Source organism: Myzus persicae, unplaced genomic scaffold (genome assembly GCF_001856785.1).
Source record: "Myzus persicae strain clone G006 unplaced genomic scaffold, MPER_G0061.0, whole genome shotgun sequence".
Classification (NCBI taxonomy): domain Eukaryota; kingdom Metazoa; phylum Arthropoda; class Insecta; order Hemiptera; family Aphididae; genus Myzus; species Myzus persicae.
The window spans coordinates 42,613-114,701 of NW_019103993.1; the positions used below are offsets into that span (position 1 = coordinate 42,613).

Below are 72,089 nucleotides of genomic sequence, written 5' to 3' on the forward strand. Positions count from 1 at the left end.
TCCACCCCGCTCATCTAAACGTTGAATACTTATTATATAACTCGTAAACTGCTCGTCCAGAATTTGATTTTGATGTATAATTACTCCAAAAAATATTATGCTTTGGAATCTGGAATTAAAAATTCAAGTTAATGAAATAGTAAAAAAACGATACCGACAAAAAATAGTAAAAATGTTGTTTTGTAACGACTTCAAAACAATACGTAGAAGAAATATTGAAACGATGAGTGTCCAGCGTTAAATGGGTCACCCTGTATAATATATAGACCAATTTAGATGCACATAACAAGGATTCGACTTACCGCTCTTCGATTTTATTTGTATGTAATAAAGAGAATAATTGTATATGGGAACAATAATTAGGATAATCGAATCACCGTGTAAACATTTTTTTGGAATTTTAATATACCTCTGCACAGGTAGTGGTATATGTATAGTGGTATATGTATTTATGCTCCGATAATCCGTTTGGTCCTGCAGGAGTTGTGACTAATGAATTAATGTAGGTTCAGTATAACTATCTCGGGTCAACCGCCGATATGCGATTTATATTTTTTTTTTTATGTTTAACGACTCCCGCTGAAGTTTATGTGAACATTTGAAATTACTTGTACGAAAACGTCGCTGTACGATACGGTAATAAATTATTTCATTTCGGGAAGCGATTAAAGCGAACACGGGTAGGTACCTAATAATATTATAATATACATGGTACCTATTGCAATAAGTGCCCACACACAATACGTCAATATAATATAATATATAAAATCGGTTACAGCTATTTGCCGAGTATAATAATGTAATACGCGTGTGGCCATATGTATGGTGGGATGACGTGCCTCCCCCCCTTCACTACGGGGGTTTCGCACATTTTTTTCGCTTTACTACGGATTTTCCACAAATTTGACCACGAGCCAGAGGCATACCCCACGACTTGCGCGAGTCGATAGGGATAGGCAGTGGTCTGGAAACGTCGTGCCAGAGATGATAATGCGCGCTCTGTCTGCAGATGCAATAAGTACACAATATTATCCAAAAATAATGATAACGAAATCGTATACTTTTTTCGTGCCCGTCGATGCAAAATCGCGATAGGACGTAACAACAATATGACGTGCTCGAAACTAACTCAGTGTGTACCGAACGCATCAGCTCGGCGGATGACGGTAGGCAGTGGTTTTATTCAAATAATAATAATAATAATAATAATAATAATAATAATCTTTGCTCGCACACAAAAGCGGTATCGGATGTTTGTGGACTCGAGATTTACCGCGTATGTGTACTATTACGCGAGGCTTAAGTATATTCTCAAACAAAATTTATAATATTATATCATACCTATACTGCATGTATATGAAGACGAAGACGGTGATATCGGAAAAGTCTATTATGCACACGCGATCGCGTTCAAAACCCGTAGGTATAGGCCATATACCCATACCGATAATGTGCCCGTTGTACAGTGTTTGCAGAGTGAAAAATTACTTTCCGGGATGAGTGGTTCGGAATATTGCTCACGATATATTGTATATGTTATATGTGGAAGTCTAGTGAGCGCACGCCGGAGTTCAATAACGCAATATAATACGTACACGTATACAACAACAATTGACGACGACCGCGACGACGATATATATAAACTTGTTTGCAGTTCTCCGCGGCTCGGCCATTGTGTTCTTCGCAGCGGTGTATTCGGTCATAATATGGTGTGTGCCCACGATGCCTACCCGTGCACACTGGTTTGTCAGTCATTTATCATCTCGATAACGACGACGACGCGACTGAATAATATACAATAATAATAATAATAATAATAATAATAATAATATTATGTGTGTATACGACCGACCGCGACCGCTGGTGAAATCCTTATACCGTAGGTACGTACCTACACTATATATATATATATATACAGTACTTGTGCGCCGTCCGCATCTCGGCAGACACCCCCCGACTAGAGCCCGATTTTAATAACCGCGTACGAAAAATGAAGGAAAAAAAAACAGAGACACGACAGTATAACAGTGTGATAGGTACCCGTACAGTCGATATTATTATTATGACGATACGCGTTTGTGAAAATATATATATTTATTTATTCTCTCCGTTTTTTTTCCCCCATTCTTTCCGTTTGTTTGTTATATATAAATAACGAGTTTATTGTTGCGTCAAACCGCTGAGACTCGCACACACACGCACACATACACACACACAGAGACGGTATACACGTACATGCACACGCAGTTTTATACCTATATTGTACACACACACACACACACACATATATATATATTATTGTATTAGTATATATATATATATATGCGATGTGGGTAAGCGAAGGACCCCATACAGTAAGTATTATATTCAGTGCTGCTGTGTCGACGGGGCGCCCAGGATTCGTATATTATTGTATATCGGCGGCCGCTAATTAATTAAGGATTATATCCGTTTGGAGGGGGTCCCCAGGTGACAACAAAAGGATCGACGACGATGATAATATAAACGCGTACACGTATATATCATACATATATTATTATATTATGTCTGTATGCAAGACACAAAACAGCCAGTTATCCGCCGCACGGCAGTCATCGTTTCGTCATAATCTGGTTATCGAACCCCGCGTCGTCGTCGACTTGATATAATAATATTGTACATGTGGCGGAGACCCAATATTATATTATATTATTGTCATCAAACAAGCGTACTGTTATTGTACGCACACGCACGGGTGTACGGTGTTGATACCTGTAATGGTTACCGCGGTAGAATTATCACCACGGGTGTATGGGGGAGTATACTCGCAAGTTACCGCGGTAGAATCTAAACGATATACCATGCGACGATGGACCCAAATAATATAGGTGTCATGACCTGATAGCGTGAACGGTGATTTGAATGCCGGCAAAAAATCGACTCGAGTTCAATTCGCATGCTGCAGCTCATAACAAAGCTGCAAACAAAATAAATCAATAAAATGAATTATTAAAAATGGAAAAATTAAAATACAAAACATAATAGAGGAAACTCAACCATCGCAGGTATGTTTCACCGACAATATATTAATAAGTTGTAAATATTTATTGTAATTTTTGCAGTTTAATATCGATTTTGGCCTATTATATTTAGTAAGTCAAGTCCTGCTGTAACAAATTGTCCGCTTGCTTTTAAAGTTTTATATGTTTGAACGATTATACTTGTTGCTTGACATGTATCGTCGGTTTTCGGGTTAATGTTATTAATAAGATTTAATTCAAAAACGTAGTTTATTGAATTTCGTTGGAATAGTTGTTGAACATTGAAAACTTTGAAATCATTGAATGGGTTTTCGGATGGGGAGGTTGTAGGTTTGTTAAGGATTATTTGTATTATACTTTTCTGAGCCGTCATTAGTTTGTTACTTGATTCTATTCCTAAACTACTCCAAGCTGTTATGCCATATTTCAGTGAAAACTGTGTCTTGGCAAAATTAACTATTCGTAGTGTTTGTCTGTCGAGTTTTTTCCGGCATTTATTTACATGAATATCCCATTTCATTATTTCATGTGTTGGTTAAGTTATTTTAAGTAAGTAAATAAATAAATATTTTTTTAGTAATCTGACAATAATATGGAAGAACACAATTTTTTGAAAATGACAATATGAAATATTTAATATAATACTAAAGTAAATTCAATTGTATTCAATATTAATTGTTTTTAACATTAAATATAATGTACATAATATAGCTCAAGTTTTTAACTTTCATTAAATAATGATTCTTTCGTATTTAATTTAAAATTCTTAATAACTGTTGAACTTATAGGTACATGTCTCATACTAATCATACATTATTTAAATATGCTGTATCCATTAAATTGTAATTACCTACATCTATGTTATAATATTTGTGATAAAATATTAATGATTTTGTACTTGTTCAACGTTATCATATAAGAGTCTGAAGAGTCATATAGATAATATTGTATTTCGGGAATTTTTTTTTTTTTTTTGGGGGGGGGTCTTAAGGGGACACCGATTTTCACAGGGTGGGTAAGTTTAATATGTAAAAATGTGATGTACTACGGCTCACAAGTTTTGAAACAATAAAAGACGTATACCTACTTGTGGAGCTCTATAAAATATTATTATAAATTGTATAATAATATGAAGAAAAAAAATTGTGTTTATACAATGTATATAGATCGTATATACGGCTCTTGCTTACTATATATATATCATACTCGTGCGATACCCATTGCGATAGTATATTTAAAATAATAATAATAATAATGATACGAACAATGCGAAGTAAAAGCTCACAGAGGTCGTTCTTCGAGTACCTGCCTACATAGTTATAGTTGTACATAACGGCGCGAAACTGTAAAACGGCAAAAAAAGAAAATCGTGCCCGCCGCGGTGTTCGGCCTGAGCCCGCTGAGCGTTGCATATGAATCGTATGATAATTAAAATCGATGCAGAATACCGATAACGAGAATAATTATTGACGCTTTTAACGACTAAAAAGGGCTGTAGCAAGGATTTACGTGTACAGTTCGCGCAAATTATGTACACGTTATTATTATACATATACGTGTTCGTGTAGGTTCAAGGCTTGAAACATAACGCGCGTACGTTTCAAGGTATCGAAATAAATTTTGAAGTAAACCAACCGACAGCGTTTTTATTTATTTCAATACGGACGATTATTATTTATACACGACCCGTGTCGTACGCGTAAATATTGTGAAACGAGATTGACTCGAACAGTTGTTGTACAATAATGTCGATGTCAGGTCTCAATAATCGCGCAATTAAAATATTATGTTTTATTATTTTAGTAGAATTAATACCTATATAGGTGCCCAAGTAAAGGGGTATAAACACGTAGTTCGTGCAGATAATAATAAGGTGAAGGCTCGGGATTAACGGATTTACAATAAATAATTAAGACAATACTATACGTTATATTATGCAGTCGTGTGTGTACACTTTTGCAGGTCTACTACAGCTGTAGCTTGTGATTGTTGTTTAAAATAATATGAAGTATTCGTTGTGCTCGGCAAAATGCGTTGTTCGGTACATTTTGCATTATTTCGTCGTCAGAAAGTATACCTCCTCGCCGATTGATTGTCAAACTTTGTGTTCACACGACTTGTGTACGGTTTTCGGTAAAAATCAGTAGGTACTTTTAACTGAAGTATTGTTTAAGTTTAAAGTCGTATACACACGCGCAGGATAAACTGATTATTTATTTAGTATTTACTATTCGTCGACTTGTTGTTTGGTTATTGCAGTAATCAGAACAATTGCAGTCTTTCGCTGTCGTTTCGAGCCTGACTTACAGTCGGCCATTCCGTTGGTGGGGGGGGGGGGGTGAAGTATTGTGCGAGTCGTATTCTATACATGATATACGTCATACTACGCACTATAATACTACGTGTTTCGTGTGTTCACACAAAAAATTGGATCAACCCATCAGACCACAATAAAGCAAGTCTATACGTACTGAAATATATCATGTCCACAACATAATATGGGCTACGACTTCTCAACCTCTTCTATTTTTTTTTCATGTAGCTATCGTCGTGTGTAACCGAAATCTGTAGGCCGAGTTGACCTGGCAGGGAGCGTCATTACTGCTGTGTTAATACGGCACAGGGTCGTAAAACTAAAACCGAGCAGAGGATACAGCAATATGTTTATACCTTTTTAGCGTCTCTTCGCTGCTCCGCAGCGTAGATAATATAACACTCTAATTTTAGAACGTTTGTGTATACCCTCCGATTAATTCGATACTGTATTCATGCAAGTATATTGACAAATATTCATATGCCTACCTACTCGTAATTAGTTTATAAGCAATTCGTAAACAATTTTCAGTGAGCGAGATCTATGTGCCATCGCCACGGAGCACAACGCAATGCGGTCTACGGGGAAAACCGTGTGCGATGGTCTTACGCAATACTTTTTTTTTTTTTAAACGTCGATTTCGTTTCGTTCTTTGTGTATATGCCTACCTACCTGAAGGGTTTTGGGATAGCGCTCAGTGCCCCGAACGCAGCTGAAAGCGAGGTCAACGGTTTGCACGTGGCTCGGGTTTTTTTTCCACGTTCGCCTCATTCTTGTAATCGGTTCACTATATTTATCCTGCAGCCGAGTGCGCGTGTATGATGTTCGTGCTCTATTGACATCATTAATGGTCACCTGAACAACAATAAACCCACGTTCGGGGCAGACAGGCTCCAGGGAAAGACGTCGAACACACACAAAAAAAAAATAATAAACATATAGGTATATACGAAATTACGAAATAAGGTAACAGTGGCGTCAACCCGAAAGCGATCACGGTATCTTGAGCGTACTACGCGTATACCAATGGGTACGTCACAACCGCAACAGTAGACGAGAGGAGGAGCGCGGGACTTGGCGTCTCGTCTGCGCCTTTCCGATTTTTTTTTTTTTTGTTGACTTTTTGTATTATATATCGTTATTATTATTACTGTTATTGTGTTATTGTCGTTTCATTTTTTTTTTTTTTTTTGGTTTAGTGTTGTAAAAAATAATCGCTCATCCTTCATTCTTTTGTCTTAATTGCCACAGATCGATGGGGCGCGGCTCAAACATTATAATTTATAATATTGTTGTACATACGCGAGTACGCGGTGTATTCAAATATTCAAACATGCCGATTTTACGTATGCCCATATAGACATAGGCAGCATTAACTGCGACAGCTGCTGCTGTGACGATTTTAAAAAACCTGAAAAAAAAAAACAATCGACTGACAACCGCGCTGCACACGCAGTGATAATACTCGCGTAGTGGGTACCAGCTATATCGGTGAAATTGTCTAGAAAATTATGTTCGGTGCGTATATACATGTGAGATTATAATATTTAACGCGGACGCGCGCACCCCGCTGGCGGGACCTATACGGTCGCTGCAACGTATACCTACCTCTGTCTATATATTATAATAATATTATATTGATGGTGGCGACGACTTCGACGACGACGATTTAGCCGAATGGTCGCGGAAAAAAAACAGACGCACACGTCGGAATCGTGAGAAAAAAAATAATCGTCCTGCAGGCTCTACCGCCGCCGCTTAATGAGACGAACTCGCGTTAACGACCGGCTATTGATTTAATGCGTGCGTGTGTGTGTGTGTGTGTGTGTGTCGGTTATGTAAATATTATACGCTCGCGCCGGCGAGACTACGACACCTTTTTGGCGCGCTTTTTGAAATACGATTGTTCGCGCTGGGGACATTAGCATAACGAAACAATAAGGCTGTTTTCGCGGCGAGGGGGTGAAGACATCGTGGCCGGTATATAGATACCTGTGTACAATAATCACAATAGTCATAACGATAATAATAATAATAATAATAATAATAATAATTATCATTATTATAAATTATTGTAACGGCGGTAGGTGCGCATTATAATAATATATTATATTACGTGCATACTGCAGGTATTACAGCCACGCCGCTGCAGCATGTATATGATCATATAATAATGTATAATGCTCACCCCGCGTACGCACACGCAACATTACACGATAATGTGATGCAGTCGCGATGCACCGTGCGAACTTTTGACTTGTAACCGCGGTCGTCGTTTCGGCATATATTATAATAATATAATTTAGGACGATCCGCGCGACGATTGATGATGTGGCACTGCGACGGGCCAGGGGGCTCACACTCTGCAAAGGGGTATATGTGCAACTATGTGTGCGTGTGCACGTGTGTGTGTGTGTGTGTGTGTGTGTGTGTCTATAAAGGTAAGTATACGATATTACATGTCGGTCGTCGTCTTTTTACGAGAATCCATTAGCGACCGAGTGGGTTTTGATGAACCGCAATAATCGCCGTGGACGGTTTATTTATCATCATCATTATTATTATTATTATTATTATTATTATTATTGTACGGCCGATAAAAAGGCTATTATTCTTTTGTGACTTTGTTTTTTTTATGTTTGTTTGAATTTTTTTCCGACACGGTATAATATCGTACAGACGCTTCGCCGTAAACGTTATTGTCTGTTCGACGACGCTGATGCCGCCGCGCGCACTCAAGTCTCTCGGTAAACATACTCGCGGCCTCAACACGATAACCGCACGACACGTACGGTCGAAGTCGTATTTATAATGTTATGTCCTTACCTACCTATATTTAAAATATTATAATTATTATCATTATTATTATAATTGTTATTATGTTTCGTCGTACGTACAATGTCCGATGAGGTATAATAGGTAGTATATAATATGAACCTACTATATTATACGCTGCAAGCGGTGCGCACGGGACTCCGCTGAAATTGGTGGAAAAATATCGACCAAACGTTTTTCGACTGAATTTTAAACAGTTCGCGATTGGAATACGAAATTACACTGAACCGCGAGTAAATAATATATTATAATAATAACATACTGTTGCGCGCGAATAAACTGGTTTCGTCGTCGCCGCGCAAACTCAATTTGCAAGATAATAGTAAACGTTACGGTAAAAAATTTCGCTCACGACGATGGCCGCGTATTAAAACTGCAAACAAGCGCACGCGAACTCTCGTATTTTTTAGCGACCGTTGAAAAAAATAAAAAAAAACTATGCGATATTTTCTATTATTTTTAACATTCAAGTTTATGAGTTTATAATCATACGGTTGCAGCAGCGACCGCCCTACGGGGACACGCGTATTGGTTTTACATCACTTGTGCTACATCAGCGTATATAACCTACACCAATCGTTGTTATTATTAGTATTGTGAAATGCAGCGTAATCATCGGCGACGGACGAAAATCCGATAAATATTATTATTTTTAATCGGACATGCCTTTTTAAAAATACTATATAATTTATACGTTTCTGGTTCGACTCGTAATATCATACTCATCGTAATAAAATATTTGCTTTTTTGTCATTAAAAATAAGTCTCGGCAACTAATATGGCACCAATTACGGCTCGAAATATGGCTGACAATAATTTTTAGTGATAATAAAACTCAAATAATAGTATCACGGTTAATGTTAAGGATTTGTTTACAGGTCATATTAATTGTTGTTACAATAAACTATCTATATCACACTTTCTTTTATGAATAGTATTATAGCTTGTCTGTTGGCTGTCTCGTCTTGTCTTCGAGATTGCAGGTACCTATATGGAGAAACTCAGGAGTAACACAGTATAACATAGTGTTATTATTCGGGTTTAAAACGAAATCCGATAAAATCCGACATCAGAGATACGCATACCGATAATATATTATTATCATATGAGTTGCAGTATATGCTCGCGTAAAAATACGAATATTAATTTATACGTTTTAAAACTAAACACACGCCATATACAGCATTATGCAAATCGGCGCTAACCGTGGTTATAGATTTATCGTATATATTGACAACACGCATATAATATATTATAACATGGTTACCAACGTTATACCGGGTTATTGCATACACGTGTGGCGTATCGATAACGTACCAACCAGTACGTATGCATACCAAACCTATATATCATTATAAATTATAATAATATTATAACTCTCGCGCGACATCGCCGTCATTATACATGTCCCATTACGCCAAATAACGATAAATGCGAGAAAAAAATCACTGCTGTCACTTGTAATCTCTTGTACATTATCATTACTAACGAAATTGGCAACAATTTGGACAAAACGATTGGAAAAACGCGTCCATCATTTATGGACTTATCGTAAATCTCGGTGCATATACGTTCACGCGATAATCGCACGACTGGCCACCAGTATAATGGTTGGGTGCCAATACCTATATAATGTCTATAGTATCATGTTATATGTTATGTTAATATATATTATATCATATTACCTGCATGTGCTTATTCTTACGAATTGTTTTTTTGTTTGGACGAATACGCGCGGTTTGCTCGAGACGAATAAATAATAAATGTAAAAAAAAAAAACCTTAAACGATTTGCATAACATTAAAAACGTAATAAATTAAAATAATGTGTGTTTGTTTTAATTTTTAAACACATATTATTGCGAAAAACGACTAACAATAATTAGGCATAGGTAGCTTCGTTTACCCACCGCCACCGTACTTACATAGGTATAATAATATACGGTGTATATGTAACTATAATAATACAACTGTATATTATATTTTATATGTTTATACATGGTAAATAATTATAATGCAATTGGTACTACACAAGCCCCATAAAGCTTGCTGTTCATTACGTATAATTTCACACGAACAATTATTATATTATTATAAAATACAACTCTGCCGATCGTATATATACTATACTATAATATATAATAGTCAAGCATAGAGCCCATTCTTTGTATACCTGCGAACGCGTTATATTATCATATATTCGTACACATACATGAGACGTATCGCGTGTTTGAAGTAAAAAAAATCTACGTGTTATTACCATTATTATCAACACTCGGACATTTTTCTTATAATTTACGAATTTAATAACGATTCCAACGTAATTTGCGCTGAAAGAAATAAAATATGACTCGGTGTGCGGCGACGATTACACGCGCGGCGGTTTATTATTTTTTTAAAAAAACATTTTAAAAAAGAAACTAATAACGATCGTGATGCCACACTGAGAGTTATATTGATAACGTTAATGCGTGCAGCAGATAGTTTGTGTGCAGGTATACGTGTGTATATATATATATATACATATTTTATTATAATATTCCGACCGAGTGAAAACAGGTACGCGCGTATCAACGTGTATACGCATTATTATAATGTATTGCGGTGATATAATTAAACAACTCTATTTTTCCCGCTTGTAATAATATTTCAAAGCGATAAATACATCGAACCGTCTCGTAGGAGCTGCAGCGCAGTGCAGGTACCCTATACATACCTATAGTGTGTACGGTTGGTCGTGATTTTTTATGCGGTGCCGCGGTCGAGAACACCCGAAGATAATATTATTATGTTTTCCGTCGTCATTATTTCTCGGTGAAATCAGCTGTACGGCGCCCGGCGGTGTACATAGGTACCCAAAACGCGTCCGCTCTCAGTGCGAGAGCTGCTGCGACGAGGACAGAGTCGTCCCTGCGCGCAAACTGTGGTTTCTCATACGCAGGTATTGTCAGTCACAGTGGGGCACGTGAGCATCATAAATACCTATGCATCAGTGTCTGTACTCTGATGAGACACCGTCATATATACGGTGACGCTTCTAATACACACTTTGCCGGTTTGCCGAAGCGATGTCGCAAAAATTATAATGTTTATGTCCGCCGCATTGGGACTTCCATATACAAATGTTCGGAACACTTAGGTATTTTCACGGCACGCAGAGAATGTCCAGGGGGGAAAAAAACCGATAAAAAGTGGATTTCCGCGTGGACTTGTAAGTTTTCTTCGATTTCAATAAAAAAAAAAAAAACGTTACATCCGAAAGGCGAACGATTCGGCTATTTGTAATGCACTGTATTTTAGTTCGGAGACCGTGAGCGTACAATATGTGCGGCCGTCGAGTGCAGTTACACAAATATTGCGTATATTATTATCATACTCTCACAGCACACCGCCAACACACACTCGGAAGTATATACTGTGTGTGTGTGTGTGTGTGTATGTGTGTGTGTGTAGGGTGGAAATGAATTCGGAAAACGATGTGTGCCACACGCGCGTCATCTATATAAGGGGAGGTTAGTGCGGAGGGGTGGCGAGGAATTTCCTGCACGAGTGTCCGGGCTGTTGCTCGTAAAAACCAACGACTCCCGGACGCGCCAGACCCGCTCTTGCATTTATATATATATGTGATTCCATTTTGACGCCCCGTCTCTGATTGCCCCGACGCCAAATGACGGACATTACACTGCATATATATATATACAGAGTGAGTGTGTGATGTCACGGGGGCGGCAGGGGAGAGGAGGGATGATGACTAAGCTGGACGCTGCGCGACGATGTGTGTGTGTGTGTGTGGAAGCGGTCCAAAAACATTTGCAGGATATGCGTATGTATATTATTGTCATATACAATATCATCGTAATAATATAATATAATATAATATTATATCATATTGTATACGATGGGCGTGAACTCGCTCGTAGTTTATGCGAACTGCTATTATAATGGTGGGCCCTAAAACAATAATATTATAGTGCAGCGGGAGAGATGGCTTGCTGCAGGCCGCGTTGCAGTATTATTGCAATACGCATACAATAATACTATATTGTAATGTGGTCGATAATTTTCGGACTCGCGATAATCGAGTTTCAGAGCTCATTCCGTTTTATGTACACGGATAAGCGAATCCCGTCGTTTCTATCGACGTCATTATAATATGAATTGAGCACGAGTCCGAAACGTAGTTGAGGTCTTTTTTCGTTTTTAGCGACGGAACTGACGCAATATAGAGGTACTCGATCATTGAGAGGATATACAATATGACTAGTAATTAAGTATACTTACGAATACCGCCCTCAGAAGCTAAAATGCTGTACTATTAAATAATAATATAAGTAATACACATCATATCATGTATTTTTCCACGTAAACTTGGAAATATAAGTACAAAATATAAATATGATAAGATTAATTTTTAAATAACACATACCGCTTTTTAATAATTGAACGTTAATATAATAACTATAGTATTGGTATCCGGGCTCATACACAACAATGCCGATACTAATAATTTAATTCAATTAGGTACACACGTAGGTGGGCTATTAAAATCTGTAGGTACACGAAAGTCCTATTTGTCTGTTACCGTATTTTACCATACATTAAAATATTTATTGTAATCATTATAGGTAGCAATAGGTCCCTATATCAACACGATCAAAGCTAAAAGTTTATCTTCTACAGTATTATATTTCATCAACGACCTTGATCACTGATTATATTTTATAACGCTTTCGTTTCCATATTAGGCACTTAATTTAGCGGGATGGTAGGGGCGATCGGCCAGACAAGATGACCGTATTGTAGTAATTAGTAAAAAAAAAATCAAAGAATGAATTATGATTATGAATTTGAGTTAATCGGCCCCTACCCCCACCCAGAACCAAAATAAACACCTATTTACGCCCCTGAACCATGTACTTAATATTAATGTGTTTTACTTATCAATGAGATGTTAATATTTTTAGAACGAAAAATATTTTATTATAATATATATTTTATTGTTCTATAATAATGTGAATGAACACGCCGGTACATAATAACTACATCATAAGCGTATGTTTATTAAAAAACGACTGCAGCAGACGTAAGTACATCCGTTTAAAATCGTTAAACAATTAATGTCATTAATTTTATATTTTTGAACGATACGTTCATATAGGTACCTACATATAATCATATCAGAGTATAATAATAATTTATACCATTTACATTTTTAACCATTGCAAGTAGTCATTAATAAAATTTACGATATAATTAAATCCTATGTATAATGTAGCATTGTAGCCAGTGGGTTACCTACCTCTATTTAAATGAAACAAAATACGTTTTTTTTTCTGTACATATTTTTTTATATGGACCTACGTTTTCGACGTATTTAAATTCGTTCTTAAATAATAAAAAATCATACCGACAGTAGGTTTTTTAAACTTGAGATCGTTTTCAACCAACCGAGTGCGTTGTAAAATCGCTTTTATGATAATCTAATGGGCATCTTGTCATCGTCATTAGACAAACCCCGTGTTTATGTTCATTGCGGTTTTTAAATGTATAATGTCATCTTGTATACTATAAGGTCCGTCGTTTTTATGGTCTTCAAATTTACAACGGTGTAATCGACGAGATATTTGTTTTATGTAAAATATTGTATGCATTTTTTAAGTGTTATTTACAAAACATAAAAATCACTGATAATAAATTATTTTTCCTTATTTTATAGATCACCGAGGTTTTGTAAAATTAATAGACGCACGCATAAAATGATTTTTATTTCCATCTTTACCCTGCAGTATATTTAAATTTAAATCTTAGTTTTAATATTATATTAATTTGTATCTCAGTTGAGATTATTTGAACCGGCGTTTATTTTTATTTTTATTGATTACCGTAGTTTTTAAAGCAGTACTTAAGTCATATAAATAATTAATAGCCTTGAGACAAAGATAGTAGGTACTTTATTTGACGTACAAAAGTAATAAATTACGATAAAAAGTCTATTTTTACTAAACGTAATTACTATTGTGAAATCGTATATTATAATATTATATTATTTTATCGAGCTTACGAAAATATTTTCGTTTACCAGCGCCAAGAGATCTCTCTCTCTCTCTCTCTCTCTCTCTCTCTCATTGTACGTGACTAATTAAATGGATATCATTTTTTTTTTTTTTTTTATCTTTAGCCGTGTAACATTATTTTTCGTAGACCCGATTGAGTGTGTGCTTTGTTGTAGAATTTCGAGATAAACAAAATAAAATCATAATAGGTACATTCAACTACATTGTTTTCGGCTGAGGAGTTGAAAAAAATGTATAAAACATTTTGCACGATGTTACGTTATCGCCTGCAGTGGGCAGTGAGAACGGTTGCGCAACGGTCCGCGAAGACGCGTATTCACAGGTAAAGAAATTTCTCGTACCTATCATTATTAGTGAGGTATATTACAATGTGTAATGCACGACAGCTTACACTTCACATTTCACGATAGTAGTAAAAAATAATAATTGCTGGATGTCGTCTGTGCGTATGTTTTAATATGAGTCATTGTTAATTCCGACGATTAATACCGGAACCGTTTCCAGTTTCCAATATTCGTCCTTGACCCGAAATCGCACTCACTTATTATCGACCATCGTCGTGGTGTGTGACGTACCTATTATAATATTAAACGTTTTGAATGTTATTTTACTATACTTTGTATCGTATACAGTTGTATACGATTTAAAAAAAAACACATAATATATGTACAACGCGGAAAAAATCATATCCTTGTCCTGAGTAAAAAACAAACGGTCCTGCCAGCCCCCGCCATTCGCTATTCAAACAAAGTCGTTTTTGGATTCATCCGATCTGCGATACTGGTGTAATGACTGCATACTTTACTGTACTTGACCAATTAAAGTAGAATTAATATTATTTATTTTTAATTTCATCCTGCAGCTTGAGATAGTTTTATCACAGTTTGGATTATAATTTTTAGTGTTATTTATTAAAATATGATTATTATATTCGATGTGCTGTAGACACTTACTGAATAAAGAATATATTTTAGGCTCAAATTTTAACTTTTGTCTACTAATTATATGCACGAAGGAGGTACCTACTGAGAATAAATTGACACACGCGTTTTTCAAACTTATTTTCTATGACATTACAATTATGATAATTTTTGTGAAATCATATGAGTAATAGGAAATACAAATTACGTTTGGAAAATTAAAGCAATATAATTTTGACTTATTTAAAAATGTGTTCATCAAAAAATATTATTATAAACAAATAAATTATAATTATATCAGTAGGTATGTACCCATAGTAGTAGATATACTCGACTATAGGTCAAGGTTCCCGCATGCTGGGAAGAAAAATATTTCTTATGATGAAACCTTTTTTTATTCGGACTCAACGTCTAGCCAACCGATTACAATATTATTATTTTGGATGCAAGTAGTGGATACCCATGCACTGGGTGCAACTGCACTTATGACCGATCTAAATCGTCGTGTTCCGGTGTTTGCCTAACGGCGGTCGCCCCGGGAGCAGTTTGCAGGACACTATACTACAGCGAGTTTGGTGGCCTACCCTCATCACACGCAAGTACATCATTCTAATAATATTATTCCACTGACCTATATAGTATTATATAATCGCCCGAAATCAGAAACGAATAGAACGTATTTTATTGTATTTCTTCTATAATATTGACGATCAGTTAATAAAAAAATGATAATATAATAATAGTAATATTTATTTTACACCAACATTTTAACAATATTATTATCATTACGCCGGGGGTAGTCTTTCCATCGCGTTCCATACTCACACGATTCGTATGGCATAATAATAACTATAATGCAGGATGTACATAAGGTCAGGAAAGTCTAGGAAACGGTACTCGGAAACGGCCTGACTATTTTTTGTGATCTCGCTAATCCGCGACGGGTGTAAATTATTAATAATGTCCACACTACGTATAATACCCACACAAATTCACTGACCCAGATCTGCAGTTATGCTCCGATATGACGCGCGATAGATGATCAATTTATTGACGAACGTGTAAAAACACCTAGAATAAAATGTGAGTCGTCCTCGTCTCGTCAGCGATAGGTTTGTATAAAATAATATATTATGACGTATAAAATATGTGTGATATCATGTCTGTATCCGTGTGTCTGGTTAAAAAAAGTAAAAATTAAAAAACAAAGTTTACGAGTCCAATAATTATTTTTGTTCGAATTGATTTCCTTTATTGGTTTAGAACATTACTCTCAAATATAATATAATAATAATTTGTTTTACGAGAAAAATGTACTTACGTCAGTATTATTATAGTATCGGTTTTCAAGGTCTAGTGCAATCGACGTTAATTTATAGTTTTTAAACACAATATTTAAGTACACTATTAGGTAAATCGCATTTAAATACAATTTGAATTTTAAATGTCACAGACACGTTACCATATCGTATATAATTATTATTGGGAGAAAAAAACATAAAGCTATTCACAAGTTCAATGATTTCTTTAGATTTATGTTAACGTGTAATTATGGTTCACTTCCCAGTAAATCATCACCCAGGTGAAATAATTAGTATGAATTTCTGCACACGTCTTTTGTGTATATGAATACCAAAATAATTATTTTTCCGTCTGCTTGGAGTTGTATCGTATATCTATATAGGTACAATAACGGTGTGTCGGTATGGATATATACGAGTTTAAAACAAAAAACAGTTCAAGGTCCACGATAATTAATAAATGTTTTAGAATATAATATACTTCCACAATTATTTGCTTAATTTTACACCGATTATAATGGTTGTAATATTCGCTATAATTATGATTTTTTTGTTTGCTATGAATATGGTTTACGAATCGGCATAAAGGAATAAACGTTAGCTTCCTGTACAGAAAATGACAGGGACTTCGTGTTAATTTAATAGAAAAATTCAATACTTAGGAAAGTACTTAATCCAATAATATATCTACATTAATTATGAAGTAGCTGGTAGCATACAAATATTTAGGTTTTAGATATTTTCGGTGTGATAGACATATTGTGGTGCGCGAGGTGACGTAATTATCGATATCTTATGTTTGTACACATTATTTTTTGATTCCAAGCGCTTGAATCCGGATGAATTGCTATTTTTAACCGTTATAGTGTAATGATGTACCAATAAAAGTTGACGATAATTTATTTTTAAATTTGATTTTGTTTTTTATTATTTATCAAATGTATAGCTTAATATCAAAATCAATGCAGTCTGATTTTTTTTTCATAAAATAACATACCGGTGTATAATAATACCACCACCAGCTATAATAGACCGCGGTCGTCTTGAGATTTTCAAAATTTGTTTTATTAAGTTTGTCGCGCATAGTTTCGTGATGAAATCACATGCGTTAATATTACAAAATCAACTAACGTTATCTATAATTTGGAATACAACATATAACACTTATATATATAGATATATATTTCATACATAAGCCTAAGCCTATATGAATAAGGAACTTGTGTAATGTATTAATTCCGGTGTATTAAACTTGCGTCCCAAAAAGGTATTACAGGTAATACATTCGACCATAATTTGTGTACCAATTAGGAAAAATAATTCTAGTTACATATTATATATTATAATATAGATTATGTGTGCAATATTTAATGAAAGTATAATAATCAGCATATTTCTATATTTGTCTATAATATATAATTAATACTGTAGCGTGTGGTTATTAGTTATCACAGTGAAAAAAATGGATTTACATTAAAGTAAATTTTTGGGACGCAATTATAGGTCATAAAAAAGGTGTAGGTACCGCAAGACGATTAGACGAGGTACCTATGCTAGGACCTGTTTTTGAGCTTTATGACATTGACCATAATCTGGGACGCGATGGGTTCGTCAAAATATTAAATTATTAACAATAATATTTTTTTTTACCTTATTAATAAATCTAGTACAACAGTTTAAATATTATACAAAGCACAAACATCTATATTTTATCTTTCGTAAATCTGAATATTTTACAATTATTGGTACTAAATTAGGAGGTCAATCTGTCAATTGCATTGGGGAGGAGGGGAATACGCGAAGTAGCCTCTCCCACCACAATGTTGAATCTAATTTTATTCAAAATTCAACTCGCAATCATTAAAAATTATTTGGTGGCATTGTAAATTTTTGAAGTCGATGGGGCAAAGTGACTGGCGCCAACTACACGTACGCATTTTATAATTGTCTCATCGAAAATGTGTTTTTTGAGATATAAATTGGTTCAAAATGTAATCCTATTAGGTAAGGGTATTGGCTGCCTATACATATCATATTGTTATATTGTACTATATAGGACGCTATGCGACCGAAGAGCAGGTTGAGACCTGTTGCGGCCCGACCCAGGCGTATAATATAATAAATACAATAATTATATTATGACTCATCCTCCTCGGACCCATTCTACAAACGCGAGCGCGCGGGCTGCCATTGTCTGCGGCGTATTATTTTTTTTTCTCTTTCCGTTTCTTTCGACACTCGAAAACGTATAATAATATAGTAGTTTATCGACACATTATATTATGTATAGTGTCTACAGTACGTATATAATACTATTATATATTATAGGTAGTGACCAGCAGTAGTGTAGGGAATTAATAACAAATAAAAAGAGAAACGTTCAACAGACGACGAGGTGGAGGTGCATTGTCAATATGATATATTATATTACCATTGATTTAGTTTATTATTTTATGATTAATGATTGTTTGCGTTGAGAATTCAGTGCACTAGAAAATCATAAAAAAAAACCCCTAAAAACGCAGTTCTAAACGTACTTCAAGTAACAATAAATCTACTTAAATAGTGTTCAATTAATATAAAAATTATTCTCATAGTTTTAAAGAAAATAAAATTCAATTTAAACGAGTCCATCACATCCAATAAAAATGACGAGTTTCAAATAGGGCATAAAAATTACCTTAAACATAAGAATTCAAAATATGTAAAAGAAACACAGAACAAAAGATTCATAATTGAATCGGTCGTTCCACAAATTCAAACTATTTGTGTTCAGAAAACTATCTAGTATGCAATTCAACTATAAAGTCATAGCGTATAATATAAACTTATAACCATATTATAATAAAAAGTTTTCTCGTTTTCGACTTAACGTCGCTGCATATACGACGGTACATTTTGTGTAAATCGATCCAAAGGTCAAGTTCGGTATGCTAATATCATCGTTGTGTAATTGCAGCAGCTGTATAACAGCCTAACCGTCGTACGCGAGCACGGAAAACGATAGTAACAATAATACATAATATATGTTTATTATACGTGTATATATATATGTAGGTACGCGACACGCAACGCCCGGAAAGAAATATTGACCTTTATTTTATTTCTCCGATTTGTTTTTGACTGTATAGCATGTGACCACGGTCGGTCGTGAAACTAAATACATCATATTGGTGATGTTTAATTGTTTAATTACTGTAAACGATTAGATTTGTACACCCAAAAAATGTTCGCGTTTGATTTATTCGTTTTTTTTTTAAATTCTCGTCTCGTCCGTCTTGAATCCGACTATACGACAAGCGTCTGTCATTATATCCCACTTTTGATCACATACAAAACATATATATTTTTATGAAATTTTAATCACAGCAACGACGATAATAGTATAATAATTATTACACTCGCGACGACGATTACAGACGGTAAATTATTTTATTGATGTACGGGAACGTTTACATTATGTTTTGTACTATCGTTTTCACTAACCGTAACCGCCCAGGTCGTGGCGAAGTAGGCCAATATTAGGTATACTTAATGCCATTATTACTGTACACTCGCGTGTCGGACATAGATTATTGTACAGAGCGATTCACCAAGCATATATGCTCACCCCCTGCTTTCTTCTCCAAAACTGAGCGGTTATCAGAGGGGGGAGCGGGGTTATCATTTGAAAAACAGAAGCTTGTACACTATCACCACTCCTCTGACACACCATAAGTACCTAGTGCAAAAAAATCCTCGTGAGTATATTTTAAAAAGTCCGAAGTCGAATATTATATTCATCATTTAAGGAATAAACGGGGGCATGCTTGCTGTTAATCACCCTCCGTACGTATATGTACACATCTATCTCGGGGCTGAGTCGGAATTATCATCATCATCATCATCATCATTATTATTACTATTTTTGTAATGCTTATAATATGACCCTTGGCTTTCTATCTGATCGTTTGATATTATTATGCTCGTATGATACATATTATAATATATGCGCCACAGTATTATTGTGTACCTACTATATAGTGTATACTGTATAGTATATAGCGAATCATTCCGTACAATAGATTTTGAGCGGGAAAATCTTGTTATAGTTTTTTTCTTCAGTTAATACCCGTATACCACCCGAGTGCCCTTTAAAATGCTCGAAATAAATTATAATTCTTTTTAATCCTGTGTCGGGCAGATTAGGTAGTAGGTCTATATTATGCTGCGCTATCACGCGATAACATTGCCGTTGTCCCACATTTTCTCGAAATTCACGACTTTGCGTAGCATTTCTATTATTTTTTTAAAATCTAATCTCAACATTTCAGGTTGTAATAATACCTATATATGTAGGCGCACACACGGTGGATACAATAAGTCACGGTAAGACAAACGAGAACAACAATCTGTATTGTACATAGTCATAATATAATGGTAGACATAAATAATATGAGCCAGCCATAAAATATAAAATCTTCGGTGCCCAGGCAGTTTATGCTTTATAGCCGGTACCTATACACAGTAATATTAATATTATATTGATGATGGTACAAATGTATTATTATTAGTAATTTTCTTACAAGTATTATTATTATCGTTGTCGAACAAACAAACACAATATACTGGCATGTAGGTCTTGACGAGGCTTGGGTACAACGCGTAGGCAGGTACTTACAATGTTCATGTACAAACGTGCAGTTATTATAATATTTAAGTTTATTCGGAAAAACAATATTTTGCGACTATTTCGACGAATAATTTTTTTCTTAATGTGTAATTTATTTCGCTGAAATTGTTAAAACTATTGAAACACATTTTCGAATTAAATATATATCTATATGTTATCTTCAGTACAATCGCGTCTGTCTGTCTGCCTGTCTGTCTGCAATCGAGTTTTCAGATAGACATATAAATATATACATAGTGGTTTGGATTTTACAAGAGATTATTTTATTTTACACGTTCTATTATAATGTACTAAGTATATATTTTGCATTTATTAATTTTAACATACGCAATTTTCTTAATTTAATCATTTTAGAATGATTCATCAAATATATATTTTCAGACTTTCGGTTTGCTATTTTTTAATTATGCTTATGTAATAAATGTATTTCCGCGAATGAATTTTTTTTTTCTAATTAAATGTTACGCCCAATTTAATTTGTGTTTTGTGTTTATAATAATTATTATACTAATAAAAATATAAATCTTGACGGCTATCGAAAAAAATATATCATCGTATATTGTCTTGTTCAGTAAACTCAGGCACAATATGTTGTTAATTTTTACAAGAATCATATCAAATCAAATATAAAACTATATAATTTGATGTCACAAAATTCAATAATCCATTATTAATCCATCATAAATACTATTATATTTATATTTATATATTTTTACACTATACTTTGGCTGTGATCAATATATTATGTTGACGATAATATATTTATATATTAATTTATGTATTGAGTTTATTTTTTATGGTAAAAACTAACAAGTAATAATTGAAAGAGAGAAACTACCTGCAAAAACATACATTGTATGATGTATTCCGTTTTAAATTTATAATTAATGAGAGAATGCTTTTATAAAAATATATTGCAGAAACAAAAAAAAAAATGTTCAATAATATTGTCACGTGGATCTAAATCAGTGAGTGTATAATAATAATTATGTAGGTATACCTCATACTGTTACAGTCGAAGAACTGCAAACAAAAATACTAGATTAATTTCAAGTGTAAAAAGAAATCTATTTATAGCTGAATATATTAAGTCCAAAAATGATATCAGTTTTTTTTAAATGACTAAAAAACAAGAATTTTGATATTATAAAAACACCTGTTACAAATAATCGTTGTATATCATTAAATAATAATTAATTTTTTCATTTTGTAGATTTTGCAGTATATTTGATGTCATTTTTTAAAAATTGTATTTTTATAATTAGACAATTATGTATAAGTGTTAAGTAATCACACAGGATAAAGACAAAGCAATTGTAAATATTAAATTTTAAAAATAAAAATGTTGAGTCATTGCTGTTAGATGATACAGGCAATATTTAGGTCTAACGATTATCGGATTATATTATAGGCGGAAATCAAAAACAATATTAGTAGATAGGTATGTATTATAAAGTATATACTTATCCACCAATAGTCAATGCACAACCGAAATTAATCGATAAAATTCTTATTTCAGAAAGACAAAAAATCAATTGCTGCAATATTGCCTAAATTATTTCTTTGAAACAAATAAACTACCTTGTACATGGCTGTATATGATGTATATTATTATACATGTAAAATTGGTTAGTCAACTATATAATTTAGCGTTATATATTATTAATTTATAACAAATCGTATTGCAGGTTGTAGGAGAACCGCGGTCTAATTTGAATCACTTTTCTTAAAAATCAATATTTTGCGATGCTATGACTTATGATATACTTGCCATATTTTGTCCATCATGCAATATTTTACTGATATTTTTATTTGCGATATTAGATAATGGTTTTGTGTCCATATATTTTGCAGGCTACTACGTATTTTTATCGGATGTACGATACACCTAAGTGTCTAAGTGTATTAAAACATTGTTGTAAGTATAGGTACGGTTATCAGAATTAATAGCTATACCTTTTAAAGTAGAAATTGAATTTAACACAATTTGTTTTCACTCGAAACAGCTTTCGCGTTATTCGGAGAATTTTTCCCTCGCACCTATATAGATACTGAACACGGCGAGAGTATAATATTAGCATAATATAATATTTTCATATCATAATATATTGTATAGGTACCTATACGTATTAGCATTTATATATTATGTGCATATTTTTAAATATCAAACGATCGAGTCGATCGATAGCATCGATTAATAAAAAGTTATGTACAAAATTACTTATGCTCGCGTGCTCGCCGACATGATATATTATAATATATAGTACAGCAACTACCAACAACCGACAATAATGACTTGTACCTATATTATATACGATAACAGCGATGCGATAATAATATATAATATTATTACACATCTCGATATGCAGTTCAGCTCTCTATTGCAGGTTTGAATAATAAATGTGCCACGCAGTATTTATTTGAAAAAAATGTCGGTCATCATCGTAGTCTTCTGACGCAACAACAAACGAAAACCCCGCGGAATATCAACAGCGGCACAGGTGAATTTGACAATATAATAATTTTACAATATCGTTTGTCCATTATTTTAGTATGATTTTGCCGGAGTAATCGTCTTCGTCTTGCGTGTCTTTGTCGGGCTAACCTTACTAAAAAATTGTGTCGAGTAATAAATAAATATATATATATATAGGTGCAGTGGTGTGCAGACGAATCGTCGCCGGGGCCTATAATACGTATGCGAACGTTACGGGCCCGAAGCGGTCCCGCGGACGTTGAGGTACCTATGTATAATATTGTTGTAAAAAAATTTTTAAAAAAAAAACAGTACCGTGTACCGAACACGCGTATGACTAATCGCTGCAGTTGGCCGGCAGCCGTCCGCCCGCGCCGCCGACAGGTCAACGTCGCCCTTTCTCCTATGTATATTTGGTACGTATATATAATAATATAATATAGGTACCTATATACAATATACTTACGCTTATGAATAATATAATGTACGTATATGTATATTTTTTTTTTTTTTTAAACATTTATTATTATATTATACTACACAATCTGTGTTTAAGCTTACAATATATATATATACATAATATATAATGTACGATATTAAAATGTTATACCCGCAGCAGTATATGCACCATATATATATATATATTATATACGTATACAAGTACACACCATATGTATATATAATACACGTATGTATATATAATACACGGCCTTTCGATTTTTCGGTTAGGTACCACGATTTATCGAACGCCAACACACACACTCGGCGGGGGGTATCTGCTAGAGGGAAACGACGTCGTCGTCTTTTGTTGGCACACACTGCACACACACGCTCGCGAGTTGTATTATACGAGAGACGAAAAATACCAATAATGTATATATATATATATGATATACATTTTGTAGGTATATTTCTTTTTTTTATCTCCTCGTTCTTTTATTTATTTTCTTATTTTTGTACAACAGAAAAACGGTATTAAAGCATATCGTCGATAATGGCAGCAGTGTGCCGAAGACGAGACCAGTTCTTACACATTATAACAATACATATATATAAGTGTGTGTGTGTGTGTGTGTGTGTGTGTGTGTTAGTCGTAGGATGACTCACGTGTTCCGTGCCGCCACCGATTGCTGCAGCAGTATATACTATGTAGTATGTACTATATTTATATACATGTATTTATACTTATATATATATATATGATGTCTGCGAAAATGTGTGCTTATACCCGCTACAGTTAATGGCCGATATACCCACCACGTACAAATAATAATGTAACGTATGTATTACAATACATGCGTTGCCGGTTGAAATATAATTATTATTCACTTTTCGTCAGCAATGATGCGATAATAATATTAAAATAATAATAGCTCGCGCTCGGAGAGATGGGAAACGAGAGATTACAATATAATACAGCCCATATAGGTGCGTGTAATATAATATTATAATAGAGCTATATTGTTTATGAACGGTTAGTTGGTTAAGTAGTTACAAGTAATTAGAGTTTAGATGCATTATAAGTGGAGTAGTGTACAACGCACTCGACGCTCGACCGTCTCCACTCACATCTGACCTTTAAATAGGTAGGTAGGTGCACACTTTATTGTGTAGATAACTGTAATGACTAATGAACTTTTAGCAATTCGAAATTCTATATGATGCTGATTTGTAAGAATAATATTCTACTCTGGAATATGAAACCAGTGAGCAGTATCGCCAGATACTGTATTATATACGAGTATATATTTAAATATAATTATATAATATTATAATATTTAAATAATATATTGGTCGTTATATACATTACGATGTTTGCGAACTTGCGTGCGTTTATCCATCTTCTTGTTAACCTCTACACTGCAGTTAATGCCTAGCTGACATATAGGTACGCCTAAGTAATCATAATAATATAATGTATATTTGCCGGAAGAAATTATTCACCTTTCGTCAACAATGATGCGATAATATAATACATTATAATATTATTATGTGTAATATAATATGTATAATATGTGCTAGTTAGGAGAGATGGGAAATTAAAAACTATAATAGAAATGTATATTCATGTTGTTTATATAGGGTTAGCTGGTTAAGTAGTTGCAAGTAATTCGAGTTTAGATATAAGTGAAGTAGCTTAGTAGTACAATTAAAACACATTAAAGGCTCAACTCACATCTAACCTTTAAAAAGGTATAGGTACATACATCACACTCTATTTTAGTGAACTGTTACGACTAATGAACTTTTAGCAATTCAAAATTCAAATGTTACATTATTATATTTTGAATTTATTGGAAATACATTCTACTTTGAAATATGACTACGTGAGTCACCATCGAAAAAGTGAAAAAAACTTCAAAAATTATAATAATATAATAGTACCATAACAAATAGTATAGGTTCCTTCAATTTATTATGTATGTATAATGTATATATTTTAAATGTTGTTTCCTAGTGACTTAAATTATGTTCTTTTTTAATCTAAAGACAAATATTTCTAAAAAAGTTACAACGTTATGATAAATTAGTGTTTATCTTTAAGAGAACCATCCTGTAATTTAATACAATAGGTAAAATATAGTGCACTGTACGTAACATTTTTATTCTTCTTTAAGTAGCCCTGCAGCAATGAAGTGACTTGTTTAAGAAAGGGAGGTGAATTTTTAACCTTGGAAAATGTATGTATAGGAACCTAACTTAACTTATACATGGGACATTTACAAAACCATAATGTTTAATAGGTAAATTATTTTTGTAGCTTAAATATTTATATTTTAATATTTGTTTAAATTTACGTGCACCCAATTAAATTTTTTAATTGCTCGTATAGTTTTAAATTCACCGTAATTATAGTTAACCATCGGACAATTCATCATATTCTAAACCTTATGAAATGTATGTATAGCAACCCATTCATGGAAATGTACAAAACCATACCTAATGTTTAATATAGGTATAATTGTATAAATAATTTTTATATTTCATGTATTTATTGTTTTGAATTCGTTCAATTGCATATATAATATACGACATACCCAATTTGGTTTTTGATTGCTTGTATAATTTAAACTGACCATACAATTATTATACTTAATTAACGTACCTACACAGTAATTAATCATGAAATCATAATTTAATAACGATGTGTACCCAATATTAACCTATATCACTGAAAAATACGGGGAAAAAAAGAAACAATCACTTACCATTAATACCTATATCGCTGTAAGACTATAATATTATTTATACAATAACCAAAATAAAAATTACCAATATACAAAAAGGAGATCTTTGATCGACACGCGCGAGTGTGACGTGTCACTATATATCATTATTAGCTTACCATAATATACATTCATTATAGGTAATCCGGTAGCTATGTGGTTACATACCTATATTATACCAGTCTTATACCTACATAATGTATACGTATATTATGTACTCGTCTCATTTTTACACATATTACGTATGTATTGTAATATCGTGTACATATTTCTTGTCGCGTACACGTGGCGGTCAGCAGCAATATTGCGTTACTTTCATCTCGCTTGTGTTATTAATAATAACACATAAAGGCGACGTCGACGTGTCTAGAACGCGTTACGTATGTTACGTCAGTATTTGTACTCCGCGAAACGTTGAAATGTCAATGTCAATACTCAATAATAGTAATATAATAATTATTGGCCAAAGTAAATAAGTGTGTGTTTTGTTTTTGTAGAGTTTTTAAGCAAATATATATTATACACTATTAGACGCCTATTGCCTATATGCACAACAATCATATTATTTTTTAATTGTACATGATTTTAATATTTATACGCTGCACGCGTCGTAAAAATAAATTGGTCTACATACGCCAATACGCCATTCTTGTAGGTACCCATAGGCTGTATATAAGATAACTCACATTTTAAAATATCATTTTTAATTTTTATAATATTTATTATTATTATTACTTTTTATTAAAGAAATAACCCTCGGCAACTTGGCCATTGGGATAAGATCCATTTTTTTTTACCTATAGGTATTACTTAATAATATAAAAAAAAAGTTTAATAACAACAAATGTTTGTATAATATTATGTAAATACTCAACTGACACGGGATTTTAAATTGTTGAACTGCCGAAAATGTTTCTGCATTTTATCGTAACCGATTATTCATAGCTATGAGATTCAACAATCTATTTTTTAATCAGCCTGCAGCAGTATACCATTGCGTCGACAAAGGCCTAATTGAAATAGGATGCTTTAAAAAAAGTGATTTATTCGTGTCAAGTCGTTTATTTGTTTGTTATAATCTGTGTCCTCGCATTTTATAGTCTCACAGAGATAACGTATAACTACATATTATAATATAATAATGTAATGGAAAATATTAATCGTATTCGAATTTCCACAACAAATAATAATTCCCTGCTGCAGGTTTGAGTTTATATACATCACTTAATGATGGTTGCTTATCAAATGCGATAAACATGATGTATATAAACATAATAGTACACACCACAGAGCGACAATATTTTATATTTACTCTCCGTGGCAAAAGATAACGCGTTATCGACAAATTTATAATATATTATATTTGTGACTGGGATATTTTTGTTGTCTTAAAAATGGGCATTTATAATACGCGCCATATAATAAATTAAGCATTTATATTGTGCATAATATAATATATACGCGTCGACAAAAAACCTGAAAAAGAGTCTGCAGCTCGTTTATAGATAATTCGGAGGTGAACATAAGAAAACGTTATCTTTTCAGTTTTCACTTTACATAACTATAATACATTATATGTAACGTCGTGAGCAAAACAAAATGATAAATGTTTTTAATGTTGTCCATTTTTCATATTACTATTATATAGAGTGTAGGCACCTATGCGATAAGATGGAGTTGGTTTGTATAACAAATACAAAAAAATTACAGATACACGATATACCTATATATATCTACAGTTTAAGTACTTACAAGTAGCTTCCTATAATAGGTATTATTGTATGTATTCTTTTAAAGAAATCGATTACAGAATTTATTTTTGTGTACTGCACCAATAATGTGTAAGTTTATATAGGTATACAATTACCTAAATGTTTTTTTCAGATTAAATGAGACGCATTTAAAATAACTAATTTTAGTGTAGGTATATTATACCTATGTTGTATGTATAGGCATATTATAGCTACCTATACTTGATGATGGATTTAAAAGACATTAAAAAACCATTATAATAAACTATCCGCATGTGCATTCAATTTCAAAAACAATAGAATCGTGTACTTTTAAAATCTTATACATATATGTATAATGTAGATTCACTAAATAAATATATATAAGTAATATAAGAATTTTCGAAAACACAACGGTATATAATTGGGTAAATTTAAAATGCGATTCGTAAAATATGATACGCCATGTCGCATGCGGTATTATATAGGTACCTTCGTGGCATGCCGCCATGGGCTAAGCATTCGCCATATACATACTAAAACGAAACAGATGAAGAAAAACGAAACGTGATGTATATTATTATTAATATTTATTTGGTCATGTACTTATACAGTAGCCAGCCGAAATTCAAATTCAGAAACACGTTCGTAAATATTTTTACATAATAATATATAACACGAGTGCTATAGCTATATATATTATAATTATAGGTAAAGCCGTATATTATTATAATAGACCTATTACTAAATGTTAAAATTTAATTGATTGGATGATTTTTACTTAGCGGTGTTATAAAGGTAGGTTGCTACCTATAAATGGCTATAATGTATTATATGAAATCATCATATTCAGCGTTCGAATTTACATTTTTCTATTTTATATGACTATACCTTATGTATACGTACAGTAATACATTTGATATTAAAATATATGTAAGCACATTTAATGATGGTGTGTACTGTGCAGCATCGCCTGGCTGGCGGATGCGCGTGATGGTGAATAGTTCAATCACGTTTTATCGGTGATATCGAATCATAATATTATATAGGTACCTCTTATTCTTCGTGTGCGTTTATGTTATGTATAGGAATACAGCTTGGCGACAACAGTGGCGTATGATTGTATGAAAGTTAATAATATAGGCCACACAGACACGTTTATAAATTGCAGTAATATAACTCCATGGATTTGGTCCGACCTGTTAAATACCTATGTAAAGTATAAAATATTTACATATCTATCGAAATCTAATATAAAATTTATACGCTCGAAATAACTAAAATCAAAAAAAAAGTACCTATTCAGCTAGTACACCATCAGATGAAAATAAGTAAATAGTATGTTGATATATACCGTATAGTATACGGACGGTATAATATAGTCTATTAACGCCTATTTTAAAAGAGAGCGAAAACGATTGTCGCGGCAATACGATTTTTCTCTTATAACAATTATATGGTACCTACTTATCTGTTATACAAACACGACGAGTTTAGAATGATATAATAATTATTAATACAACACCAAATACATGATGAACGCATAATAATATTATAATATTGTGTTACGTTGATATTATTTCAGAAGGAAAATGACGTCGCCGCCGCCACAGGTACGACGACCGTTCTGTGGATCGGTGGGGTGGTGGGGTGCAGGGTCTCTCGGGGCGGGGGCGGCCCTCGCACCACCGCCGCCGCCCAGCCGGACGGCGATTGGCCCGAAAAAAGCGCGGGATCTCGGGTCCCGCCGAAAAACGCGCGCCGTCGCCGAACGGGTCGACGCACGCACGGCTTGGCGGCGGCGGCCGATCAGTATCGCTACATACATCGCCGCCGCCGCATGTGCAGCGCCACCGAGCACGACAGACAATTATTATTACTATTATCGCCGCCGCCGCCGTCGTAGTCCGGACAGTCGCCGCCGCACGCGCGCGCCTACTTGTCGGCCGGTACCCGTCGTGCCCCGTCGACCGCCGTCGCCTGACGCGCGCACGCGCACTCACAGCCGCCGCAGCAGCGAAACGGACCCGAGCGAAAGGGTCTGTCCGACCGGCGAACGCTCTTCAGTCGTTGGACTACGCGCAACTCTTCCGGGTGTCGAGTGAATCGGAACCGCTCTCCGAGCACTCTTCTTCGCGTGCAACGCCGTCACCGCCGCCGCGGACTTAACTGATTTTTTTCGTTTATACGTTTACATGACTATTTTTCGTATAGTGCGTTTTTGCGTTTTCCGCAATTTGTTTTGTTTATAAATTATTCGTATTTTAATTCTGTGAAAAAATTTTCCGGAACGAAAAAAAAAAATTCAAAGTCCAACAATTGCGATTTGTCGTCAGAAAAAAAAGAAGAAAAAACGAACCGCTTCAATCATGGCCATACCGTTCGTGATGCCGGAGCCCGATCCTGATACACCAATGGCTCATTATTTGCGAATTCAAAATTTGCTCAGAGAACTGTTGACCCTGCTCAGCCGAATGCCCTCTCGCATGATCGGTAAGTGTTTATTTTTATGTTAATTTATACTTAAAATATTTATCGTCTAGTCCCAGCAGTTTACCTACCCCCACGCGTAAAATTTTAAATGTGACAAGTTCATTTAATATGTCTCCAAGTATAAATAATAATAATTGTGCGAATTTTCGGAAAAAAAAAATGCCGCGAAAAATACAAGTACAAAAATTATTGTATTCGAAAATTAATTTTTAGTATATTATTAAATTGCGTTTATGGCGTAAAAAAATTTAGTCGCAACGTTTTGTGACGAAAAACATAATTGCACAAACAAATATCCACGTGTTAAAAAAAATGTATAGGTAGTTGCGCAAATCGTCGCGGCTGTCGCGAGATTTTACGAAATGAGGAAAAATGATGTATTTGCGATTTGACAATAATAATGAAATAATAGTAGCGGTACATTTTTCCGTGATGTTTTGGTACAGTGGTACATAGATTCGAAAACATGATTTAAAATTAAATATTATATCATAAAATAAAAATAAAATAAAATATTTAACGATAACATAATAATTTGTAAATATGTTCTTTATTATATAACACGACGTATAGATTAACGAATTAAAACAATATTTTACAAGTCCTTTGAACAAAAACAAATAATATTAATATACCGAAAATTAAGTATTAATTAATTCGATAATGATCAAAAAAAAAAAAAAAATATCAACTAATATTATTTTATCGGCCGGTCAGTAACACGCGACGTCTGACTTGTCCGGACCTGTCGCGTCGCCGTCGTATGTACCACGGTAACATATAAGGTCACCCACCCGACATCTCTACCTACAGGTAGGCGAACGCGTCCGATACTTCGATACACCACGATACAACTCTACGATATTCACTCGCTTACCGGAATAATATCTCATACGAATATAATAGAGTCTGCGACGATAATATAATATAGATGCAGCGCGTGTGAACGACCCAATAATACCTATATAGGTACCTATAATATAATAAGTCTTATATTATTTTTTTTTTTGTATAAATATTTTTTTCCACGCACGTTCGTACCTAGTATAATATAATAGTAATATTACGTAGGATGCACAACCCAAGATGTCTTTCGCGAGAGAGACGAAAAAAACAACAAAAAACTAAATTGCGCAAAAAAATATTTTTTCATATCTTCCAACTTATTATATTGTTTTAAAAATTTAAATAAGTACTCGCGATACCGCACCAATAAGCTATAGGTCTCTCATTTGTTAAAAAAAAAAATTGATAAACTGTTTAATTATTGACTATAGACTGTAATTTATTTTTACGTCAAATTGTTTGCGCGCTTGTTTCGTGAATATAACATTATAATAATATAATTAATAATAATTACAATATTGTTTATACTTGTGTACGTCATATTAATACTATACACGTATTTTATTTACCATACGATTACGCGACACCTTAAAACCAAACCGTTGTTCTTTTGTCTGAGTGCGCGTGCCCGTATAATACATCGGTGCACGTATTATCTATTTGATTTAACGGGGGAAAAAAAAAAATTAAAAACCTTTCGATATTCGACTCGGTAAAACGTATGTAGGGACACGCGACTTTTATTATGGGTAGGTACATATACCATTCAACCGTCGTGATTTTTTTTCCCAAAGAGGTAAAAAGTGGTAAAATAATTTACAAGACACATGCCGCATGGCGTCTATTATATTCTTTGCGAAATTCGGAGGCCCCTATTGTTTGCTCGCTCGACAAAAGACACGATAATTTGCCAACAAGTGCCTCCAAGGCCGAGACCGCCGTTCGCCCACGCGCGGTCTTTTATTGTTTTTTCCCTAAAGTCTTACGATTTATTATTGTTATAATTATTGCCACCGTTATCGTGGATTTTTAGTCTGTACTTTTACTTGTGGAATAAGTAAAAATAAAATATTGGAGCGCGAACGAAAAAATTCCATTACATTTTGATTGTTCATAAATGTATACAAAATACATAATACTTAATTAATTTAATTATATTATGTAATAGACGAGTATATTTTTTATTATTACATTTATTGATACTCAAACGACGTAAATGTTATATATACATACTATATTATATTATAATTAATATTTATTGTTAAGAATTTAAATATTTACCAAATACTATAATGACTCGAAATGATTGATTTTTAAATATCAAAAATATTGTGCCGGTATTATTATCTGAATAATATTAATGTTTTATTATAATTTTTTTGCGTCTCGCAGGTGATCCGACAAACTATCCGTACACCAACATCAGCATATTTTCTTCGGGTCCTCCACCGTATTCGGAGGAAGTACGCGATCGTCTTTGGGCACAGCAACAGCAAGCTTCGGCCCGCGCGTTCAACCGCCGCTGCGTGCGCGAACGCCTGCAACAACGCCAGCAACAGCGACAGCAACAGCAATCGTTGTTGCCCGACTTGGTCACATCGTGCCAGCAGTCAGCGAATCCACCGCCACCGCCGCCTCCACCGCCACCGCCGTCACCGCCGCAACAGCAATTGCAGGCACAGCAACAGTCCGCGGAGGAGGAGGACATCGAAGACAAGATTGCCAGGGCCGTCAAGCTGCAGGTCGCCGTGTGCCCGACTTGCTATTACAGCGAGGAGCGCAAGCTGAAGGTGATCGCCGTCGCCAAGCTGGACGAAAACGGCAATCCTATCCGCTGGACCAACAACCGCGACGTGAGTACCATCTACCGAAATATACCACAATATACCACCACCACCTAACCTGTTCGTTACCCCGTTTATACATATACACCCGCTGCGAAGTTGGCCGATTCAATTTTTTTTCGTCGATACATTATAACATATAGTACGATGAATTTTTTTTAACTCGCAGCAGTCGAAAATAATATAAAATAACATATCATAATAATATAACCCATCTATCCATATTTTAAACCGTCGTCGGAGGCGTGAGAAAAATAACATCGCTTTTCTGCCGACCCGTTCGTGGGCTATCTATCCGCGCGCACGCTCTTCCGTTGCCTCAAATACCACAACTGTTATAACAAAACATTATATCCGTCTTTATATTTAAATCACACATTAGATACATGTCATAGGTGTATAGATGCGTTTATTTTGTTTTTCAATCACATCTATTTAATTATTTTATTATGATCGGTTAATCTATAACAGTTTGCGATTCTGTGTGTTTGCAGGACGAAGAACCGATGGTTGTCGAGAATAAGATTTCAAAAGTAAAACGGCGAATCATGTCGTTGCTTCAGCCGTCGAAAATCGAATCGTCCGTACTCACAGCCATGTTCGTTATCATCGGCTGGAAAATGTTCATCAAACAATAATGTAATTTTGTTTTAAGAATTAGAGAGAGAGAGAGATAGAGAAAAAAACAATTTTTTCCACGCCTATATAAAAAGACTCTAAAACATGATTCCAGTCACGGTTTTTAGTGACTAAAACAAATTTTAATTTTAATGCTAATCAAATCGACCGTTGATCTCAATTACATGAATGTGAGATGATCGTAACCGTAGCCAAATGTAGTATTAATTTATACTATATTATAATATAACCTATCTTTAATTTAATTATTATTATTATTATTTTTTTAATATTGTCATCGACTTGAATGCGCTTGTAGGTATACTCATTTGCAACCTCCGCTGCATTTGGGTGTATGAGCTTTCTTGTCGATTATTATTAATACATTTTTTTTTTGTATAACATCAACATTATTGTATAAGTATGTACCTATTTTTTTTTTTGTAATTACTCTCTATTTCTATGCTTCATCTGTTGTAATTTGTCGTTTCACATGGGAATTCTGCGGTTTCAGTCCCAGACCTATTCACGTTTTGATCTCGTTTTTATAAAACTATAGCTTCAGAACGGCACTACTGCGACGGCGGGGTTTCCCTGCCGCGGCGGTTTTGAATTAGTACGAAATGCTATATTGTATTAATTTTTTTATTATTTTTGCTCACTGTAAATATGCGTTTTTATTTTTTTATTTATACACACACACTCGCGCCGAGTCATTATTATTCGTTTTTTTGAATTTCGCCGTAAATTTGGTTATCATCTAACAGGTAAAGAAAAAAAATTGAATTCTCTGTGGACGTTTATTCTCTTGTTTCTATTCGTTCTACTAATAATTATGGTATAGGTCATAATATGAGGTGATATGGTATACCAGCTGGTATATTATATTATAATTTGGCGAACGTCGAGATCCGGTTCTAACATAGTTTACATCACTGTAAAAATAACAACTATATATTACAATAATATAATTCATACTTTGACACTTAGTGCGTCGAGGAATCATAAAAAAAATATCGATATTATGATCGCTTTGTAAATAAACTAACCTTAACTTATTATAATACGCTTGTATGCGCATGCAACGGGTTATTATAACTACCTATATATATATAGTATGTATTTATTTTTTTTTGGTTTTCTTATTTTTTACATTTTTTTATTATTTTGAAAAGCATTTCTGTGGTGTTAAATAAAACTTGGACGCTGTCGGAGCCTTTCATATGCTTCGAGCTTAAACCATTCTTTGCGAATTTCCTCCCGGCAGCGATCCTCGTTTCGCCCATCAAAGCGTTTTCTGTGATAATGCCATTATTTTTTTTTTATCTATTGAATTATATATTTATCTAATAAATCTATGGCATTTCTTGTGTTTTATACGGTTCCTCATAACGAATCGTAATATATACAATATATTATGTAATTTGTAAATTATTGAATTGATAAGGTTTTTTTTTAAAATTATTATTATTATTAGGTTGATCTCTTATACACAGTATTTAAGTAGATAGTGTTCTTAGCCATTAGTTTAATTTTAGTATTAATTAGTAGATAATATTATTACACTTTAGATTTAATGATGTTGATGTTAAATATTGTTAAAATGGTCATCTCTCTCTTCGATTCACAAAATAAAAATAAAAAAAACAATTATTATGACATGTACCTACTTAACGCGCAAGAGCGTTTAAGTTGTAATAATTAAAAAAAAAATTGTAAAAATACCCAAATATAATGTAATTTATTGGAAGACTATTGATTATAAGCGTTTTGTGATCCAAAATTTTTATTACTGTAGAAATTAGATTTTTTAAATATTTATTTTATTATATAATAAAATTATTATAACATAATAATATATATTATGTAAATACACAATTAATTTTTATTCAAACACTTTGAGGTATTTATTTTAAATTTAAAAGGAAAAAACAGAAGTTCGTTGAACAATCGTTGCAAAATTATATGTGTGTATGTCAATTCATTATACTTTAAATTATATAATATTTTCTTTTCGTATTAACAATAATACAATAATGATTAAAAAACAAAACAAAACAAGAACACTGCCCAAATACTTATGATGCCATGTCTTCAGTATATTTATTGTAAGTATATTCGCAAACGCGTTTTACCTTTATAATATCAACTCCATTGTTATAATAATAATTTTGTATAGACTCCTCTCCCCGCGGTCCTCGATATTTATCCCCCTCTTGTATTATTGTATATTAACACATTTTATTCCCATAATGATATTGTATAGTTTTAGAGCTGTTTTTTTATATGATATTATATATTATTATCAATCGTACTTTATATATATAACATAATACACTTCGCGGCATATAAATGTGCGCCTCGCCGGTTTCCGGCGCTCGTGCACACTGCGTCTCACTCCCGTTGTCTTTCATTTGTATCCATAGGTAATAATATTATATATATTATAATTGTTGTTTGTAAGCAGAAATTGAATATAATTGTGTGCACATATAACAATATGTAACTATCGTTGTCCGAACGGATCCTATATGTAATTATATGTATGCATGATATTATTATTATTATTATTATTATTATTATTGAAGAAAAATAAACAAAAATCTTATACCATACAATATTATAATATTATTATTATTTAACGCCGGAGACGGGTTATCCTATTTTGTTTTCACCATTTACTCGGCTCCCTCCATCTAGGTGGTTGCGTTTCTAGTCTGCATATTATAGGTAGGTATCTTACAACCTAATACTATATAATATAGATATGTGCAGAACAGTTGAGGTTTATAATAATAAAAGTGTCATAACATCACGACTTGTGATTTCTTCTTAGGTGTTGCTGGAGAAAATAGCGCCGAAGAAGGCACTAACGAAAAAATTTGGCTTTGATCGGACTATGGTGAGCGTAAATGACGAGATAAAGATAACACTTAACTAAGTTGAAAACAAAGATAAAAAATATAGACAGTATTGGACACGAAACGGTGTTCTGCAGTGATTGAGTATATTATTAAACTTGGGCATCTGCAGCACGGGTATCTGTCTACTATATAATTTAAAAATATTTTTTTGTATGCTCGTAGTGCGCTCAATTATACTTCATAATTTATCAATACAAGGAGAAGGGCGTAAATCACAAGCTTGTAGTAATATTTGTTTAAGACCGCAAAAAGTTACAATGTTTTCCAGTGTTTGAGAACCAACCGCAATGATAGTATCAAAAAGCGCGATCTATCGGTTAAAGTCGTCGATTCTCGGCACGAAGTGAAAATTACGTCATCATGTTTTACGATACTGGTACCAGCTTACGGAGGCTGAATATGAAAAATATTATCTGGTGAGAGCCGTCTGGATAAGTATATCATACGGATTGTAATATAATTTTAAGGTTGTCTCAGACGAGTCATCAGTACAGGAATACAATTTAAATTGTCACGGTGTAAGACGCCGATCAGAATAAAAATTAGAAAACTTATAATTCACTTAAATTGATAAGAAATTAAAATTAAATCGTGACGTTCCAATATTTTAGTGCCAAACCAAGCGCTAATAGCCCGGCTCGTATCACTTAGGTCAAACGTAATGGTTAGGTTAGGTTGCTGTTAGAGCTGGTAAATAAATCAAAGCTTCGACGTTCATCAATCAGAGGTAGCTATAATTGGTACTATACCAAACATATGATTTAGATTTATGTTGAAAAAATGTTTCAATAATTTATTTCAGCACGCTTAAAAAAATTAGAATTCATTAATCATATTATAGATTTTTAATGTTTAATAAGATCATAATAAACTTACTCAATCTGTAAAAAAAAATAACAGTTTACAATAATCATAATATTTTAATAGAGAATAAAAAACGCATGGTATAGGCAGATACAAATAAGTCACTCAGCGGTGAATGCTTCTTGGCTAGGGTTGTATTTCAGTTTAGGTTTTATATGAACAATTTGGAAATGCATCTGGATAAGGAAGCATATTTGAAAATAAAGTTTATGTCGAGGTGGGAATTAAGTATAAGATTTGAAACTAATAAGAGGGGATGCTCGCAATGTACAAACGGATTTTGACGGATTGAAAAGTTTAGATTTCATGAATGTTTGATGTCATGGCTGCACCCCAAATGTGCATTCTCCCGGCCCAAATCGGCATGAATTAAGATTTAAACGGAATTAGTTTGAGCTTGGTTGGTACGTATTAACCTTTGAATTTGTATTTTGTAAAAATAATAAATGATGGCCTTTCTTTTGGAGAAGTTGTTTATTTTTGTAATGTTATTGCTATCTACATTGTTTAAAATGTAAATAAATTTAGATAACATATTATTAATTGTCATATACTCTCAACACTGAATATACAATGAGTATATATTTCAGGATCGTATACTTGGGGGCATACTCGAATTGATTTCAGATTTTATAAAATATCATTTTTTTGAATTGCCTTCTATTTTAAGTAAGTAGTTGCCCCTCTTGTACTGGAATCGCTCCTGAAAGCCAAATTCTTCGATTTCTAGTTTGAATATCAATTGGTGGAATCTTGAATATTGGTTTTTTTATAAAAAAAATGAAAACATAAAATGTATGAACGCACACAATATGACTGTTAATCCAAAATGATACAAATTCGCTCTTACATTAAAGGAATAATAATTATCAAATTAAATAATAATTCAATATGAGTGTGTAATTGTATAATAATTTAACTGGCTTGACTGTACTTAATAGTTGTACTTATAAACTATAGTGTAATGTTTATAGGTGTGTACATCAGTCATCAAGATAAAAATATCTCTAAGTAATTTTAATTATCCTTAAAAAGTGGAAAGCACTATTTTTTCACTCATAAAAAAATAGACTTTCGTCCAAAAAGTCAAATCGATCTCGAGGAGGAAGATGACGAATGGTGGAGGAGTAGGTGGAGGAAGGAGGAGACACTCAAAGTGAACCTTGGGGCCTGACCCCGCGATGAACATAACGTTCTAACGTTTCGACGGGACGGCTAAATATTTACTATTTTTTTCTTACTCCTAACCGTTCTTCAATGGTTCAGAACAATAATAAATAATTATAATAACAATAATTACTAATATTTTCGTCGTAATTATAAACCTACACGTATAGGTATATGCCTAAATATATATAAATAATCACCATTATACGTAATAATATATGCGAATCGTGTTCTTCGAACCGATACGCCATGCACAATATTATATGTAAGTGTATAAAATACGAGAACGCTCGGTCCTTAAACGGTTTCCAAATTGTTTTTCGGCTGTTTTGTAACAAAATTATGCAAATTTCATAATAATCGGTCGTCGCATGTATTGTATGCTATTATTATATTATTATGTACTCCGGAAGCGGTGTAATCGTCTCGGGTGCCGACGATGGTCGTCTGACACAACTGCAACTACCCAAAAATATATAGGTACGTACACGTATTATAGGTAACCTATGCCTACCCATACCTTCATACCGACTGCTATAATCGTCCGCTGCACGCTTGACGTAATACGCGTCTGTACACGAATATCATATTACTATAATTATGATGTATTGACACAACAAGATGCCTTTATAGTGCTTACATGATGTGTTTTATTATACATGGGCAGGTATACACCGCAATATTATGCGAAAACGCTTTGGCAATTATTTCGAATTTGGAGGTACTTACTTGCAGTTGTAATAACACGATACACGCGATTCGCCCTTGAACGTTGTAATTACCTATAATACTTTAATAACCGACGGCGCCTAAAATGTACGTTTATATGATAATATATGGTATTATGTACAAACGGGCGTCTCGGAGGTGCCCATAGAAAATGTCAGAAAAGTCGCGGATATAATTATTATTATAGTGTCTCTACCGTGGCAAAAATCAATTTGTTATTGTATTTAAAAGTCATTATTATCAAATGTTACAGGAATCCATACATAATATACACGCGAAAACATTTTGTGGAATTCAGAATTTTCAAAAATTCCAATTCGTCTAGTTGAAGTTTTCGAACTTTCCGAATAGCCACCTATGAGTGTCATTATTTCTACACTTAACATTACATAAACCATTTCAATTTAATTCAAATTCACCGAATATAGGTTAAGTTTGTTCCTAGACATTTGCAATGATTCTAATAATACGAGTATACAATATAATACTGCAGCGAAATGTATATCTTGATACCGAACACTCTAGGTCACTAGAATTTTTGTCCGCTATTCAGAGGGTTCAGTTTGTGGAAAGTTTGCATATTATTATGAAAAAATAAGCGTCGGATTTTTGGAGGTGTCCTTTAGAGGATGTTTCACTATACCTATATATATACGGGGTAGCAATAACGCGCTAGGTAAATAAAGTTATGACACCTATATATGTTAAACTAAACAATACTTTGTGAAAGATTCAGTAAGAATCAATTATTGAATTTGGGATATTTTTAAAAACGAATCGATTTTTAAACCGTATTGAAATCTTCACTAATAAAAAATAACTACGCATCAATTTATATAGGTACATATTATTGTTATAAATTTAATCAGTATGCAGTCGATGTATTGCGGATAGATAGATGTATATAATATGTGATCGGTTATGTTATTTTTTGATCGCACGACCAAACGTACAATTTACGATGTTGCGCACTTGTAAGACGGAGACAACAATTATTGTCCGTGTGTAGCGTTTTCTTAAAGTTTAATAATATTCAGGTCAATTCACTCCAATACTAATATGCTAACCAAAAACAGCACAGAGTTGGTTCTGCCGAACAAAAAATTACCACGTGGGGCAGAGAGAGAAAACAAATATTTACTAAATTGTGGGCTGGCGTCCTTTTAATCAATTTATACTTGATTTTAATATATTCGTACTAAACATTTTTGTAAGAAAATAAAAGATATCTACAGAATGGCCTTTTAAAAAAATTCAAACAGTACTGCATGCTCCTTACCCATGACACATATGCCGGTATTGAGTGCACTTACAATTCAAAATATTCCAAAAATCAATAAAGATCTATCGAACGGAAAAATGAGGTGACCGTGTTCAATGATAATCACACTATATACCTACATATATACATATATATAGGTACACAGGTGCACGACAATGATCGTCACGGAACGTCTTTTTATAAACATGTTAAGTCGTTTGTATGTAAAATATATCATGTCCGACATGACTTGGCAACGATTAAATAATTTCGTTTATTTCCTTCTCACCGGATCTCACGTCTCGGCACGTTTCGCCATTATAATTTTTTTGCCGGTTCCCAAACACCAGTATATAAATACAATGAACGGTATCGCAATTATACGCCCTCAATTATTATCTGCAACATAATATAAGCGCGCGACATATAAATTGCGTTTTAAAAACCTAATGTTTAATTAGTCACTCGGATATCATTATATATATATACTACATACACGAAATCATTTAACAACAGGAGCGGTGTGTGTGAAATAATAAAAACCGGTCGTTAGTGCGCAATTGAGAATTGTTTAAAATTCGCACGAAATGTTCCATGACCCCCTTTTACCAAGCTCGTAAGATATCGATTTTTCACATTCATATTTTATCGAAAATTAGTGCTTAATTAGATAGGTAATGTGATTTGTCGCCACCGAAATGGACATTTGTGAGCTACCATTTAACCCTTTTCGCAATTGCCCCACTACTCATCATTATAAGTGTAAAAAATCGATTGTTTATTAATTAATCACTAGGATATCATTACACACCCAAAGTCATAATATAATAATAACAGGAGCGGTGTAGTATACGTATGCGAAATAATAAAAACTGGCCATTACTGCACAATATTGAGAATTGTTTAAAATTCGCATGAAATGTCTTCTGGCCCCCTTTTATTAAGACGTGTAAAATATCGAATTTTTAGCATATGTATTTTATCAACAATTAGTGTGAAAAGAAAACGTCGTAAAACAGAGTTCAACCAAAACTATACAATCCAAAAATATAATGTAACAATTCACACAATAATAATTATAGTGTCTGGCATAATAAACTTCAGTATAATATAAAGATAAAAATGTGGGTGAGCACCCAGTGTATAATATTCACTCATCACGAAGACATCGAATAGAGGTGGGTAAACCTAACCTCACCACCTCACATATACCAGATAAATGCATGTAGGGATGATTAAAATATCAATGGAATCTGTAATATTAATTGTAAACATTTTTGACTATAGGTGTCGTTAATTAATTGATATCCACAAATGACAAAGTACTACCGCATAAATTATTGTGATCATTTATTTTTATAATCAATATATCGGTATAGCCGTGGTCCGTAAATAAATGAGCCGAATGTCGAGTGTTTGACATGGCAAGGTGACAATAACGTGACGACCAGCGAAGTCGAATTGTTTCGTCCGAAAAAAACGTCGAAAAAGAAAATTCGATAAAAAGAAAAAAATCGTGTACCCTTCGATACAACAACGATTCGAACGATAATATTTGCCGTATCTGCTGATGCTGTGGATGTATTTACATAATACAATAACGTAGTACGCATCATATTGCATGCTTTATATTGTAATAATAATAATAATAATAATAATAATAATAATAATAATAATAATAAACCTACCCCCCGCAGACTTCGTCGACACACCACCGCGACGTGTACAAATGAAGCGGAAAACGTACGATTACACGCAAAGTCTCTTTCGGCGTGCTCGCGGGTGCAACGATAATGTGTAAGTATACGTAAGTCGTAAATCATTGGCGGAGGCGCGTCTCCTGTGCACCGCGACAGTCGAGAGTTCGTTTCGTATAATAATAATGATACATGTCGAATGTTATTAAAGTATAACGAAAACGGCTTTAAAAATAAATTTCGACAAACGGATTTCGCGTCACTCGGTATAGTATACGCCTGCAGTATATTATGCACGCGCGGAGTGATACGCCGAGCACACCGAGTCCTCCCTATTTTCCCCCAAATAATGCAGTGTACTGCAGGTTTGAAACTTTGATTTTTGATATTTTTAAAATGTGCACACTCGAGGTCCATGATGTTTTCGAATTCTTGAGATTGTGTTGAACCGCAGTCGGTGTAGTGCACCCCTGTGGGCATAATATACAAAGTACTCATCTGTTTTTCAAATGACGACCCCCCCCCCCGCCATTTCTATACATGGTAAATTATTTGGCGGATAATTGTTTCGAACGTTCTGACGTATCAGAATCCAAGCACAGACCCGTAGTTTTTGAGTCATTTGACTTTGCGTTCTATATGAGAATAATAGGTCCACGAGAATGTACTACTAAGACAATAATATTATCATGGAAGTTAAAGCGAGAGGAAAGTTCTAGTGATTAATAATAATCTATAAAAGTCGATAATTTGTAAAAATGGTCCAAGAGTAATGTTAGACATAAAAACCATTCAGATACTATAGAATTTTTTATTTGATTAATATTGTTAAAAACGATTTTTAAGAATTAAGGGTTATTATTTTTTTACTGTTAGTATGAACATTTTAATAACTGAAATACTACTCAATTAAGTAAACAGTTAAGTCAATTAAAAAAAAAAAATATCCATTTACAGAAAAAAATAGGCATTCTCGTTTGAAAAACAGAAGTTTTGCATCATCATGCACCGGCCGGTCACTCCTTAGTCCTTATGTATTACAAAAAAATTTCTAGAATTCGATAATATGGTTATCCGCGAGCGTACATATTATAGTTAAAAACTCCAAAATGCAGAATTTCAATCAATTCATTATAAAAATATGGAAAAATGGAGGTGAGCACTGAGCGTGCTTCGTGAATCATTCTGTATAATAATATATGATACAATGTTTCGGGCTCGACGCCGAGAGCATTGTAATATTATTATCTGCGACGGAGTCGATTTGAAAAATGAATTTTTCGGTTTCTCAACTCTTCTTTCTGTCGCGTTCGTCAAAAGCCCATTACATTATTATACTTAGTATTTTATATTTTTTATATATTTTATCGCATCGTCATTGTTGTGAACATCAGCGCAAACGTCCGTGGCGACGTCTGCTCTTCATTATTCTCAAACAAGCTGCAGCCACCCACCAAACCGAGTTTGAGACGCGAGCTCACCCTTGCGATCGAAAAAACTACCCCTAGATCTCGATGATTTAATATATTTTACACCACGATTATCACACATCACATTTGTTGTTGTCATCGGTTCGACGTTCAAAAATATGAACACATTTTCCATTTTCAAAAAATATCTCAATAGCTTAGCGTTAAATATAAATTATGATTTCATCTAACTCAGTGCGGTGGCCAAACTTTTTTTACCAAGGGCCATATGAAAAAACTTTTTTTACCACTGGCCATAAAAAAAAATTTTTCTTCAGTCACCAGAATTTTAGGTATAGGTATATAATTTCATATTTAACGACGTTTTTATTGTACACTCAATAATTTTAATGACTTTCTTTAATACTTAATTTAATAATTACTACAAATGAAAAAAAAATTAAATCGGCTTACATTTCCAAAAATTATGTGTCTACAGACGAATAATTACTATGCTTGTTGCGCAACCAATATTATCCACACTGTAGTTTCTACAGCCTTCGTGATCGTACGAAAATAAGATAAGATATATTATTAAATTACATTGCAACAACAAAAAATGTTACGGTATGGCGATACGGGATTAAATATGAAGAATGTATTCTGTATTTTTTTTTTACGTAAGTTAAAATTTTTTTAGGTAAATATAAAATATTATAATTCTTTCGCGGGCCAGATATTATATGATGGCCGGCTCTAGGTGGCCCGCGGGCCGTAGTTTGGCCACCACTGATCTAACTTATGTATAATATAACGAAAACGTACGTATGTGTGTACTTTCTGTAGTGGACTACCTAAATTGATTTTCCAGTTAACTAGCTAAAAATCTTAATTTTAGATTTGCTTGTACATAAACATAATATATTATTATCTGGGCACATTTCAACATGTTTAATATTTCGTGGAAATAATGTTGAACTCAATCGTTTAATGTGTACATTAACTTTTTTTAGTATTTATAATTGTTTATGTTAAGTTAGTGAATAAATAAACAGTACATTATATTATTATTTATTTATGAACACGATTATCCACGACAAAGAAATGCACTGTGTAGTTATAGATGCAAGGACGATAAAAAAATTCCTACAAATCACAAATAAAGCAAACCTAACTAAAAACAAGTAATATTATATATTTTAGAGGTACGGAGAAGAAAATTTAAAATTTAATTCCATGTGTCGTGCAATTTAACAAGGTTTATTTTTAGATTTTTGACATGATATTAATTGTTTTGTTTGTGTTTTATTTTATCGCTGAACTATGTTTTTCCAATTTACGATATTATAATAATATTTAATTTTGTTTTTCTATGGCGTAAAAATAAAACCCAAATTTCGCAGACATTTTTAAACTTATTTTTAAATATATTCAATTTGTACGGTTGGTAGATTTCATACACACATTTTTATTTTTATTTTTCGTCACTAAAATATAGTCATAACAAATATTTCATACTTGGCATCTTTTTACCTTCCATATAGTTGACTAAATATATAGTGAATTATTTATTTTCAGTACTTCCGGTTCGGCCACCCTCATCAGTCTAATAACGCTCGTTAGTCGATCGTTTTTTGTCGTAAAATATAATTTCAACTTTTTTTTTTATCCCTATTCGACGATTTTTTTTAGCGTGTTTACCTACCATACACATATCACAGTATAATATTATATTGTATAAAAGCTAAACGAGTAAACAAGTGTGAAGTGACGCCAGTCCCCCCGAAGTATTAAAATCAAACTCGGGATCACCGTACACCAATTCGTACAAAAAGCCTTTAGGTACTGACTGATGGAAAAATTAAATTTCAATATTATATATTTATATGTATGAATTTTTTTGCAAAATTGTTACCTACCCACTTACCAGTGCCTTATAGTGTCCAGCTTAGTTTTGAAATTCGCAAAGTAAAATAGTAATATATACAGTAAAATATGTATTGAAATGGCAAACGACAGGTCTCGCCAGCATCTTCATAAGAAAGAAAAAAAATTACTTTTATATATTATTGGAAATACTGCATCGACACACTGTTTGTTTTTACATTGATGTAATTTTATAATAAAACGATCAGTTGGTAAGTATAACAATATAATTACTGTAAAGCAGATAATATCAACAATAATCGTAAGTGCTCTGCAGTACACGGGCCGACTAAAAAATGTTCGTAAAACACGCCTCCAATAATTATGTTGAGTCGAGTTGGTCATGGTATAACAATTAATCCCTCAGTGTCAGCGGGGTCTTGTGCTGCGATTTATTAAAATTTGAATGGATAATAATATAGTATGTAAACGTGGTCTATTTGGCCCTCTGTTTAAAAAGACTCGATATTAAGATTAATCGGGGCGTTTCGTGTGCGATGTAGGTACAGTGGAAAGTATAGCTTAGACGAGTTTTAAATTCGTCACTATATCATATTGGTCTAAAATAGGGTTTGCGGTACGATATAATAATATTGTTCACATCGCAGTGGCGAAGATAACGCACGCCGCTGCCCTCCCGTCCACCTCACATTACTATTATATCATATTGTTATTATAATATTATTATCGTCTAGTAGTACCTTTTCTTAATCGCATAATTATTATTTATGCGTTTATCGGCGATTGCACTTTTGCGGTTTCCGGTTTCCGTCACAGAACACGACGAGACCGGCCGAAATAATCGTCGATAAGCCGCGTATAAAAGGCCGCACGACCGTCGACCAGCCGCCATTCTTTTACCTGATCTGTAGCAAGACCCACCCGGGCAGACTTGCGCATTTCAGGTAGAAGCCTCCACGCCCAAAACCTATCGGACGGTATTTATATCGGACAATAGTGCAATAGTCCGTTTATCCGGCATTGCTCTGGTCGATATCTCTGTCGCAGTTCAAGGGGGCAGTAGTCGGGTATTCTGGCATTGCACCGATGACTGTCATACCGTTCGGTAGGTTTCACCTCCCCGTCGTGCGCAATTTTACTACCGTACCCCCTATCACAGTGAAACACAGTGTCATTTTTTTTTTTTGTGATAAAAATGAATAATTCGCCGGTGAGACGTATGTATGACTCTTTGTTTCTTCTTTTTGCTTAGCTCATTACATTCATTAATACGATAATTCCAATCCGCTACAATTATATTTTTTAGTATTATGTGTGTACACGATATAAATTATAATAATGCATAATATAATGATATTATACACGACCGCCGCCGTACGATATTGTATAGTATTGTTTCGCACAACCATAGTAATATTTCATTTAACAATTACACTGAGCGCAAACAAAATTATAAACGTTTATCGTCTAACTTGCTCCAACATATATGATAATAATACGAATTGGAACTTGCGCACTCGTGCGATGTTCATGCTATGATCGTATCTACAAGTTATTTTATTCCGTGTGTAAACGAGTCAAAAATGATACTATGCGGTCGTTAGTTTAAAAACTCATTTGTTTCAATAATAATATGTACCAGCTCATGTTTATCGCATATGTTTCGATATCATATAGTACGTCAAAGTCTGATGTATATTAAACTGCGACTGCGACTGATTGAGTTGTTCTGGCACGATCGTCTGCGGGTCCTTAGTCCCGAGTGGTCGTTATATTTTTTGTAAGTCCACTGTAATGGGGCCCCGTATACACCCCCTTACCTACTCGAGTCGGCAGTCTCTTTCAACTTAAGTTTATTATATACTACGGTAGAGGCAAGAGATATTTTACTTCGCGAGTCCTGTTCAGATTTTTCTCAACCACCCGCCCGTCACACCGCTTACCCAACAAATTTAAAAGTTGAAGTTTGAAAACCGCCCTACATACTGGGCTTCTCATTTACATTCCACTCGTCCGTCTTACACTCTCATAGTCGATACCATCACGTTCCAACTCCGCGTTTTTTTTCTGCAGCGCCATCATCGTAATCTGCAGTTATTTTGTCAGTCCAAACGGTTGTAAGAGTTTTTTTCGAAGAGACTTCGCGTGCTACTCCTGTACATCGTCCAAACGAAAAAATATGGATGGCTAATACCGTCATATAAGTGGCACGTGTAGTGCAGGCACCTATATATGCATTAATATTCGGAGGGGTGGTAGAGAGGAAAAGAAGGAGAACGTCGTAACGTAGACGCGATTGCGTCAGAAGCCCCCCGGGGGGGTTAGAAACGCGCTAAAGCTAATTGCTATATTCGAAATATCGTCGGAAGATCCATAGGCACTCACATGTACTGTCGCAGCGCGTTCGTCAACCGAAATTAACTGTCAAGAGGTTATATTATTATTACTATTATTATACGTTCGTGTGCGTCCCCACCAGCGAGTGCGCGCGTGTGTGTGTGTGCTCATTGTCAAACGAGCGGGTAAACGCATTAATCATCGGTCGACGGAGGAGAGAAAATTATCCACCGGCGGTGGTTTTGGGGTTGTGCGGTGGTGGAGTTGGTCTCTGGCGGCGGCGGCGGATTGTACGCGGTGTATTTTTTGGACAGACAAAGACTTAATTAATTTCCCCCGCTCTCGCCCACCCGTCCTACTTCGTCCCCGCTGCACGTCTTACGTCGGTGTGCGAGCAAGTTTGTACTTGCTGCACCGCTTCCGGTTTCCCGGTTTACCTATGCACACAACCACAGACACCGCGATTAATCATTCGCGCGAATATAACAGCTTTCCTCTTGCAGCCGTTCCGCATAACGTTTCCTATCTCCGCGCCGCGGTGACAATATTCCTTAATGGGATTTGCCGAGTCCCCCGCTGGCGACGCGAAAAGGTCATGCGAATTATAATATAAATATATATATTATATAATTAGAAGAAACGGGTCCTGCGGCGGCGTTGCGGTTCGCTTTTTGATTTTAAAATAATGTGCAGTGCACCCATAAGGGTACGACAACGATATCGGTTAATGAGGAAATAGCCTCGAGAAATCGTTTTCAGAACTAAAAATCGATTAATAATTATTTGACTAATCGTTGACGCTATACACCAGCGGCGTTGTCCCGGGATAAATGAAACCGAGAAGGGCAATCCACCTGAGGCGAACGAGAAGACGCCGGATTTCAATGCAAAGTGCACTATTTTTTTTTGGTGCCCTCGAACAGTATTATACATTCCAAGTATATGATTCGTCTCGCTGTGCAAAAGACATACTTCAAAGGTGAAACTTTTATTTTGCGTTTTTAGCATTCCAGATCATTTTGTTAATTTCTAGAGCGTATATTAATTCATAATACTTACCAGTTTTTAGTGTAAATTGTAATATGTTGCTTTATTTTTTTTATCTATTAGGTTTTAAGGATTTTTCATCCTTATCTAATGTGAATCGTCGTATACTATAACAAATTTATTTCTTATATGAAAACAATGAAGTCTTCATCTATATTTTTGGCAGTAATAGGATGAGGTGTTTTTATTAAAAAAATTGACAACGAATATTGGTCAGTTTGAGAGAACTCGCGACATCATTCAATTCCAGTGTACTGTTTATTTATCGAGCCCGAAGCCCTAAGTTTGGTATTTAGTTTTTTTCATTATTGTTAGTTTAGTTGAGATAAAGTGCTAAAAATTAAAAAGTTCGTTTTTCTAGTTGCAGCACACTGTTGATTCTTTAAAAAAAAAAAACCGTTAAGGTAATTCAATTGAGTGCTTTATCGCGTTGAAAACGCATTTTTTTGATTGTTCTTAGAGCATTTACCCTAACCTCATCTTTGATAGTATATCCATTAAATAATATCGTCTGAGTGTATTATTTTGAGAAATTATTGTATTTCCAAGCGCTCGCATAATGATCGGAAATGTGTCAATATTAATCTTTCTACTCATCATATCGTACACGAAACAATGTTGTACCGTTTCATTTTTATTATAACAATATAGTGAACAGTTTTACCGGTCGGCAATAATTCATGAATCTTGAGGATCCTGCATCTCGCGGTCGCCGAGTGATGTCTAACATTATACCGGCACCGTTCATAATGCGTCCAGTCGAGAGGTCGGCTCAGAACTGTCTGGTTATAACCGTGTGATATATATAGGTATATATACCTAAATAACTTGATAACCTAAATACAAGCTCGTCATAACGTATGTACGATTATTATTTATAATGCTCGCTCGTACGACGTTTTTTAGGGCTGTTACGGTTATTATTATTTGTTTTCTCGGAGTTCTTTTTTCACCGTTAATCGTTTGTAACTTAAGTACTCGTATTATTTTGATATTCATAATTGATTTATTCCGACAATCGGCGTCTTTGATCTTGTAATGTATACAGTACAAGTAATAATAATAAAACGTCTGATTCGTATTGTTTCTGTGTGTTATAAATCTCGCGGCCGTCGACACTCTGACGCGCGCCAGCGCCGGACATATTGTAAAAAAACAATAATGATATTTCCGATACAGTGTGTACAACACTGGGGACGATGACGATGATCGACGATAATAATATGATATTATATTATGAGGATTTTTTTTTATTTCATTTTTTTTTTCATCGAGTCCGTTTCGGTAAACCGCGGCGTAAATCACGCACTTGTGAGCGGCGCACGTGCGGCGTCGGTATTTTTTATAATTTATAAGACAGATCGCGGCGATCATCGTCGCGTACGACTATTGTGCGGCAAGCGATAAATCGCGGTGCCATCGTCGGCGGTAGTTATACACACACACAGAGGTACGTGCTATATCGTAATATCGTGTAGTCAGTCAGTGCAGCTCGGAATACGAAAAATAAGAGAGAGACGGGTGTGGTGGTGGGGTGGGGGGGGGGAGAGGGGGACGCTTGAAAAAAAATAACCGTCCGTTGAGATTATTGAACTCGGCCCAACTCGTGCGAGGTGCAAAGCCCCAACCGTAAATGACCAAATAAATATTATTTTACAATATATTGTACGAGTATTATATTATTATAGGGGTATGCCAATATCGATTGCCAGGAAAACTGCAGTGACTATTTACAACCTTTGAATACATCGCAGGAGTGCAGGACCTACGTGAAGCTAACACTGCAAAGTTAGCACAACAATCTAAAACCGTTCCAACAAACTCTTCTCATCGGACTCGTCTTGGACGCTGTCGGAAAGTTGTTGGAATTTGTTGGACACTGCATAAAAAGTTATTCAATTTCAGAGTTCGTAGTGCCAACTGCATGCCCAGCACTGTACATATTCGACAAAACACCGTTTAACTCTTCCAACAATCTTTGCATATATAAAATCCAAACACCACTCAGTCACTGATCGCTGTAACTCAAAAACTACGCAACGTACGAACTCGAAATTCGGAATAGAGGTTCTTCTCATATTTTCAAGAAAGTGTTCTCCAAAAATGTTGCGTTTTAGTGGAGTATTTAACAATTATAATCATCCAACGCCAATACTGTTGTGCGGCACGGCGGCCCGCGGTTTTCTAGTTACTTTTAACTTATCCTTTTTGTCCGTCGTTTAGTTAAGAATTGTTCCGAGAAGTTATGGGGATGTATTGTAAATATGAAAAAAACAAAGCCACTCACGGGCGAAGCCGGTTAATTCAACTAGTACTCTTATAACATTGTTGGACAATTGTTGGAATCTGTTAAAATCTATTTTAAAAGTTATTCAATTACAAAACTTGTAGTGCCATCTTCGCAGCCAGCACTACAAATTAAAGCAAAACTCTAAATAGCAGGTCTTACATTTACAATGGTGTGTGCGTGTTTTTATATTTTTGCGTGCGAAGACCCTTTTTCTAATAGAATAATAATACACTGCAAAATCACAAAACCTCAAACCTCGGCTGGTTTCGAGGGCCTTCGATTTGTCAAGGGTAACGCCGGAGGGATCGCTAGTAACTTACATATCCCGTACAATATTTTAAACTTTCCATAGGTAACGGGAACTGTACTTTATGGCGAAACATAAGTTGGCACCTGTAGATTCCGTTATAGGAAGGGAATATTGTGGGTAAATGCAAGTTTACTTGAACTGTAAACGGCCTAGAAAACGTTAGCGTTATCTCAATATAGTCACACATTCAACGACACAACCGATCGGTCGGCTTATATCTTACTTTTATTTTATATAAAACTGTTCATTTGAAGTAGTAAGCATGTATGAAAAAAATTAACAGGTCAATTATTTTTCGAGTTTTTATACCTCTGACGTCGTCGTTGCGTTGAGTTAATATCATTTTATTAATTATAGTTATTAGGTACCTATTTCGAATATGGAAAAGGTTTCGACATTTTTGTCATCCTTTTATTTTGTTTGTAGTTACAATTCTTCTTCTTCGTTAGTTGGATTTCGGACGTCGTGGCCGTATATGTAAGTGTATGGTTACAACGGTTAAGGTTTCTTTTGTTTCGAGCCTTTTGGAGCAAAGCCCGAAAAGTACATACAAGTACAATAATTATCTTATACTTGTAAACGCCAAACATCTTGGTATTATGATGTCAGTACACATTTAATTTATATATATATATATATATGTAAATATTTTATTAATTCTATCTACATAATTCTATAAAACATTTTGATTATTTACACATTAGGACAATGGTGATAATACGATATTATAATATAATAATATTACATTTCAGATTTGGTTGTAAAAAAATTAAGATAACATTTAAAACGAAAGCGACGACGACATTACACGAAAAAAAAATAATAATAACAATGATACGACGACAGCGTGGTGTACTTCGCCTTAGAATATTATAAACTATTATAATTATTGTTATTATTATTTGTAATTACAAATTATTTTGTTCAATAAATATAGTTCTTGAAATATATAACACAATATTATTATATCATGTGTATGTGCAGCGTCAGTGGTATATGTGTTTGACGTCACATCGTTTGATTTTCCTTACGATCCTCGAACAGAATTCTGGTGAACCCAGCACGTCGCCCAGGAAAACGCTCAGCATGTAGTACTTCTTTTTGGCCTGTCCGGTTTCCATATACCCACTGCGACAAAAATAATAAAAGGACGAGACGTATCTTAAAAATATTATCTAGGTACATTCTCGATGAAAATTAGTGACTAGTTAAATTGAAAATTCTACAGGTAAACAACATGCATTACAAGCTCAGTATATAATATTATAATACAATAAATCTAAAAAAAATACTGTTTAAATGCACTTAGAAATCCATTTGATTCGCTAAAATGTGGTTAAGCATAATATTTAAAAGTCAGTTATAAAATCATAATTATATAATTTAGTAGTTTTTCTTCTTTTTCTGGAAAAACCCATATTTTTATAATTATATTTAGCAGGCTCTTTGAACCCCAATATGGAAAGCACACTCTTTGTGAAATATATTAGGCCGTATTGCTGTATATATATGTATATATAGCTTATCCGCCTATATGTAAACAATAGTCTAACGAGAATTAATTTTTTTTACGACCGTAAAATCATTTAATTAATCATTTAATTCATGCGGGTGTTTGATCGGTTTTTTATTATAGAGAGAAGCGAACAATTGAAATTATGACGTGTCTAATAATCAACATCACTCACCTGATGATCTTTTCCCAGTCCATTCGGTCCACTCTGGCCTTACCACTGTGCCGATCCTTTTTGGTGAGCGCGGCCGCCTCAGCGTATGCGGAGCACACCTTCTCGTAAACGCACGCATCCGGACCCATTTCCTTCAGTATCATCTCCTGGGCCTTGAGCACGTCCAAGGACGACAAGGTCGTTGAGGAGGACGTCGCAGCCTGCAAGTCCCTCTTGGCCTTTCTTCTATAGGTGCCTGCGATCATGTTTAACAAAGTACTTATGACAACGGTACAGTTTAAGTGGACAAATTGGCATAATAACGAATATAAATAAATGTACAGAAGTAGGTACCTACTACTCATAGCCAATATAGATCCCGACAATGTAGTCATCGATCCTTAAAGGTAACGGATCCTGGGGTGTTTCATTTGAATTATTGAAATTTTAAACTTCGATTCGAATATTCGTAATGAAATCGTTATAGACTTATAGTACATTTAATTATAATGGCGTATGCTTTTGTGTTTTTTTATTATTGATATTATTATGCTACATATTTTCACTAATAGATTACTCGTCACACGGTGGTAGGTGGGTGAGCCGGAGAGTGAAGAATAAGAAACGTTCCTCTTTCTCACGACAATAACGAGCAGCAACACTGTTTAAACCGTTTCCATCGTATACAAATCAGATAAGGTGAATTTTGTATTTAAAGTAAGATATAATATTAACCACGGTTTTTGAAAAGCCACTGGAAATTTGAATATAGTAATAATTCGGTTATGAACAGTGCAAGCATATTCACCTCATTTTATCCTTTAATAGGTATCAGATATTATAACGCATATTTATTCATATTCTGATTTTTGAACTTTTAAGTAAGGATTCCAAGTTTTTCTACTTAAGGACTTTGATTTATTTTATTATATTAATAAAAAACAATAATTCACTCTAATATTGAAATATACGTCAAGACCAGATTGGTTTTGCTGAACACATAGTTGGTATAGGTATGTTGCACACTTGCGCAAATACACTTAAACATATACAGAAAAAGAGATATTTTCTGAGAACCACATGTTACATTTTGAAATAGAGAAGTTTTAATGGACACCACCACAGGACACTTTACTTAAATGTCATAAATAAATCTTAAGTGATTAAATAAATTATAATATGGTATTTATAGTTAAGAAATTCTACAAATTTAAACCCTAGTAAATTCATTATTAAATTTGCCGGTGAGCATTCTCGCGGCGAATAATCCATTTACGTACAGAATACAGATTGTATTGGTTTTACATTTCAATAGTATTTACAACCATATAGTTCAACTTAATTTTATGAAAATTATAGAACTCGGGTTTATTGGAATGAAAAAAACGAAAACGAAAACTTTATCATATTATAATATTATTAGTTCAGTTTAACATTGACCTGTGCCTATAGATAACTTGACTATGAACGAAACTCACTGCTGTATCATGTACTATATTACAACAATAGGTGCACCTATAATATTGGGCTCACCCAGAGACGCCATGTCGTTTTTTACTTTTAAACGATTTTTTTGCCACTTCTTCGTTTACGATTTTAGTTTTTTACGCAACGTCATTGTCGCTTGTACACTGTGGACACACACGTGCGTCACGTCAAATAACGACCGCGTTGTAGTAATAAATGTAAGCACGATACGAAACCGTTTGCGTAACCTTTCGACGACGCGACGACGACGTACAGCGTATTATTATTATTTATTTTTTATTATTTTAATAGTAGGCGATCTGAGCACTCGGTCCACTAGCGATGTGACTCGTCTTCACACACACACACATGCAAAAAAAGGTTTAAGCTCGTGCGTATCATAATTGAGTTCATATACACAACACACACACTATTATTATACTGATCGATCTATATGATTACACTGCTTGGATTATGAATTCAAGTTTGGGTTCTTTAGCGTATAATATTGTTTTACTTAGATCCCACTAACAAGTTTTAAACAAATTTGGACATCCAATTGTCAAAATTCGATTTTAAAAATGTTATGTATATCTATATTTACAGTTAATTCAACGAGCAATTATATGAGTCATGTATTTGCCTTATAATAAATCAATAGAAAAGTTGTTCGTGGGATCTATAGTTGAGAACTCAAAATCAGTTATCAATTCGAAACATCATGAATTTTTCGATTTCAACATCAAATGTTGGAAAATGTAAAAAAGAATAAAGTCTAACGTGACGCCACTTGCTCATCACATAATACAATATGGATGGACGTTATTGTCCCCATCATACAGGTGGCAATTGTCTAAAATCACTAAAAATCATTGTGCGACAGTTGACTTAGATTTAATCTCATATATAATATACTATTGAATATCGTGTATTTAGAGAAAAAATCCGTTTTTCATTAGAATTGTGTGCGCGGTCGTCACGTCGCGTTTGGTTGAACCGTCGCTGTTTTGTACCGTACCTACACAAGCATAGTATTATGTAGAATTTATTTTCGTTCTCGGGTCTTATGGATTCGTTTGGTATTTAACATGTCATCGAATGCATTCCATACCCAAGATTCGCGAAATGTTTAATTTACTCGCGTATGTGTTAAAATACGCAATACACACCTGTAATAGGTGTACGACCTGCAATGCGCGTCTTATTGTCTATACATTACTATACATATCATATACTATGACCATTGTCGTTTAAACTCTATACATTAACTGTATACGATTAGCGCATACTTGTGTAGTGTGTATTTTGTATACAACTATATTATGTACAACAAAAATTACAACTATCCATACAAAACCATTACCGATTATGTAATTTACTCGCCTATTGGATTAGGTCATCGCCGATAGAGTACGGTTTGCTAGTGATCTGGCCAAAATAAATACTCGGAAACGAAACGAAACTAACCCAACTGTCGTCGGGTTGAGTATTGTAATAATATATTAATATATCGCTGCATTATGACTGCGAGAGTGATAACGTAATGCCATGGCTCAATTTTGGTAGGGCCGAGAGAGCTGTAGCTTTAATTGAAATTGCAGGAAAATCTAAAAATCATTAAAAAATCGTTCTGTAATCATAGTTCGTACTACTTAAACGTGTATTAAAAATATAATTTTTAGACCCAGTTTCGTGTATACGCGTCCAAAATGTAAAATGTAAAACCTATACGCACTGCTCATCGCCCATACCAGTTACTATCATGATGGATCCTAGTTGAGCATTTGCCCCAAGTAAAATCTTGGTGACACTACTGGCTACAATGATGACACGAAATCGTCCGCAAAAGATATTATTAGAAAATTGTTATTTGAAGAACAAAAGTTTCCGGGCGGACATCACCGCGTGCTGCCAAAAAATACGTTGCAATAAAGATTCATCAGATTGGCTAATTATGATGTAATATATAGGTAGCTATGTTACATATTATTATTATTATAATCGTCTTCCTGCACTATCGACTAACGCATATTATTATTATGAACTGCGATGTTACGTGATGCGCGCGAGGTACAAGTGGTCGTCTTTCCGCGTTACGACTTCATCAACAGCCTGCCCATATAGTGTTATACACGTCCTAGTGTAATAATATCGTCACACGTAATACAATATTAATACATTATTATATACATTGTATAACCGCGCGAAATACCAGTTTGCCATGCCGCCTAGGTCACGCGTGAAAGTGCGCTGGCGGCGGATAGAAAATTGGCGGGCGGAAGGCGTCAAAATTTTTCCCGAAATTCGAGAGTCGCACGTGCGCGGCGGGTTTGACCACGATGCCGTCGAAAAAGCGCAAAAAACGTGTGACAAAAAACGTTGCCAAAAATTGTCTACGACCTCCCGGCGGAGGTGTGTGCGGGATGTAGAGTAGTAGTACTCACTCGGGTTCAGGGCGTACGCGAGTTTCTTGACGAAGTTGGACATCTTGACGGCGACGATGATGACGGGGAAACCGATGAGCTGGACGGGCAACTCGAACGGGCTCTCCTGGGCCCGGACCTCGGCCCCGTTCAAGTCCAGGACGCCGAGCACGAGGAGGGTTTGGACGGCCAGCAGACCGGCGACGGCGGCGGACGGCACGAGCTGTTTCATGGCGGAGATTCACGGAGCACTAAAGCCTGTGTAAAAACAACGAATAACCCGTGGGAGACCGCGACGGTGTGTGGCGAGAGTGAAAGTGAACGCGATTGGCGGCTTCGGACGAAAAACGAAAGTGCCCGTTATTACCGCGTTGTATATACAGGTGCCTACCTGTTACATTGCACTGGCGCGTACCAGTCGTATACCGCGGTAGTGGTCGTCGCCGTCGTCGTCGTCGTCGTCGTCGTCGTCTGTGTCTCGCGTGTTGCGCAACGGCGCGAACCTTGAAAAAAAAAAACCGGACAGCGGCCGCGGCGGCGCCGGAAGTGGAATAGTCCGGGCGTGTATAATATATATGTGTGTGTGTGTGTGTGTGTGTGTAATAATTACTGCAGTAATACATTGCGGCGCACGTGACGAACTCCACACAACGTGTTACGAGTCTTCCACGTAAGACCGCTGCGAGTCGTCCGGAAGTCCGTAGATTGTAAGTCGTACGCGGTGCCTGTGGTCTCACGAAATTCGTCCGGCGATTCGGCCTGGCAATTTCTTACACACATCATTATTGTCGTTCGCGAGCAGTGATCGGAACGACAAATTTCTGACCGACTTCAACTTACTGTTGTGCGACGTAGAGCGTGATTCACCGCGCTCGTCCACATTATTTTTTTTGATAACGATTTTACACTAATATTATCGGACCTTTAAACTTAAAACAAACCTAGCCAGGTAAAAGAGCCGTTATTTCGAATATTTTGAATTACCGCGTCACTTCTGGAAGAGTGCAGTGTCTTCTCGTGGCGATACCAACTTATTTTTTCCAAATGAGATGAATTTTCGTCGACAATTATGATATATTGAAATTTAAATGAAAACCTGTGGCTTTTGAGTTTTATTTTTAATTTAGTTAATGGGTCCACGGTAATGGATGTGGCTATGGCGTCTTAAAATGTTGGCGATTAATATTGAACTATTGACGTATTTTAATTTTTAAATGATTTTATATTAGATTTAATATTAAATGTTCAGTTTATATATTTGTAAAACCATTTATTATTCTCAAACCTTAGTAGTTAGTATTTTATATTTTTTAATGAATTTTAACTCAGATACTACATTTGTTCAAGTAAATCATTTACACAATAATTAACAATTTATATTGCTCGTTTTTATAAAATAACTTCGTATCCCCGCGGGACGCTCCTTGAATTGCGCGAAAATCCAAACAAATGGAAAAAATTCCTCCTCGAGTGTACTAAAAAATTCCAAAAATTAAAATTTGAATTAATGAATTGCCACAGGAATTCAATTGCCGGGTGACCACGATTGGCGAATCAATCGGTTGTAAAGTCGAATCGCGGTCGCATTCCAAACAGCAGCCGTTATAATATAAACTCTTTATATAGATCGCGAGCGTTGTGCCTATATACATAATGTTGCGTGCGCCGATTTCGAAACGACACTCGCAATCTCAATGCTGAGTCGATTATATGTGTTTTTTTAGCAGAAAATTCGGTGACGAGAAATTCTTGCCGACCAGCGGGATTCCGCAATACAGTGTATTAAACGTGCCACAGCGTTCTATATAATAATACAGTTAATGAGTCATTAAGTCTTATATGTAGGTATACTAAAGATAATGAGCCTTAATAATGGTTTTACATGAAACCTAAAGTGGATGCAATATTTAGTCAATTATTTTTTATACTCGGACAATATTTAAACTGATTACTATGATTTTTAAATCATCATCGCCCTATTATATTATTCTTTGTAAATGAAGTTTATTACCTGATTCAGAACCTACTCGTTCATTTCGATTTACATAGATGGTACATAGTGTACGCATCATCTGTGTTAAAAAAAATGGTTTATGTTGACACGGAATCCTTGCAACTATTGTATATAATTATCGAAGCTAATAGTATTTGAAAGTATATGGTCATCAAGATATTTTATACTTAAACCACTTCATATATGAGGAATGGTCGGTGGAATTGAGAGGTGGGAAGCTACTAAATGGGTCGACATGTAAACTGAACCATAATTAGGTATTGTTGTTCCGTTCTCTGCGGGACGCCTGTCCATTTTAACAGAGAAAAGGAAAATACTTACATAGATTTTTATAATTTCCTTATTGTTTTTCGAGTAAAACGATGACGGTAAAAATAATATAGGTATAGAAAAAAGCAGTAGGACACAACAAAATTAATCATTCGAAACAAAAGAAATAATAGTAATGTAAGTTTAATTTGTTAATTTATTAAAAATTAGAAAACAAACATAGAACTAATCTCGAGCAGTTGGTAATCCGGGTTTCTACATTTTTCGAAGGAAGAAAGTCCTCTTCAAAATATCAGGTAGTCCATAGCTTGCGGACATCAAACGTAGCTGAACGCACCTCAAGCATATGGAAAATACAAAACATTTTAACACACATTGTATGATATAATTACTACCGAAATATAATCTGTGTACTGCAAAAAATCAAAAAATTCATGACGACACCGAAGAGTGTTTATGCATTACAGGTCGACTGCGGTTTGCTATGCTCTCCTCGTCCGCAATGCAGGCGCATAATCATTTATCGTACATAGGTACATATTATTGTTGTTTTGACGGATCGCGAAATCTGGGTTTATATAATATACTACCACGAGATTTCGTCATGGAATGCCCGCCGACACTTAATAATGAATAATAATTGTCCGTTTATTATTTCGCGTTATATAATCAACAATATATATATCTATAGACAGAGGCTACACGGTTATATTGTTATTATTTATTATGATATCACAATAATTACTATCAGTTATCACAGTGTTACGCAGTGCAAATAATCAGGGTTTTACGTTTTTTTTTTTTTTTTTTTTTTGTTTTGTTTTTTTTTTATTAGGTCGTCTCTAAGACGCCGTTGTGATAAACAAAAGAAAAAGGGTGGGAGGTAAAGTAGGTAACAACTGTGCTGTTGTAGGTATGCAGTAGGAGTCTATAGTGTACCTTGCCCGTTGAGTTGGTATAGGTCACTCGTGTAATTGGAAGTGTTAAATTTTAATTCACCGATAAATCATTTTGACGCTATTTTAACGCGTTGAGTGGAGACCTACATATTACCAAGTGGGGGTATATTACATTAAATATTAGCAAATTTTCATATTGCGTTATTATAATTATTTTGGTAATTTTATTTATTTTACTATTAATACGGTACAACCCCCCCCCCATCCATGACCAACCACATAAGAAAAAAAATATTTGAGTTGAAAATCAAAGCATTTTTACTACTCCAAAATGACATACAAAAAAATGAAAACAAAACAGACACACATCATTGTAAATGTCAAATAAATTTACATCCATCACCCCGCGCAGAATCAGAAATATAGTGTTTGGTTTTATAATAGCTATTAAATACATTAAATTGTATGTTTCATTACGGTACGGATAAGAAATAGTTTGAGATATCATATTTTATATTTAAATAACTCGACCGTTAAGGTCCGCACTGAGAATTACTCTCAGGTGCAAGGCCTCGGCAAGATGGGCTCCTTCTCGCTCTATTTGGAAAATTATGGTATTGGTGACTTTTTTTGTTTTGCCACGATTTTTACGCCACAGGTGTTGCAGATGGAGGGATCCTCCCTCGGTTATATCGGTGATGGGTGAGTGATGTGCGTCGGTCGATGTTTGTCTTCACAGAGAAGTCGTTGTAGGGGGATGATTGGACTTTTGACTCGGTTTAGTATGGTGTTCAACGATTGTATCACACCCAAACGCAATTTGTCGCGATACGCTCCGTACACGCACTAATCGCGAGCGATCGTCATCATGGCATAAAATTGGGTTACCGCGAGCGCGTTTTCGCAACACGTCTCGACATCAGTCCTGCGCAGGACATTCCGCGCAGATTTGATGCCACCGTGGGTAGTACAACACATAATGGATACAACAATAATATACTTACGCCGTTATTGGAGATTTCCACTCGAGCACAACCCACTCGCCGCCTGACGATAACATATATTATATACAGGGTGGCTCACGTGCAAACATGTCCACCCACCTTTTATTTTTTATTCTTTCGTAATGCTGCAGTTGTTCAAAACATGATTTTCGGAACTTTTAAATAGACCTAAAGACCACGTTTACGAATACTTCGAACGAGAATTCCTTTATTTGATTGGAATTATTAAGTAGATTATTTCTTTGAAAATGTCGTTGTACTCATAAGTCATAAATATCTAAATCAAAATTTGAACGAGTAAGTTATTGGTAGTTAAAATTTTAAACATTAGGTATAATGCCAATCCTTATAAATGGTTTTACAAAGATATAAAATAAATTTATACTATCGGATCTAATGATAATAATACTTGGGCTATTTTTACAAATTACAAATGTTGATAGATAAATATTAGTCACTCAAAATTGTTTAATAATCACAGCTTCTTGTACAACTTCCAAACTCATTATCTCTAATCTTTAGTACACAAAGTTAAGCACCTAAGATGGAAACCACCAGCTCAAATTTTGATTTATAGGTACATCAAAAATCAAAATTTTGCCGAATAATTTAAAGTCAAAAAGTGGGTGGGCATGTTTGGTGAATCACCCTGTATGGCTATTTACATATGGGTGTGGGGAATTCCAATTTGTTACGTAAACGCTTCGGTTCCGAGTGACGACGATCGAGTATTTGATTTACGACTTAAATGTCAAACCACTACCCAAGTATAATCCCAAACACTTAATTTAATATTTTAATTGACAAAATGTTTGCAGGCGGTTTTGAAATTATGTATAGGTATTGGTCGGCCGCAGTACTGTCGATATAATTTTTGTACATTGTATAGTACTTGTAATTATATAATAAGTGAGTGCATTGAATATAAATTCAAATTATATTTGATATTTATAATCGATGGCACCTAGGTATTATGCACTTATAAATTTATAATAATATGTAGAATATGATATTTAAAATGCAAACGTCTATGGCGCATATAGGAATGACATTTTTAGACTTAATTTTCTTTTTGATGTTAAGTTATTATTGATTGTTGTTGTTTATTATAAATTTAAAATATACAAACGTAATATTACAAACGACAACACTGCGCCGTGTACCAATTCATCTTTTTGTTTTATTCTTCATAATATAATCATAGGTATCATAATATTATGTAATAGGTAACAATAATATTGTTTATTATGTCTATGAATATAATACAATATCAATTAGATACTAATTTAACCATGTGTACTCTTATTAATTATATGTTGATCAATTACCTACAAAAACCTACAAAATATCTACAATCTGAACTCTCTGAATGGAGGACACTTCCGAATAATGGACAAAATTGCAGTGATCAAGAGTGTCAGGTATTTAGAATTTTCCGAGTATTATGATGCTTCGTGCCACGATGCACATTACATTGTCGTTCTGTATAACTAGTATAATATGTAATATTATTATCGTCCAACTTTAATGAAACAAAAAATGTGTGCACATATTGTTATTACATAAAAGGTACTTATAACTATTATTCCATAATACCACACGCTGCCGATTGTTATAATAATTATCGTATACAGGCACACGTTTTTCCGCTAATCGGTGTGACCCATATACAGGCATGCAACAAGTGTCTCATAATATACAACAAATGAGTGGTTAGTGAATTTTTTTTCCGAATATTAGGCCTTTAGGGTCACCGCCGAAAACTATTATTACACTTAAACTTTACACGCAAGTGCAGCAACGCAAAGCTCATGTACAGAGTGTTTTAGGTTGTTCCGTATAAACTTTGTGAATGAATAAAACACATTTTCGGCAACGACTAATATCGAATTAATTGTTACCTATTTTTAGTTTCACGAATGCGGGATATTAAGGGTAGTTGTGATAAGATATCTGGTTCAGTTTTAGACCCATAGCAATGATAATAATTAATACATAGCGAGGGTATTGTCTTCCTCCAAAACCGCTCTTGCTTTGATATTTTGATTTGTCGCCCCGGGGAGTGCAATTTTTCATTAAAATAATAATTCAAGAATTTTTGGGTAGTAAATCTAAGTGATTAACAAAAATAAACTAAAATAAATCTTTAAGTATTGTTATTTCAACAAAAAATGAATTTGATTTGGCCCATCATACTCGTTGTGCATTTGTATTATTGTAACATTATTGTAATATATTACGTCGAGTGGGACACCACAAGTACCATTATTTTGTATTAAAAAAGTCTCGAGTAAAAAACGGAAAATTGGCCTTTTTGATTTCTGTCTCAGACGAGTGGTTATAATATTCCGAAAGTTTGCGCGGAACTACCTGAAACGTCCTGTATAAAAACGCGTTTTTAGAAAAACTTTTTTACCATTTACCTATTACGCCTACCTATATAGCCAATACGTATCCGTGCCGTGTCGCGTTCTAATTGAATTATTTTACCGACACGTTTGCATTTCGTTGTATTTATTTATTTATTTATATATATATATTATACACGTTTGTTTGTATAGGCAGTGCATTTAAAATTATACGCCGCTGTCGTTCTCCGGGAAAAACTAAAACGCGACGAGACGGAGCTATGGTTTTCCGGGGGGAAAAAACACGCGGAAAAATGTGAGACACGATCGACGATAATCGATTGGAATCGGTGCAAATACGCATATAATATACACCGCCAGTCTAAGTTTTCCCCGCGGGCGCGAGTGTTAAATGTCTCGACTATCGCATACGATTTGTAAGCAGCGCTCGATCGCACTAAATCATTATTATTATTAATTATCGTCCGCGGGTACCCGATGAGTGGAGTTTCGCGCTCGCAGTTTGACGGCGATCGTCGTCGTCACCGAGTCGTTGTCTGCGAATTGCGTGCATTCATTTTCGTATTATAATATTATAAATCGTAATAAACAACCGCGATAATAATATTATACACGTTTGATTACATTCCCCACTAGCAATTCAGTCGACGTGTTCGTGATTGTCATATTTCTATTTTTATTATTATTATTGTCGCACACTGTCGTTTTCTCGTCGGACCGCGTATCATGTTATGATGTCATTTTAATTGTTGTGAAAGTTCACTCTACACTCGAAATCCGCCACCGCCACTGTGCCGATCGCGGGTTGCCGACATCTCGTGCAGGCGGTGGTCGGGTGGGCGACGCCGGAGCGTGGGCGTGCGCTTTTTTACAATTTTTTTCGCGGCACCGGACCGACCGCCGTCGCCTCCGTCGGCCACACCGGTTTTGGCACTCTTCGTCGTCCGACTATCGGACGATTCCTCGTTAAAGGTATCTGCCAACGATTTCTACGACTTTACATAGTTTCAAGCCTCGAAAACAACGAAAATCTCCAGAAAAAAATTTGCAGACATGCGACCGTCCGCGATGGCGATCTCTAGGTTTGTCGTCGCCCTTCTGTGCGGTTGTTGCGGGTTTGCGGTGGCTTTGTCGAACGAAAAAAACACCACCAGAGGAGTGGACGAGTTCTTGACGTGAGTATACGATAATATTGGCAACAGTTGACTTTTAATATTGAAATAATAATAAAAAATGTAGCTTACATATTTTCTATATCTTTCAAATTTTACTGGTATCAAAATTATCAACCTATAGGCACTTGATTTATAAAGGAAAATAAATAATTTTTAATTTTGTATAGATACTTTAGCGGGATTTAATCTGTTTTCAGTGTTATAATTTATTTTTTAGTCCCAGTTTTAGGTTACTTATTTGATGTTATCCGGATTCATTTTCAGTAGCTGGAATTAAATTTGTTCTCCAAAAGTATGTTTAGATAAGATAAACATTTTGAAAAAAAGATTTGATACATCGAATAATTCATGATAACATATGATATCGGTGTCGGTTATTTGCCGCGATATCGATATCTTTTTATACCTATTTGACCACTACCAGCGATTATGATATTTAAAAATCGATTTGTTTTCATCGGGAAAGCTGTAATATAGTTGCGATGGTCTGTTTCTTTTGATTTGTAGAATAAAATGGTTCTACCATAAAAATCTCCGTTAAAAGAAATATGCGCGGATGACAGGTTGATATTTTTTATATTATATAAGCAGCTAAGAATACTTTACGTAGTTGCTACTACAAGTTCAACTTAACAAATCTTGGCAAACAGAATGGAATTCAATTTAAGACTTGACGATATTATATTCATATTATTTCCACTGTTTTCTATTTTCTAAAACGAGCTCTAGATAAATAATACGCATCTATATAATCATCCTGTGTCGCTGTACCTATACATTATGCGATGATTGAATTATTGTCTTACGTTTTCCGCTGCAGGTCCTTGACTCAAATGATCGGAACCGTTTTGAACACCGACGCCAGATATTCAGGACTGTTCGAGGATGGATCTCAATCGGTCTCTGGTCGGCCCAACCGTCCACCCGCCGCCGATTACTTCGACACCGGCCGACCACCATTTCCTGGCCAAGGCGGCAGGCCGTACCCTCCACCATACCCGGAAAACGGTGGACCGTACCCTCAACCGTACCCGGAAAACGGCGGACCGTACCCCCCACCATACCCTGGAAACGGAGGACCGTACCCTCCGCCATTCCGACCCAATGGGCTCCGTCCAGGTGGTCCAGGCGGCGGCTACCTGCAGCAGAACTCGGTCGTGCAGGCACTGAGTTCCATATCGGAACACGACGACCTGAGGTGCGTGCCCAGACTGCTGTGCGAGGTGTCGTCCGGGACCAGGCCCGGTTATAACCAGCAATCGGGTTACTACCAGCCACAACAACAACAGCAGTCCTCCATACCGTTCCTCACCAAGGACGCCCTGATCACGTGAGTGTGGTGTGCACCCACACACGGTTTATTTACACGTTATATATACATAGGTATTAGGAGTACTTTGAGTTATTATTTATAGTAACTCGGGCTTGTCACGGTGTCGTTATTATATCAAATACAATATATCATGGTTCGCATGTCCGCGATAATTGCGTATAAAATAAATATAATATATCATAGCGCGTTAAAGTCGTATATCAGTCGTCGTCTCGCTGGTTTTTTTCCGTCGATAAATCTACGCGGCCCGCGATCTGTGGCCCGTCCAGATAAGAAATGAAAAAGTGTCTTTGACGCCCGGAGACGTGCCTTTTACGCCTTTCTGCGGGTACACAAACACTCTGCGGAGACGTTGTGACGAGTGGACGGGGGTGCAGGGTGCGCGTAACGTAAACATTTCGATTTGCGGGGCTTAAATCGAAATTAACTTGTTTTTTCCTTCAACTCGCCCACCACCCACCACCCGCCGAACGCTTATTTATTGCGACGTGATTTACTGTGCTGGGTAACAGAAAAAACGCGTACCGCCGCCGCCAAACGGCGTGTGCGTCATAAACATTTTTTCGCCGACAGATTAACGATGTCTCCGCCGCATCTTCGATATGATTCCCCTCGGGAACCCTTTCACCGCTCAGATCACTTCCGGAAAATATATTACACTAACTGTATATAGTCCTCGACTGTGGCGGACTCGGCTACCGCGACCGTGTTTGTACCGCGGTATGATAATGTTATACCTATAATATTATGATGCGGTCGGTAAACGATGTGTTATTGCTTTGATAATAGAGCGTACGCGTAAAGTTCAAACGTCGTGATTATGTATCGTATTATCGTACCTACTTAATATACACACCGGAAGTATAGTTTCCGGTACCGTGCTCACGGGTAATCGCTACACGGACGGGTAGGTACTAACTCTTCGAAAGCAGTATAATCACGTCACGAGCCGTATAATAGTAATAGTGATAATGTAATATACTGTTCTTATTATGGTAAAGCAAACGACGAGGCGCCATCGAGAATTTTGGAGATCGTGAGCTTTTAGTCTTCTGCTTCTGTTTTTTTTTTTTGATTCAAACGTCCAACGACTCTGTTTAAACTTGTATTTTGTATCAAACGTAAACACAAGCCAAATCCCAAACCTTTGGACGATTTCTCCAATTCGTATCCGTTATTCGAAGGATTCGGTTGGTAATTTATACCCCAAAAAGACGTTTACTATATTTTAATGGAGGTTTAACTACGCATAAGACATGATCTTTTATTACTATAGAACGATAATGGTTGGTCTTTATTCAGTTGCCATAAGTGTTAAACCGCAAAGTCGACATAGCCAGTAGATAGATTTTTTATTTACCGAATTAAGACGATACTGTGCATCACACATGACGTGTCGACTCCGTCTTCGAGTTCAGCAGAACCGATTTTGTGTTGTTAGCTTATACATTTGAGCGAATTCACCAATTATTTAACTCATATGTTAGAACATTATCAGCTGCGCTTAAACTTCACCTTCTTTTGATATTTTAATTTTTTAGCTATACGCAGATTCGAGCTTTTTTAATTCTGAATATTTCACATACTTATATCTCAATTCAAAATTAAAATATAAAAAAAAAACCTATGTTTAAGCACCGAAAATGTTTTTACCTCTAAGTTTACAAATAATAGAGCAATTCGCCCTGATATTTGAGCTGACAACACAACATCGGTTTCGCTAAACTCAAATTCGACATGTCGTACGTTTGAAAGTCGGCAAACACATGTATATAGTCTTGTTAAGGTCATTCACAATGATTAGGCATAGGTACTTAAATGATAACCATTTTGAATCGCGGGTAACCCATTCGTTTAACACTGGCGTCCTTGACCGTAAAATATGTTACCCAGACATACCACAGTCCAGAGTTAGGCAAACGTCAATTAAAGACTGCCGAATCAACTTTTCTACATTACCCAACTCTATTCGTCAGTATTGGTCACATGGATGATTAGGAGATATCTATGGCTCACCTATATCTATGCGAGAACCCCCGATGGTCGGGGTTGCAATTGTTTGCTCGGCTGCTGCATTCGATCGTAATTCGTAGGATATGCAATATTGTTGTTATTATTATTATTATTATTATTATTATTATTATGATACATGCTAGCAATATGCTTTTATATTATTATTATTTCGTATACTATCGCTCTACGCACTGCTCTATTGTCCAGCACACAGCGATTGTGAGTGACAAAATAATAATATTTGTAATTATTGCGTTACGCGCTACGTCGTTTTGTAAACACCAAAAGCGGGTCCACGATGTCATTATGACAACAATTACAACAACAACAACAACAACAACAACAACAACAACAACGGTGATAACATAACATATTACAATATTATATTTTCATCATATTGTAACCAACGTTTTCATCTCCCGAGGCTGCCGTCGTACGTACAACAGTCCTACGCTAACCAACAATTATTATTATAATATATTATACGAATCCGGTTGAAATGAGCTGCGTGGGTCGTCCGCGAAATCGACCGACGTCGATGTTATGCGCTTGTCATAGCGCATATTATTGTACAATTATTATTATCGTTGTATTACATAGGCGAGAGTCGTCGAACTCGATCGGATTTGCATATAATGTGCGTTAAATATAGCGAATCTCGGGCCCCCCTCCCCCACCACTCAATCGTCAATAGAACAGTTTTTGTCTTTCGCTAGACGACTTTTACCCGACGCATACATTATAATGTCGGTATATTATGACTGTATCGTAATAAACACATCGCACCCCACACACATACAGGTGGTCGATGACTCTTGTCATCGGCAGACTTTCCAAATGCGCGTACACCGATATATCGCTCGTCATCCCACCGACAATCGAAATCGATGGTATACAACGTAAAATCGCGACACAGGGAATAGTCAGTAGTCACGACGTCTGCACTACGGTTTTATTCGTTTTTTATACAACATAGGTATGAGTGTATGACGATCATGGAACGTCACGATGATTTTTTTCAGTGGAGCGTTAAAATTGTACTTTAAAAATATAGCTTATGGGGCGCAATACACCCTCAATAATTGTAGTCGCCAATCTACATAATAATTATTAAAATAAAACATCAAATATGAAACAGAGCCATACTACGAAAACATAATATTTTTAGTAGAAATCTGAAGTATATAACAATAATAAATCGTACATTTTTCGGATAAGTACGATTGTGGGGGGACAGAGGTACAAAATCTAAAACACCCCCGTGGTTACACCAACGAACCGTTGTGATGATGCTACAGGATCTATCAGAGCGCGTGTTCACACGACTACATATTATACGTTTCGACGGGCGGAAGTCATTTATTGAATATTCTGTTGAAACGTCACCTCTCTGCTGCATATATTTCGAGTACAATTTCATCGAAACTCATTATCACTACACGAGTGTCTTTGGATCGAAAAATTTTTATTGACTAATAGTCACTTTTTACTAGGCATTTGAATGACAAATAATGACTAGTCAAAAAATTAGATTGCGATTCAATTTTCAATCATTTCAGTATTCGCAGTTAGATAGTTGGTGTTTTCAAAATACGAATTTGTCATACAGATTCTCCGACTAAACGGTCATCCATATTATGTTTATCTCTGTTGATTTTAATATTTCATTGATTTATGTAGAATATATAGTGAGATGTACGGGTGTCCCTACAAAATATCCTATATATATTTTAACGGTTATACTCAAAAACTTTTGAAATGTAAGGAAAATGAAATATCAGTATTTTATAGTAAAAATTAGAAGTGAAAAAACGGTTTTATTTTATAATGATTCCACAAATATCCAGTCATATCGTTGTATATATTGGTTAACAAATTAAACAAATTTTCGATTAAAAATTGAACGATTTGGTCGAAAATTAATAAATGGCCCAAAATGTATTGAGTACATATTTAAATATTTTGACGCAAACTGTTTTTGAACACCTCTATAATATAGAGCTAAAAGGTTGTTTTTCCAAGGTGTCTTAGATAAAAAGAATTCGAAAAATTACAACCTTACGAATCAAAATTATTCATAATTCTTACTATCTCACTATATACAGATGTAAAAAAATAATAAATATTTATTCAGGAGCCAGACTAAAATAGACAAATCTCACCTATGTTCTACAGCATTTTTACTATTACCTATTAGTTGTTAGTAATTAATGTACCTACGTGACGAGTTATACTTATGTGTTGCACTGTTACAAGAGCCCTAACATTCTGCACGATTTATGCAGGTGAAGTGATGAATAATGATAATATACTTAGTTAATGTGACAAGTTATAATTTCGTATATCACGTGGCTTTCAGATTGCTGACCGTGTTGAACTTTGTGGACGACTCACCGCTGCTCATGTTTGGCCGGGCCGCGTTGTTGGGGTACAACGCCCGGGGCGATTCCAAGTATTGCACGACCGCGTATCCGACCTGCCCCAGAGACCCCGACCAGCTGATCAACTACCTGAACAACCACAACGGCGGTTTCTTCCGGTTCTTCAACCAACAACTACCGCAGTACGCTCCGCAGTACGTTGCCCACCAACGGCCTCCGTACCCGCAACATCCTCCATACCCGGAACAGCCCCCGTATCCGGGACAACCTCCGTACCCGCAAAGGCCTCCTTACCTGCAAAGGCCCCCGTACCCGGATCAGCAACAGAACTACGCTCCACAGTACCCGAGGCCGCAACAGCACTTCGGCTACGGGTACAAGTCCCGAGTGGACGACCAACAGAACCCGAGAATACTCAGCGGGTCGCCGGGTCAGTACTACGACGTGCCTTCGGTCAACGACTTGCAGCTGGAAGGTCCCAGGCCGGCGCCGATGAGGTTTCCGTCGGCGATCGATCACGGCGGCGCCTCGAATTCTATCTCGCAGTTCGCGTTCCCGTCCGACCACAACGGCGGCGGCGGGAGTGTTGGAGGTGGAAACCGGCAGGCGAAAAGGGAGAAAATGATTTTCCCCGACAGGACCGGCACTGGTGGGCTCAGGGCCGACGTGGACAAGTACGGCAACTACAAAGGCGTGTACTACGCCGACGGTGCGATCAAGTTTGTCGACGACGCCACCTCGAGCGGCGGCCGACCGTCCACCATCAGACTTCCTCAGCGGCGA

General features: G+C 35.1%; 3 protein-coding genes across 3 annotated transcripts in view; 2 read left to right on the plus strand and 1 right to left on the minus strand.

The window, feature by feature from the left end:
• Nucleotides 1-30,404: 30,404 nt before the first annotated feature.
• On the plus strand, nucleotides 30,405-36,987 carry LOC111037362. The gene is made up of 3 exons (XM_022319894.1): nucleotides 30,405-31,061; nucleotides 33,300-33,760; nucleotides 34,246-36,987. Exons 1-3 carry the CDS (start codon nucleotides 30,938-30,940, stop codon nucleotides 34,387-34,389), a joined length of 729 nt encoding a protein of 242 aa, XP_022175586.1. The 5' UTR covers nucleotides 30,405-30,937; the 3' UTR covers nucleotides 34,390-36,987.
• A 16,040-nt stretch (nucleotides 36,988-53,027) lies between these two features.
• LOC111037363 lies at nucleotides 53,028-58,171 on the minus strand. Its single transcript, XM_022319895.1, has 3 exons — nucleotides 57,870-58,171; nucleotides 53,980-54,214; nucleotides 53,028-53,419 (listed from the first exon to the last, which is right to left on the minus strand). Exons 1-3 carry the CDS (start codon nucleotides 58,078-58,080, stop codon nucleotides 53,278-53,280), a joined length of 588 nt encoding a protein of 195 aa, XP_022175587.1. The 5' UTR covers nucleotides 58,081-58,171; the 3' UTR covers nucleotides 53,028-53,277.
• A 5,121-nt stretch (nucleotides 58,172-63,292) lies between these two features.
• Nucleotides 63,293-72,089, plus strand: part of LOC111037360 (protein pygopus) — a 9,596-nt gene continuing 799 nt past the window's right edge. The window contains exons 1-3 of the mRNA XM_022319892.1: nucleotides 63,293-65,579; nucleotides 66,400-66,909; nucleotides 71,285-72,089. The exon at nucleotides 71,285-72,089 is cut by the window's right edge and continues 799 nt beyond it. Coding sequence (XP_022175584.1) covers nucleotides 65,458-65,579; nucleotides 66,400-66,909; nucleotides 71,285-72,089 — 1,437 coding nt within the window. The 5' untranslated portion in view covers nucleotides 63,293-65,457. The remainder of the gene's footprint in view (nucleotides 65,580-66,399; nucleotides 66,910-71,284) is intronic.

Excerpts from the sequence above, each read along its gene's own strand:
- LOC111037362 (XM_022319894.1), top strand. The coding sequence starts at position 30,938 with ATGGCCATACCGTTCGTGATGCCGGAGCCCGATCCTGATACACCAATG. Across the intron at positions 31,062-33,299 it reads AATGCCCTCTCGCATGATCG|GTGATCCGACAAACTATCCG; the intron begins GTAAGTGTTTAT and ends TGCGTCTCGCAG. Across the intron at positions 33,761-34,245 it reads GCTGGACCAACAACCGCGAC|GACGAAGAACCGATGGTTGT; the intron begins GTGAGTACCATC and ends GTGTGTTTGCAG.
- LOC111037363 (XM_022319895.1), bottom strand. The coding sequence starts at position 58,080 with ATGAAACAGCTCGTGCCGTCCGCCGCCGTCGCCGGTCTGCTGGCCGTC. Across the intron at positions 54,215-57,869 it reads CGCGTACGCCCTGAACCCGA|GCACCTATAGAAGAAAGGCC; the intron begins GTGAGTACTACT and ends ACATGATCGCAG. Across the intron at positions 53,420-53,979 it reads GACTGGGAAAAGATCATCAG|TGGGTATATGGAAACCGGAC; the intron begins GTGAGTGATGTT and ends TTTTTGTCGCAG.